We start from the raw sequence: 72,089 nt of genomic DNA, 5'->3' as shown, positions 1-72,089 counted from the left end.
TTAATGAAGTAGCCTTTGTCGACTGGTTTTGACAGTCATTTTGTTGCTATCGCTCGACCCACCACCCGATTGATTTCAGCTGCCTTGCTACTGCCTCTCGCGGCTGCAACTCTCAGTCCCCTTTTGCTGCCTTTTGGCTGCAACTCTCAGTCAGTTTCATGCAACACAGCTGCCTTTGACTGCCTTTATATGACCAGTCGAAGAAGGAACCAGAGTAGAGTACTTGAAGGTCTCCCCCTTCAGAGAAAACCCACCATCTTCTCACTCTCCCTCTCTGTCAGTAAAAGAAGCTACCTTTCTCTCTCTAAGAGCAGATCTCTCTCTTACTGAAAAGCCTCTCACTCAGAGTAGTGGCAATAATGTTTTTAATTAATTTTTCATTCTCTCTCTCTCTCTCTCTCTCTAACAATTAGAGAATCTCAAATGCCTCACATATAGAGGCCGCATCCAACATGATGCAAATGCCTCACATGCAAGCCTCATCCAACATGATGTTGACTCTCACAAAAGAGATTAGCTAATGTAATACTAGCACTACTCCCTCTTTCTCTCAACAAGGTTTAGAGAATACTTAGTAGAAAATTACCAATAATGTTTCTAATTATATAACCCTCATAGGATTAGAAAAGCATAATTAGAGAGACATGAATCTTAATGAAGAGTTAATCATTCATAAGGATAAATCCCACTGAAAACATGAATTAGCAACTTAACACAAAGTTAGTTCCTACCCAAAAATTCATCATTAAGAGCTCAACCAAAAGCTAGATATGCTCCACAAAGTACTTGATCAAGAGGCAGAACAAAACCTCACATAGAGAGAGTTTCCATGAAACATGGCTCTGATACCATATTGGAAATAGACCCAAAATATACAAGTACTTCATAAGCATGTTAAGCAACAAAATAACTCAAGAGGACACAAGATGTAGTCCACATAGAACTAGGCACATAGCCCTTTTACTCAAGTGCTAATACAAGGGTTATACAATGGTTGTATATGGAGCTAAATGTAACCTCCCAATATATAGGGATGAGGAGAAGAAGGTGCCTACTTGAATGACATATTCCATGATGTACTGTGCCCCCCTTGAAAGAATCTAAGTCCACCTCCAAGATCTCCTCAACTAGGGTGCTCACTTGACCCATGCCATGTGACTCCCTTGCCACCTAAACTCCTATTTTTGACTAGCTTATCTAGTCCCTTTTACATCTTGTAAAAGCACCCACTACAAAGGTTAAAGATAAACCATTAATGACTCTAGAGGAGGAGTTTCACACCAAAATTTCATTAAAAACAAGTTTGAAGTGACAAACAAAAGTACATAAGCATAGATGAATGATGAATTAGGAAGAGGTGCGATGTGTGCTAAGCATGAGTACAAAAAAGTGAGTACAAAAAGAGGGCCGAGGCTAGAGCCTAGAGGCTAGGTAATAGAAAGAGACTAGACATATATCCATGAAGTACATCACTTAGGACTTCATCCTAACTTGCTACCACACGCTCTTGAAGCGGGAATTCTCTCTAGAATGCCTCTTGCGATGGCATTTACCGTGGAAGTGATTCTCATTAACACATCTATGATGTGAAGAAGTTAGGTATGTTGCTGGTTGCCTGTTATAGTAGCCCATGAATGTAATCTAGAAGTAGGGGTATTATACTTACTTGCCTAATCATATTCTTTTTGCACTTGTAGTAGCAAGCACACTACTGTGCTTTAACACCGTATTTTTTTGTAGTATCCAGTAATAGTGCACTTGCTAGCTTTACATTAGTCTGTAGCTTTCACTTTCAGTACGATGCTACCTTATAAATAATAAACACATGCCGAATCCAGGACATAGTGCAATGTTGTCAGAAACAATATCACACTCAGAATGCCATCGCTCATATAACAACTCCATTTTATAGCACATTGTGTGGTCTTTGGTTGGGTGATGGCCTCTATACACTACCAACACGAACACAAGAAGAAGACACAGTGGGATTAGAACTGGTGGACATCCAAATCCTAGCTCCAAGGGCACTAATCAAACCAACTACTGTCCCCATCCCTCCATCTATCTCTCAATGGGACACTTCAACACCCTCCCGACCTCCCTATCAGATTAAACTAGCTCCACAGACTCTCCTCCCAAGTAAGATATCACCTCCAAAAGCTCTGATCCTCCACCTATTAGCCTCTCCTGACCTCAGTTGACACCCCCAGCTGATCAAATTCACTCCCAACTAACTCAAAACATTCTGAAAATTGATTCTGCAATCCTCCACTTAGTCCCAGGCATAAAACTATCCTCCAGACCTTCAAAAAGTCCTCCAGGTGTTAGCTAACCTTATATCCCAATCCCAAGGACTTTCTTGTACCCTTGCTAACCCTCAGCTAACAATAACTGATACTCTTTTGCCTGCTCTATCCAAGAAGGACCCGGGTTGACAAAAATAGAGTAAACCAACTCAGAAGCCTTTACTGAGACAGAAACCTTTTCCTCTATGTCTGTATAGGCACTCTCTGACCCTTGGGCACCTCTTATCTCCAAAAGATGTCATACTTTGAGGTCTCAACTGATTGACTGCAGCTGATCCACAGCTACCTCCGAACTATCTTTCCTCTTAAAGCCCACTTATCTAACCCAACTGACTCTAATTTCCTCTTTTGTGTCAGCTGATACTTCTATATCCTCTGAACACTCAAACCAAATCAAGATCCATCACAAGGAACACTGTTGACACTAACGAATCTGGATCAACACTTAAACCACTATCTCATCTGATTACTATCAGTTGGCTACTCTAACTGTTAGCTGAGACTCACAAATACTTCTCTCAAGCTCAAACAAATCAAAACTAGGTCCCTACACCTTCAACTGATTATACTGAAGTCAAGCTAACATGGAATTAAGACTCTACCTCCTCACCCTATTCTGACTTAGAAGAAACTATCCAGTCATCAGACTAGCATACATAGATCTCTATCCTCAAGAACTCAACCCAAATAACACTCTCATCACAACAAAAACACCAAAACAAAGAATAAAATCCAAGCTCACTGTCTGCTTTCAGATCAACAAAAACACAGTGCCTCAACATCCCTGAGGCCTAAGGCTTATAGAAAATAGGAGAAAAACTCAAGAAAACTTAAGGGGCCCTCCATTAATAGACCCATGAGTTCAAGCTTCACAAGACTTAGCACTCAACTGAGAGAAAACAACAGTAGTTAAGGTAGAATTGATTTGAATCACGTCTCTAATAGAGGTGCTGTAGAGAAGTCCAAGGGAACTCACATCCTAGCTAACTCTGATCTCCAACCCTCCCTTTGCTCTAACCCAAATAGTTTTTGCACACTACTGTGCTGGTCTTCTCACTACAAACTTGAGAAAAAATTACAGGTACTCTAGCCTGCACACCTCAATCAAAGAAAAAAAATCATGCAAGAGACCACTCTACTGTAGAATCTCTCTTGCTTTGCTCTCTGGTGATCTCTCCTAGTCAGTACTCTTTGAGAGTCCTCCAAACAAACTCGATTCTCTTCTTTCAAACCCCATCGTTTCCTTAACTCCCTTCTGGAACATGCGTAGCTCGCTCAATTGGATCACTTTCTATTTTTGATTTCATGCATTTGCATTCATCCTCTTGGCCATGCGCCATCTTGTGCCATCCTGGATTTACCACAAATCACCTTATGTACATATCATCTATCTACAGATTGTGATTTGGCCAGGCTCGAGATACCCCCCTCACATTTAGAACACCCCCTACATAAAAACATTTATGTTTTCATATCTTTTTTGCTGCAACTCTCCTGCCTACTACCGATCCTTGTCTCAACCTTTCCAAGACCATACGCCAAAAAGCCATTATAAACACAACTATCAACCACAGATAAAAAATCTTTGTTTGCAGCCCAACCCTAGGGTCAAATGGCATCATCTTTCCAATCTGAGGCACACCTCTGTGAAAAAACCACCCAAAACTTCCTCTTCATCAAGGCCTATCTCCTGCGCTCTCTGTACCTCCAAACCCTCATAGGTACTCACACCACCAACATTACTATAAGCATTCTCATTATTAAACAAAAAGAAAGCCTTTATGCCTTCTGTTGCAACCACTCTTGACAACCCATCATGCAACACTCCCACAACATCCCCAACATTGTCATCACATATAAAATATGGCCCACATGGGTCAACCACCATACCACTCACGTCCTCAGGCTCAGCAAACTCACCTTCCATCCTCTCTGTCTCAAAGAAATCATCTCTCAAAATTCCCAATGAAGGCAAATCATTAGCATCACTCAAAGAAAGAAAATCTAAACCGTATATGTCAGCCATGTCCACCTTTACATTACTCTTATCACTCTCAACAGCTCTAGGTGCTTCTCCTTACTGCCGCTTTTAGGTATCTCCAGCTTGCTTCAACTCTTGAGGCATCTCTTCAAGACTCTCTTTGTTGAAATTTGAGCATAATGATGAGCTAGGGTGGATCATACACTAGAATCAACATGATTAACAAAGTGATTAAGAAATGATTAAGACGTAATTAGTGAATAATTAGCAGATAGATTAATGTAGGCATGGATACTCAAAAACCAGCAAATTCTCATTAGGGCTATGCCTCAATTTATAGTGTTTACATCAAGCATCAAATCCCATTGATTTCTCCATGATTCACTCCCTGAATATCTCCACCTTTTTGCCTGATTCTCTCCACCTCTTCTCTTTTCCCTGAATATCTCCCAGAATATCTCCACACTCCTAAATTCCCTCATGCTACCCTTTATTCTCTCCCAGTAGATTCTTCTCACCTTTTCACAGGTTCTTTCACAATTACATCTCCTCTTTTACAGCCTCTATCCAAGAGCTTGTTCCCACACACACCCTATTCACTTGTATATTTCAACACCTCCCCTCAAGTGAATACTCCTAGTACACCTAGACCCTATACCAAGTTTGCCACCCTTTACTTGGTAGTCCGCGACCAGTGTCTACTCCTCCCCTCAAGTTATCTCAGCACACCTGGACCCTGTATCAAGTTTCTCTCTTACTTGACAGTCCGCGACCAGTGCCTCAAGTCCCTAAACTCCATAGTCCTTGACACTCTCTCTCTCTATGTGTCCAAGGCTACTATAAGTGCCCGCGACCTTGACTAAAGTGCTCACACATACATCTACCACGTGGCCTACATCATCGGTGGCTCAGAGGTGGTTTTACTTTATTGGGGCAGGTTACATTGGGTTGTGGGTTCTCTCTCTCTCTCTCTCTCTCAGAGATTTTCACATGGCTCCTCGCTCTTTGGAGCCTCACATCTTCTCTTTTCTTCAGTCTTCTTCTCGTGGCAGCATCTCTCCACGCGTCCGTCTCTTCTTCCAGTCTTCTCGGGGCAGCTTCTCTTCTTGTGGCAGCTTCTCTTCTCGTGTCCATGTCTTCCTTTTGGTCTTCTTCTCGGTGTGGATCCTCTTCTTGGAAAGAGATATTCTTCTTCTTTCATGGCTGGGGCCATGAGCTCGTCCGTCAGGTCATTTTGCTCCATGTGAGCAACATGTTTCAATGTTTTGCTGACAGTTCCTTTGGGCTTTTTATGTTTATTTTGTATCATTATGTAATGCAAACCCAAATTTATGCGGGAGGTCTTACCTCTTGCCTTAATCTGGACAAGGGCAGTGTCTGTTCCCATTTTTACACTGATAAAATGTGCCCAATACATAATGCGTATAGCATTCATTCTCATGCACATTCCAAATGCAACTCTGGCTGTGAATAATCTTGTATTTGAGTGAGATTTACAGGCATTAACCAAGGGTTGAATGCAAAATGATGATTTTCACAATTTTATCAGCACAATTTTACCAGAAATTACATTAAATTAAGGGTAACCAATTTGTACGGGATGGTTGGAGTATCAAACCAACTCTGATTTGAAATCTGAAGTTATAAGGATCTGTATCAGATACCTAACGGTTAATTTGAACCCTCAATTGCACCAAAGTACAGTGATTAGCACTGATTAATCACTGATTAGCAAATTAATGCTCTGGTTTGTGTGCAGAAAACAGAGTATGCGGGGAGCTCAGATCTGGTGCCTTCCACTTCAAATGAGCTCAAATGCTTTCAAAGGCATCAATAGCAATGAGTCTAGTAGAGGATTAAGCCAAGAAACACAAGATTTGACCAAATAATGAAAGCTTAATCTCTGTTTTACCAAAGTCACCTGCAGATTTGATGAAGAGCTTGGATCTCTCTGTAGACTTGATGAAATTGATTTCTGTCTTCACCAGCTTGTAGAGCATGCTTGAAAACCCTTTGTGCTAAGAGGAATTGAAGACATTTGAACTGAGCAAAGAGAAATCTTCATTCTTCTTCAGAAAAAACGCGCCGACGAAATCACTGATTTCTGCTTCGTTTTTGCGCCGTTTGCTTCGCCGTCTTGCTGAGCTTGAAGATGGAGATGTTAGCTAGCTTGAGCTTGAAGCTTGTGACCTAATTTGAAGTGTGCTAAGTGCTAGAGACCCTCCACTGGCTGGGGGTGAAGGGGAAGAGTGAAAGCTTACTAAAAAATTGATTTTTTGCTAATTATTTTACTAATCCTAATTAATTGACTAATGGGCTCATAAATCTGGTTGATTCTAGGCATGGCTCTGATACCATGTTGAAATTTGAGCATAATGATGAGCTAGGGTGGATCATACACTAGAATCAACATGATTAACAAAGTGATTAAGAAATGATTAAGACGTAATTAGTGAATAATTAGCAGATAGATTAATGTAGGCATGGATACTCAAAAACCAGCAAATTCTCATTAGGGCTATGCCTCAATTTATAGTGTTTACATCAAGCATCAAATCCCATTGATTTCTCCATGATTCACTCCCTGAATATCTCCACCTTTTTGCCTGATTCTCTCCACCTCTTCTCTTTTCCCTGAATATCTCCCAGAATATCTCCACACTCCTAAATTCCCTCATGCTACCCTTTATTCTCTCCCAGTAGATTCTTCTCACCTTTTCACAGGTTCTTTCACAATTACATCTCCTCTTTTACAGCCTCTATCCAAGAGCTTGTTCCCACACACACCCTATTCACTTGTATATTTCAACACTCTTCACTTTGCAGAGCATACTCAATCTTGTTTATGCTTTCCTGAGTTGACTCCTCACTACTGTAAGATGCATTGTCTCCCATATCGGCTAGCAATACCTTCCTCCAAGCTTCATTTGGAGTCAACTTCCTTGCAAACCTCTAGAGAAATTCAGCTTCCAACAATGTCCACCAGTCTCTCACGTCATCTTGCAAATCCTCATACCATATGCATGCATGATCTTCAAGAAATAAAGGAAAAGCTCTCAACCATCCCTCTTCACAATCCCTATTCTTCACAAGACAAACCAATTGTGCCTGTCCCTCTTCACAATCCCTATTCTTCAAAAGACAAAATAGTTGCACCTGCCTTCAGAAACCTAGCTGGATCCTCTTCTTCAACTCCTCTAAACCTTGGACAGTCCATGATCACCTCAAAAGGCTTGAAATGATTCCCAAGTGGTTCCTACCTGGTAAAAAAGGCACACAAAGAGCCTTCTGATCCTCAGTGGGGGCACCAAAACAATGTGTGGTCTCTGGGTGACGGCCTCTATACACCACCAACAGGAACACAAGAAGAAGACACAGTGGGATGAGAACTGGTGGGGGACATCTAAATCCCAACTCCAAGGGCACCAATCAAACGAACTACTATCCCTAGCCCTCTAGTTGTCTCAATGGGACACTTCAACACCCTCCTGACCTCCCTATCAGATTCAGCTGGCTCCATAGACTGTCCTCTCAGATCAGCTCTGACCTCCAGAAGCTTTGATCTTCCACCTATTAGCCTCTCTTGACCTCATCCAACATCCAGCTGATCAAATTCACTCCCATCAGACTCATAATAGTCTGAAAACTGCTTCCAAAATCCTCCACTTGGCCCTAGGTAGAAAATTGTCCTCCAAACCTTCAAAAAGTCCTCCAATGTCAACTAACGTTATATCCCAATCCCAAGGACCTTGTTGACCCTCAGCTAACATGAGGCTGATACTCTTCTTCCTGCTCTATCTTAGATAAATCCAGCTTAATGGAAATAGAGTAAACCGATATAGAAGCCTTTACTGAGACAGAAACCTTCTCCTATGTGTCCATAAGCACTCTCCGACCCTTGGGAACCTCTTATCTCTAAGAGATGTCACATTTCTGATCCATAGTTGCCTCCGAACTGTCTTTTCTCTTAAATCCCACTTATCTGACCCAAACTAGTTCTAATTTCCTCTTTTGTGTTAGATGATACTTCTATATCCTTTGAACACTCAAACCAAATCAAGATCCATCACAAAGGAACACCCTGTTGACACTAACTACACTCAGATGACTCTGGATCAACACTTAAACCACTATCTCAACTGATTGCTATCAGTTGAGACTCACAAATACTTCTCTGAAGCTCAAACAAATCAAAACTAGGTCCCTACACATCAAGCTGACACGGACTTGACACCGTACCTCCTCAACCAATTTTGACTCATAAGCAACTACCTAGTCATCAAAATAGCATACACAGATCTCTATCCTTAAGAACTGAACCCAAATAACACTCAGATGACTCTGGATCAACACTTAAACCACTATCTCATCTGACTGCTATCAGTTGAGACTCACAAATACTTCTCTCAAGCTCAACCAAATCAAAACTAGGTCCCTACATGTCAAGCTGACACGGACTTGACATCGTACCTCCTCAACCAATTTTGACTCATAAGCAACTACCCAGTCATCAGAATAGCATACACAAATCTCTATCCTTAAGAACTCAACCCAAATAACACTCTCATCACAACAAAAACACCAAGACAAAGAATAAAATCTAAGCTCACTACTTGCTTCAGATAAACAAAAACACAGTGCCTCAACATCCATGAGGCCTAAGGCTTATAGAAAATAGAAGAAAAACTCAAGAAAACTCAAGGGGCTGTCCAGTGATAGACCCACAAGTTCAAGCTTCACAAGATTTAGCACTCGGTTGAGAGAAAACAGAGCAGTTGAGGTAGAATTGATCTGAATCATGTCTTTAACAAAGGTGTTGTATAGAAGTCCAAGGGAACTCACATCCTAGCTGACTCTAATCTCCAATCCTCCCTCTGCTCTGACCCAAACAGTTTTCGCACATTTTGCTAGTCTTCTCATTGCAAACTTGAGAAAAAATTATAGGTACTCCAATCTGCACACCTCAATCAAAGAAAAAAAGTCCTAGAGGAGACCACTCTCTCTCTTCCTTTGCTCTCTGGTGATCTCTCCCAGTCTCACTGTGCTCTTCAAGAGTCCTCCAAACAAACTCGATTCTCTTCTTGAAACCCCGTTGGCCGCCTCAACTTTCTTTTGGAACATGCGTAGCCCACTTCACTTGGATCACCATAACCTTTCTATTTTCAATTTCATGCATCTGCATTCATCCTCTTGGCCATGCGCCGTCTTTTGCCATCGTGGATTTACCACACATCACCTTATGTATATATCATCTATCTACAGATTGTGATTTGGTCAAGCTCAGGATACCCCTCACAACGTGGAAGCGTTTGGCATCAGTAGTTGTTGTCTTTTCCTTGAAGTCCTAATTTCTACAGCACGTCTTCTTTGTAGGCATGTCTTTTGCAAGTTTCGGTTTGCCATGTTACCTATAGCAATTGTTTCTTGTGGCAAAGTTAAAAATTAAGAAACATACAACCATGAAGTTTTACTAGAGGCACGTCCACTATCGATGAACTGCACACCTATGCTTATGATCGATGGAGACCTTGAAGTACCTCAAAAAAGATAATTACAAATTGGTTAGCACATCTGAATTTGAGCTGCACGTTATTGTTCAAGACATATGAGTTTTGTTCTTGTTTGTGTGAGGGGGAAAAAAACCATACATAAAAGTATGGCGGGGAGTTGGCATAATCCTCCCCAAAATTTTATAAACATAAGGGAACATGCCCTTCCTATGTTTCCCAAATAACACTCACGGTATCGAAAGCAGAACAAAGATACACCGTTAGTGTTGAAAGTGTCGATTAGCTTGTTCAAATATAAAAGAGAGAAAAATAGGGAGGCCCGCGCAATAGTGGCGCGGGGCGCAGGCGATGGAAGAAGCGAGCTTAGTTGAGTCATGTTTACCTTGTTAAGCTTTATGTATTACTTACGAAGCCAAGAGAGGATGATTACCTTTTTTAACGTAGGCGGCTGTTCGCTGGCAGTGCATGCCAACCAGCGACTTGGCGTGATAAGGAGGGGAGCCAACATCTGTTCGCTTCAGTTGATATGCCGACTAGCAACTTGCGTGCTAAGGAGGGACCATGTGCTTATCTTTACGCGCATGCTTAGCTTTATGTGTGCTTAGATTTCTTAGCTTTATTAAGATTGCTCCCTCCCTCCCTCAACATGCTTTTTTTGTTTTTTTACTACTACCACGTGGCCTCACACCCTTACTACATTTGTGCAAGGGTGTGAGGCTATCCAAGGTAAACAAGAATCAACTGACCCTCAAAGTACTCCCCAATCTTTCCATTCATTTATTACGCATGAAAGGATCCATCAATGGTAGTCAAATTTGTGTTTTACATGACAATGGAAGCTCGCATTATTTCATTTCTGAAAATCTTGTTCAAAAATTACAATTGCACACCACTCCTTCTGCATATAAAGTTTTCAAGGAACTCATTACAATGGTACACGTGAAGTTACAGTTCTTCAAATTCAGATAGGGCCATATAAGGAGTATCCTAATTTATTGATTGAACCATTGCATTCCACGGATATTATTATTGGCATGCCATTCCATCACCAACACAATCCTAGCATTGACAACCACACTCACACTATTTAATTCACACATGATGATACATTGATTTCTCTTTCTAGTGATTCTTCACTTGAACTTTTCCCATTGTGATTACACACACTCAAGCAAAAGGAGCACTTCGGAAGGAAAACAATGCATACATGATTTATAACATAGGTAGATAAAGTCAATCAAACGCTCACTGCACACCAACAACACTTTCTTGATTCTTTTCATGACTTTTTGGCTAACGATTATCCACTTGACTTACCTCCCTCTTTCCCCAAGGATCACAAAATAGAACTCAAACCACCACATCGTGCACTTTATAGACACAAAATCCTTTACAACAACAAGAAATTCATCGTCAAATTAAGGAGTTTCAAGCTAAGGGCTTAATTCAACCTAGTAGTTCACTGTTTGGAGCCCCTATCTTGCTAGTCCAAAAGAAGAACAAGACCTATTGAATGTGTGTAGATTGCCATGCAGTAAATAAAGTGACCGTAAAAAATCATTACCCTATCCCTAGAGTTGATGATTACTTGACAAGTTAAAAGGTGCTAGTGTCTTTAGTAAAATAGATTTAAAATCATGATATCATCACGTGCGTATGGATTCTCTTGTGTTTATAAAACTACTTTTTGTACTTAATTTAGTCACTAATTTCTAGTAATGCCTTTTGGCCTTACTAATGCACCAGCTACATTTGTTCGCATGATGAAAATAATCTTCTTACATCACCAAGATTTTGTAATTGTATTTTTTTATGACATTCTTGTTTTCAATCGCTCTGAACAAGAACACAATGATCATTTATTAAGAACTACCAAAAGTTCTTTCTTTCCAACTAAAATTGAATATCGTGGACACATTGTTTTCACTAATGGCATGTGTGTTGACCTAAGAAGATAGCAACTATGAGAGACTTGCCCATTCCTAAAAATGTCCATGACGTGAGATCTTTTCTAGGACTCTCTGGCTTCTAAGTGTGGATTTTTTCCCTCATTGCCTTACCTTTGACTTTATTACTCAAAAAGAAAATTGTTTTTTGCTAGGGAGATAACCAACTAAAATCTTTTGATCGTCTCAAACATCTTTTGACTAGGGAGATAACCAACTAAAATCTTTTGATCGTCTCAAACATCTTTTGACTAGGGAGATTGTTTTTTGCTAGGGAGATAACCAACTAAAATCTTTTGATCGTCTCAAACATCTTTTTGGCTAGGGAGATTGTTTTTTGCTAGGGAGATAACCAACTAAAATCTTTTAATCGTCTCAAACATCTTTTGACTCATGCCCCAGTCTTACAGCTACTTGATTTTGCTAGAACCATTTGAGAGTAGAAAGTTAAAACCCTCTAAGCTTAATTATAGTACCTATGATAAGGAACTTTTGGCCATAGCACATGCTCTTCACACGTGAAAACTAGTATCTCATGGGTTAAGAATTCATGATGATAAAGACCGACCAATAGAGCATTAGACACCTTTTTAGTTAGCCCTTGATCTCCGACCGCTATATTAAATGGGCCTCATTCATTCAAAACTTTTACCCTATGATTCTATATCAATCCGGTCGTGCTAATGTTGTTGTTAATATTTTGAGTCGCATACCATTAATAAATAAAATTTATGTTATTCACATTTAATCTTTTGATGTTATGTGCGACACTTATGCATATGACCTTTTTTCAAATGCTTGGAACACACTTATACATAACAACTACCTACCTTTGTATTGTTACTCTTGTGTTGATGGTTTTCTATTCTTGGAAAAAAGTTTATGCATTACTGCATCCTGTAGAGAACTTGTTTTACAAGAATGCATGCATCACCTTATATAGGATATCATGGCATACTCTTTACTTTGACTACTTATAAAGAAAAATTATATTGGCCTAACATAAAAAAGGATGTAGCAAATGTTTTTTCTGCTTGTGTTGTTTGTCAATGTGTTAAGCGTCATCATGAAAAACCATATGATCTTTTGATGCCCTTGCTAATTCCAAATGGTCCATGGGAAGAAATTTTAATGGATTGTGGCAGCACACCATCAAGTCCCTTGCTAATTCCAAATGGTCCATGGGAAGAAATTTTAATGGATTGTGGCAACACACCATCAAGTCGGTTACATGCATAGACTTGCCAATTGTGGTAGCACACTATCAGTCTATTGTAGGAAGAAGACTCGCTGAATGAGACATCTTCTTGAGTTCATAATCAACTTAGGATAGTTTCATTTCAACCCCCCGAGGCATGGTATGAAAATGGAAATCATTAAAATTATTGAAATGGTATTTTTTATGTGTTTCATTTATCATGGATATTTATTTTTTATTATTTTCCACATGGCTAGTGACTTACCACACAAGGTACCAATTGCACTGTGTGTTGGGTAGATAGTCACTGGATATAATATCTAGCATGTGTTTTTAATAGCAGATCAGTAGCAGTGCGGGCGACTCAATGACGGTCGCACGTGTGTGCACATTTTTTGGTGACATTATATTTTGGTAGTAGATTTATGGCAGTCATTATTTTGTAGCCAAATGGTGGCCAAGCACATTTGTTCATATGGTTTATTTACCCTTAGTAGGTTCATGGACCAATTCATTTAAAGTTATAGTAAGGTTCATACATAAAAGCTTAAGACTTTTCTATTTTTAAGGGCAAGGCCCAAAGTGGAGTGTAAAAACTATTTTTGGCTCACAACAAGTAATGCAAAAAGATATCTAAATATACTTTCTTGAAAGTGTGAGCCGTCAAGCAAGTGAGGAAGATTTTAACCCATTTTGGTGTCATCATGCATGTTCTTCTTCTTCTTTGTATATTCTAGCAAGTTGGATATATTTATATGCTATGGTTTTGAACAAGTAATTAGAAAGAGAGTGAGACTTGGGGATTATTTTAATTATTTTTGTGTAAGAGAATCATCACCCTCTTGCAACAAACACAGTTTTCCATTTTAATTCTATATGTTATTTCAAAGTTTTCTCTAGAGAAAAGAAGTTCTTTTGTACCATCTCCGTTCTATTTCTTCTCATGAACCAATTTGAAAGCTAAGTAATTAATTAACATACTGTAGCATTATATGGTAGTGATGTGTGTGAACACACTTAGGACCACCGGGCCACCTTTTCCCTCACTAGGAGGTTTTTTTTCCCTGTGTGTATGTATACCCTCTTATCTACTCATTTTGGGGTGTGTACTTATCTTTTGTATTTGGCACACATTTGTTCATTCTAATCTAGTGAGTTTGTGTGCTCTCAAGCTTCTCTATCTTGTGTGTGTGCATTGTTGCAACTCTAACCCTAATTCTAACAATTGGTATCAGAGCTAGCTTCCTTGACACGATCTAGTAGTTTGCCTCCCTCCTTATGACCCTGTTTTTTTGTCTTGGATTGAGATACCCTCTTAGGAGAAGAAGGTATATACTGTAGTGTGTTGTATACGAAGTATACATCATTTTCGAGGTTCGTGGCGTGCAATTTGGGCGCGTTTTGGGCACCGCAAGGTTTCTGCGGAGAGGTGTCATTTTGGATTGGTTCTGCTCGATTTTGGGTGTTTAGGCTGTGCAATAGGGCAACGAAGATTTGGTGTGCAGCAGCATCTACAGTGTCTTCAACAACATCGACCATCATACTTTCACCATGTGTTGAAAGATTATAGACAGTCATGGTGGCTGGAAGTAGTGATGTATTCAACATGTTGTCTACTGATGAGGACAAACTTGATGGGACTAACTACCCATTGTGGTCCTATATGATGAGGCATGTACTGGTTGCTAAAGGCCTTTGGAATGTGGTCAGTGGTAGTGAAACTCGTCTTGTTTCACAACTACCAATGCAACCAAGTGTTGTAGGTATATCTAAAGTAAAATTTGATACAGATGTGGCTCCTCCACATGCACCACCAGTAAGTACCCTCCCACTGCTACTCAAACGAGATGGGATGGAAGAGATGCATAGGCACATGCATTGCTTGCACTTTCTGTGAAAAGCGAAGCATTATTCCTCATATTCGGTCATGTAAGACTTCAAAACAGGCATGGGATGCACTTGCTACATTATACCAGGTGTGCAATGAAGCACGCGTTGCATATCTGCGCAAACAATTGGAGTCTGAGCACATGAATGAGGGAGACTCAATAGACAACTTCTTGACCAAGATCAAAGATTTTAAGGAGCAACTCGCTAGTATGGATGAGATATATCATGATAGTACATTGGTGCCCACATTTCTCAATGCATTACCGGATTCTTATCAGAGTTTTCTCTACCGTTAGACTCATGATGAAGGGAAATCCAAATGCCCTTACAGTTGATGAGCTGGTTTCAGTACTCTTTCAAGAAGAGCAGTCTAGCCAAAATAGATCTGTTATGCGCATTGGTGACCAAGCTTTTGTTGCCACTCAGAAAGGTAAAGGTAAAGCTTCTTCGCATGGTGGCTATAAGCCAAAATCAGAATCCTTGGGTAAGGATGTAGAGAAAGAAGGTGATAAGTCTAAAAAGAAGGTGATAAGTCTAAAAAGAAGGGCAAGTGTCACTATTGCAGGAAACTAGGGCACTACATAAATGAGTGCAAGAAAAGGCTAGAGAAGGAGAAAAAGAAAGAATCGGGCATGGCTGTGGCTGAAGCATCTGCACTAAGTGCAGAGAAGAAGGAATCTTCTAGTTTTGCTCAAGATGATTGGGCATGGACTGTACATTGCAGTTATGACCCTTCTGTTCCATGATGTATACATGTCAGTGGGCAGAATCGGATGCTTGATACTTTGACAGTGGTGCTAGTAAGCACATTACTTCACAAAAAATTTTGTCCTTATCTCTGGAATCTTTCCCAAGTGCAAGAACCGTCACGTACAAATGGTTCTTCATATCCTGTCGAAGGAAGTGGTAGAGTTGTGCTCACTCCTGCAAATGGGGGCGCATTTACTCTTTCTAAAGTTTTATATGTGCCAGGCATTAAGAAGAAATTGTTGTTCATTTCAGCCTTAGCCTTGTCAAGCTTGATGGTGAAATTTGTGGATGACAGATGTATAGTTTAGGATAGAAATGATGATTATTCTATCATTACCTCGGGTTGGCCTATACAAGATGGATGTATTTGAGAAGTTGCAGCATGATGCTTGCTCAGTCTCTACGACTCATGCTATGAGTGATGTAGAATTATGGCATGCATGATTTGGCCATCTGAATTATGGCAGTTTGTTACACCTTCAAAGGCATGATATGGTGTCTGAGTTGCCAACTCTTGAGACCCCTACTAGACATGTATGTGAGGGGTGTATTCTTGGTAAAATTCATCGGGCATCATTTCCAAAGGATGGATCTGTGTGAGCGATGTTAAGAAATTATAGCTTATACATAGTGATGTATATGGTCCTATGAGGACACCATCTATTGGGGGATATCTCTACTTTGTCACTTTTATTGATGATTACTCTAGATATAGCTGGGTGTATCCATTAAAGCAGAAGTCAAAGGTTTTTATGTGCTTTAGGCACTTTGTATCCATGGTGGCTGAAAATGCATGTGTGTGTAAAGTTGGTACCCTTAGTTTAGATTGAGGGGGGGAGTATATGTCCAAGGAATTTCATGCATATATGACTGAAAAAGGCATAAGGCATCAATGTAGAGTGCCATACACACCTCAGCAAAATGGTGTGGCTGAGAGGAAGAACAAGTCTCTCATGGAAATGGCATGATGTATGGTGAAAGCCCAAGATTTACCTCATGGTTTTTTGTTAGAGGCAACTATGTGTTGAACAAAGGCCCTACCAAGGCCTTGCAGTCTAAAACTCCTTATGAAGCTTGGCATGGTAGGAAGCCTTATATGGCTCATTTGTGTGTTTTGGTTGTCTTGCTTATGCTCTTGTGCCTGAGAAACAACGCAGTAAGCATGATGATAAGGTAGTTAAATGCATATTTGTAGGATACAGTTCAGAAAGCAAGGGATATAGACTCTACCATCCGGCCTCAAAGCGGATTTTGGTAAGTAGAGATGTTGTTTTTGTCAAAAACTCAGTTCATCCCATGCTTTCATGCAAAAAACAACAGAATGTATACTCACATGACATGTTTGATTCGCTCCTACCTTTGTTTAATGGAGGGCATCCATATGTAGAGCAATTGAATGCTCAACCACAAGTGCTGAAATTCAGCCTACAAATCAGCCTTTTGATGAGGCAATTATTGAGAATGTAGTGGATGAGCAGAGAGCAGTCATAGAAGAATCTAGGCGTATGCCAAAATGGCTTGTGCAGACATTGAGGGATAGCAAGTTGGAAGCTCCTTTACATAGCAGAACTCGTGCAGGTTCTCATCATGTAGATTATTCTCATGTGGATCATGTTCTCATTTCTACTTTATATAATGAGGAGGAACTTGTTTCCTTTGAGGAAGCACAGGATGATGATCATTGGATGCATGCTATGCAGGATGAGTATAACTCTATACTCAAGAATGACACTTGGTATTTGACAGATCTACCTCATGGCAAGAAGGCCATTGGTACTAAGTGGGTTTACAAGTTAAAACACAAAGCAGATGGTAGCATTGATCACTACAAGGCTAGACTTGTTTGCAAAGGGGTATGCCCAACAAAAGGGCATTGACTATGATGAGACCTTTGCACCCTCATCTTGTATGACTACCATTAGGTGTCTCATTGCTTTGGCAGCACATCATGGGTGGAATGTACATCAGTTGAACATTAAGACTGCATTCTTGAATGGTGCTTTACATGAGGAGGTGTATGTATCGCAGCCTCCTGGTTTTGCTGTGAAAGGAGAAGAGTCTAAAGTATGCAGGTTGAAAAGGCTCTTTATGGCCTTAAGCATGCTCCTAGAGCATAGTATGAGAAGATTCTTGCAGACTTGGTTGCAAATGATTTTTGCAACAGTCCAACAGAGAGTACCCTCTATGTGAAGAGGAGTAAGGACACATTTTTAGTCATCGTTCTATATGTTGATGGCATGCTGCTCACAGGACCTGATATAGATCAGATTTCAGCCTTTAAGACTAATTTGTAGTCATCGTTTGAGATTTCAAATTTGGAGCCCTTGCATTACTATTTGGGGATTCAGTTTATGTTGCGCAATGATGGTATTGTTATGCTGCAATCTAAATATATACAGAAGCTATTGAAGAGGTTTAATTTTGAAGACTGTAAACCTGTGGCTACACCGATGAAGACAGGTACTCAACTTAGTCTTCAAGATACAGGAGACTCTTTTGATGCTCGTTTGTATTAGCAGATGTTAGATCCCTTCTTTATGTGTGCAGCATGAGTCTAGATATACAATATGCTGTCTCATAGTTGAGCAGATTTATGCATAGCCCGTGTACGAAGCATTGGCGGACTATTAAGTGGGTTTTTTGCTATTTATAGGGCACTCAGTATTTTGGATTATTTTATCCAAAGGGGGGTGAGTCACAGCTACATGCTTTCAGTGATTCAGATTGGGCTGGATGTTATGACACACGAGTGTCCACTAGTGGATTTTGCTTTCGCCTTGGTGATTCATGTATATCATGGCTCAGCAAGAAGCAGCCTACAGTGGCCACTTCCAGCTATGACACTAAGTACAGGGTAGCTTTTACAGCTACAGTTGAGTGTGCGTGGCTCAGACATCTTATGGTGGCTGGCTGATTTGGGTGTTGGACAGTCGTTTAGCACTACGATTTTCACTGACATTCAGAGCGCATTAGCAATTGCAAGGAACCCAGTGTTTCATGATCGCACTAAGCACATTGAGGTGCATTACCACTATGTCAGGGAAAGACTCTCTGCAACAACAGAGATCAACTTGGTCTATGTGCCTACACATGACAACATGGCAAATTTATTTACGAAGGTCTTCCTCGTGAAAAGTTTGAAGCTTTTCGTAAAGCTTTGGGCTTACTGACTTTTCACGATTGATCGGCCATACCCTATACATGTTCACATCATCACTCCAGAGGCGATTTGTAGCATTATATGGTAGTGATGTGTGGGAACACACTTAGGACCGTCGGGGCACTTTTTCTCTCACTAGGAGGTTTTTTTCCCGTGCATATTTACACCCTCTTATCTACTCATTTTGGGGTGTGTACTTATCTTTTGTATCTGGCACACATTTGTTCATTCTAATCTAGTGAGTTTGTGTGCTCTCAAGCTTCTCTATCTTGTGTGTGTGCATTGTTGCAACTCTAACCCTAATTCCAACACGTAGCGAACTAGGCCATACTTAAAATCAAGTTTGATTTTTTATGGGTACCCTCGCCTTTCAAATTTGACGGGTTTGGTGAAATATAGCAAGTTCTTTTGTATTTTATGTAATTTTTTACCAGAATTGTAAAATTTTACAAGTATTTTATAGCCAAAATGGTAAAAAATGGACATGACACCTGTCAAAAAGCAACTATGCTTAAAATGGTATATTTTTAATATCTAGTATATCAATTAGAAATCACATGTCTCATGCATTATGGATGATGGTGTCCATCTTATTTTTTCTCTTAAGCAAAGTTTATCATGAACTACATGGTGGTTTGATGTGCTTGAGAACTATACAAAACCTTGTTGGAAGATGGTGCATATTAGCCAGCATGACATGGAGGCATGCCTACCAAAGCAATGGAGCTATGGGTTGTAATGAGCTAATGCATTTATTGAGGCTGGTACTCCTTGCAGCTCAAAACTTTATGTAACTATATCCTCTATCTATGCTCTTGTACATCTTTTATCCCTTTTATTACAATAGAAATCACAAAACTATCATGGAATTGTAAGGTGGTTATGTATATCTTAATCTCTTTCTTGCTTCAACAATTAGAATAGAAATCATGAAACTATCAAGAAATTGTAAGATGGTTATGTACATCCAGCTTGTGGAGAACTCTAGATGTAGATTGTCAATGTTAGTGTAAGTAGGGTGGCTTGACATATGAGCTTCTCTTGGAGGGTTTTTTCTTTCTATGCAATCTTTGGGTCATATATAGATTGCCAAGGTCTACAAGCATGGAAGAAAATCGTTAGTGCTTGAGGTTTGGGGAAAAAAAGCAAAAAAAAACTAGCATCCATTCTCCTAGTTGTTTTTGTGTGGTGGTGTTATAAGAGTGCTGATTGAGTATAATTTACCAAGGTGTCGTTTGGGAAAGTCATTATCTCATATTCTCTCTCAAGGTCATTAAGTGGAATTGATGAGCACGGTTGATATTTACTCAGTACTTGTGGATTGAATTTGATTTAACAGCATGTGTTTTTCCTTAAGCAACTCCTTTTGAGTACCAATGCCTTGGTTTAATTGGCCATTTTTAAACAAAAGCACTTGTTGCATGCATGCATACATCCCCACAATATGCAAGATCAATTGAGTTCTCTTTCTTTGTAGAGATATTCTTTACACCCATCTATACACAACCACCCACAATGAAAACAATAGAAAATGGAGTGCTACCTTCTATTACAACTCTCTTTACCTATGGAATCTGACTTTCAAACGAGTACACATTAAGGATTCCAAGGGCATCCATATGCCCAATTCATAAGTGATCAGCCATGGTTTGATTAAGCTCTTTGGAAAGTCCAATAATACTTTCCAATCATCAACTTAATGAAGGGTTCAAGGTTTGGCCAGTAAAACAACTACTTTAAGCTCTTACTGATTCTCACCCCTCATTTTAGGGTTTTGATTATGCATTTATCCATTTATGAATTGAGGAGCAAAGATTTCACCTCTTAACTAGCCATAAAGTTGCTTAATTACATCCTTAATTACATTGAGTGGCATAACTCTAAACAGTTCATATTTTGAACACTGCCCTTGAATTGAGTATCCAATTTAGGTTTGATTATTAAAAAATTCACAAAGATTTTCAAACATTCAATAGACTTGCTAGATTAGAAAGATTATTCGAGTAATCAATTAATTGTTAGTCAAGGACATATTTATCTCCATTTCTTCTCTCAAATTCTCATGACTTCATCAATTCCATAGTTACAATTGGGTGCATAGGTTATACAATTGTTGCCAATCAAGCCTCTACTAACCATCAAATATCTCATTATTCTCCTTAATAAACAAGTGATGTGTCTGATTAATAGTAAGATGTCTCTTCTTACTCTCATATAGAGGAATAGCAAAATAGCTATAGAGGCTGAAGAGAACTTTGGCAGGAGAACACACGTGTCGCTGCAGCCCTGGCGCACAACCACACTCACAGCTCTCTCAGCACCCACAGATGCAACAGCTCTTTGCTCTCTCCTTACCATCTGCCTTCTTTCATGTGTGAACTTGGAAAGGAAAGCCATGTAACCTTCGAAACAGACTCATCACTTTGGCATAAAGGGGCTTTATTCCTCCACCCCACCACCTTTCACAAGGCTGTTCGCATAATTTCTGGCATTCAAATACCAGACACAACCTTGGACACACCATGATTGCTACAAAAAAGGTGCTACCAAGGCCTTCTACCATGTACTTGAACACGATGGCACAGCAGGCATGAAGTACTGCTACAAGAAGGGCGTGAAAGCCTCCTTATGTCATGAAAGCCCTCTAAACATTCGTGCTTGTACATACATCAAGTGGGTTGATCATGTCCACCATCTGCCTTTGCGCGACATCTGCCTAGAGGCCTACGATACGGTGTAAAACTGCACATGAGATCACCAATGCCACCAGTCAGGTATCTTTAATCTCTTGGATCTGTGGATGGCTAACCGCACCAATGGTAACTTCCTTTGAGCCTGCTTCCATATCATGCTCACTGCATCATCTTTCTTGACTGGGTATTGGTATTCATAGTGGTGAGTCACAAGCTTGAGTTTGCTCCACATCATAAGCCATCTCTCCTTGGGAAAACTTTCCAAAAAGTTTAGCATGTACCCTGGTGTAAGAGCTTCTTGTATAGAAAAAAACAAGCAAAACTCTTGATAATTGAGCTCATCCTCAAATGGGAGTTCAATTTTATCACTGACTATGACGGGAACACAATGACTGACTATTGCATCGAAGAGTCGGCAAGAAGACGGTGTGTCACCTGCTGGGTGAAGGCAAAACCGTGATAGGCGCATCCCTTTCATGGCCTGCCATTGGAAAAAGAAGGGAGAAATTGAATGCAAATTATCCAAAGGAAGACCACATAATTTAGAGGCTTAACAGACATCACCCCCTGCCCATGAAAAGGGAAGATCTCACCCCCACATGGTCCCCCATCCAGCCCCCACCTAGCTTCGAGTGGGCAGACAGATGTCTGAAAAGACCTTTAATAAAATGAAGCCCGAGGTACGAAAGACATTACCAATTCAACTCCTCCATTTTTAGCGGAGCTTTCTTCATAAATTACCATGGAATGATTCTGTAGAAGGTTAGCCAGTTTCATTCGCACCTTGCCCTCCTGCCATGCATACAAACATGCTTATTGAAGGAAAAGTTGATGCCAATAATCAGCCAAAACCTAGACCCAAACCCTAAACCCAAAATACCCTATACCTAAACACAAGAGTTGAATATAATGGGAAAATGGAGGTGTACATCTTTGCGCCTTGTCTTTCCTCTAAAAAAGAGAAGTGTGGTTCGTGCTTTGAAGGGATCTGTCAAGTTATCATTTGCATAGGTGTCCACCATGTGATTGTAAGGAGCTACAATGTCCTTTCTCAGCCGTGCAACCCTCTGAGTGAACCGCCCAAAATCCGCGACAACAAAGATAGAGGAGTTCAACTCCTCCCTTAAAAATCTAAATGCATTTGGGTGATGCATGACAAGCACATGATCTCGACCTCCTGATCGTTGCCACCATCGTGATTTTTTCAAAAAATCCACCACTTCGACCTGTATTTGCAAGGGGTCACAAGGGTGGGGTTTTTAAAGCTTTCCATTGTGATGTAAGAAAAAATTTTATACAAAGATTTATTGAAGAACTGAGAAATATCACAATAAGACTACTGTTGAAAGCTCCTTTCTTCCACTTGACAAGGGACTAAGGGTCCTAGCATCTTTAGTCTAAAATACAAGGATAAGGATTTAGTTATAGTGAGGAGATAGAACCCGCTCGCTGAAGCTTCCGCTCCCCCCCCTACTCGCGCTGCGGCCTGCACGCACACCCCCCTCCCCGCCTCCTATCTGCCTTCGCGCCTTCTCCCCCTGCCTCTGTTCATTCGCACCCCCCCCCCCCCCGCCTCTGCTCATTCGCGCCAGCCCCCCCCCCCCTCTGCTCCATCTCCTTCGCGCCCCTGCTCTCTCCCCCTTTTTTCTCCGTGACCCGCCCCCTCCGCCTGCCTTCGCCCTCTCCCCACCCTGTTCGTGTTTCATCCGCCCCCTCCCCTGCCCTTTCGCCGCCTTTGTTTTAATCCCCTCCCCTCATTTTCTTTCCGCCCCCCTTTGTTCTCCCCCTCCTCCTCCATCTTCCGCCTTTCCCCCTCCACCCCTCCCCGCTCCGCCTTTTGTGTAGCTCGGTTCCTGCAGGGCTTTCCGTTTACGCTTCGCCTTCGACAAAGCTTCAGACACTGATGGAGGCTCCTCCTGCCCCACCTCAGAGGGATTCTTCCGCAGCCCCCTCGCTGAGTATACATTTTCCAGTATTTTCTACTCAATATCATCTCGGAGTCTTACAATTCTGTTTTTATAACTGTAAGACAATCAGTTTATTGTACTTTTTAGTCTCATTTAGTTGTTCTCTTTGATGAGACACCAACTTCAGATGTACTCTCAGTTTTGGTCTCATAGGCCATTATGGCCTCTTAGAGACATTTATATATCATTTCATTTCTCTCTCTCTCTCGACACACCACTCCAGCTGCAACAATCCAAATGTCCTCCACTCCGCAGACAGTGGACATGGAGAGCATATATGAGATTATACCTCCAGCACAGTGACTCCCCCATATATTTATGTGGGCCTTCATATTACAGCCACATGGCTACCGTGTCACCCTCTAGTCACATAATCATTTCTTTGTATAGGTAGCTAATTTGCTTTGTTTTCCATATGCCAATCATTTCATGGATTTTTTGTAACACTCTTTCAGTGTTAGATATTTCACTCTATGGCAGATCGGAGACGCATGAGATATCATTGTACCATGGAGGTGGATGGTATCGTGGGTGATACCACATAAATGGTGGATATCAATGCTCATATCATGTGCATCCCACACTTGGATGCGACGTAGACATATCTGAACAAGAAGGTGCAGGACCTAAAGTGGAAACTAGTCCCCTGTGAGCCCAGTCCGGGACGAGTCAGCTAGGGTTCCACTCTACGCATCCAAGGTCAGGTGTGCATTGTCCATGAATCCAGGAACATGCCCAAATTAATGTTGAAAAGTGGGAAACACAGGACATAAAAGATTAAGTTTGGTCACAAATTTAGTAATTTTAGAGAGATCGATTTTTGGTCAATTTTGGAACTTTTTATGCATGTTTTGTGGTGTCATTTGTAAGCGATTTCTATTCTATACTTAACCATGTTAGATAATGTATAAGAGGGTCACAGTGAGTAGTTTAGCCTAAAGGAAACTCATATGGCGGTTTACATAGTAAATATAACCGCAACGGGCACCTGAAACAAGGCCCGGACACCAAATTGATCCTTAATTTTTAGTAACGGCCTCGCATGAGGGGGTAGATAACTTTATTTGTCAAAGAGAAGTATTAAAGAAAGTTAGTTCATCACAAGAAGAACAAAGTCCGTGCTCGGATAATTTGGAGATTCCCCACGGGATGGCCGGTATTCACGAAACGAATCCGACACCACTTTCCAGTGTTTATAAAATAAAATTTATTTTAAAAAAATAAAAAACCATATCGTCTCTAATTTGGTTCGAGATCATGTTTTTAGAAGGGATTTCTATCTTTATCGTTTTCGTGCATAATAATCTACTAATTCTCGTGGGTTGTTGTTTTGGCTTCTTCCAGAGCCTTGAGGTGATTTCTGTGCAAGAGAGAAAGAAAGAAAGAAAGAGAGAAAGATATATTAACGTCTCCTAAAGGCCGAAATGGCCCATGAGACCAAAACAAGGTACAACTGATGATGATGATTCTCATCATAACAAATCTCAAAGAGAGAATGAAAATAGTAACATCCTAAGAGAGCTAAGAGCTGAAAGCTGAACCACTGAATCGTCGCGGTAAACTCCTCCGATGGCCGGCAATGATGGCTCGAATCTGCCGATGGTGAGGGAGTCGTGGACGTGATCCTCGTGGTCATGGGCGTCTCACTCTACAGATGGCAATGGCTCTGTCCGGGGTGACTCCTCTAGAGGGTGGTCTCCCAGGTAGGCCTGTAGATGGGGAAGTAGAGGCTGGTGGGGTTACAGTGCTGGCTCTGAAAAAATCTAAGGGCTCTCTATCTAGGCAGCTCTGGTCCCACTGCCCTCCTGTCCCTCAATAGGCTCTCTCTGTGGCATCTAAGCTCAAGTATGAAGAGCCCTAAGCACCTTTGGTCCTCAAAGTCCATGATCCGACGCAAAGGTCCAAAGCCTTCACGGAACAGGCAATGGTACCGCCCTCGGATCTCATAGTAGACAGTACAACGACATATATAGTGTTTCTCCGACTCCACCTCCTGATGGCAAAGCTAGCATATGCGGTCCTCTAGTGATTTGGGCCGGCCGTCCTTAGACAAGGAACGCTGGACAGAGCACGCGATTTATGCCCTTTGGGAGCGAGGATGAGATTTAGAAGAGGCATACCCGGGATAGCCGCGACGTCCAACGTAGAGATTGGGTGGACGGGTGTTGAAGAAAAGCCCTAGATTGGCTAGATCTTTTTTGTTGGTGATTCTCTCTGATTTTGAGATTTTGTATTGGCGATTATTATGTTACTTTGGATTGTCAACTATTATGGTTTATTGAAAATCTCTTCGTTTTCTGAAGTATGATGTGATTTTTCTATAAATCTTGAGAAATTTTGTGCATAGATCATGGAACAGAATATGGGTACGCTTCATTGACCTGGTCGTGAGCTTTTTTAGTACGCCGACTTCTGTAGAACCGGCCGACCAGCCATCTGTGGGGGTATAAAAAGCCCAACCACAATTCAATTTTGGTATCTCATTATTCACGAAGGGTTGCCGCATTCCAAGGGCCAGGACAACCAAGGGGAGTGCTCCAACCAAGGTGAACATTGCAGGTCAAGATTCAGTCTTTGTTTCCTGATTTACACCATTCTAATAAAGCAAATACACCATTCGTGGTGGGGCCCTTGCAGCGGGTATTTGGGACCCAATACTATGTCCTCTTCTCTATTTTTTGCACATCCACATTAGCATTGTGCGTTATTTTCGTCATGTGGTTGGTTCAGCCTAAAAAACCCAAAAAAAAAGAAGGAAATTTTTTCTCGCTTGTGTGGTTGGTTTCTAGACTCCGGTGGACCACCCCTTTCGGTGTGACTCCTGCCCCTCGAAGGATGGTTGGTTTTCAGCCTTCGGAAGTCTCCCCCACGCATAGTGGATGGTCTAATTGCGCTCCGAAAGGAAGTGCATTTTCTTGCTATGGTGAGCTACGACGAAGAGAGAGAACGACAAACTTGGGAACAAAGTACACCAAGCAATCAGACATGAGTGTATAGCAGATGTTCCAGCAAATGATGCGAGCAATCACAGAACAGGGTACCAAATTGGAAAAGCAGAAGGTGCAAATCTTGGCCCTGGTAGAGCGCACCCATTTTCCAACCCCTCTTTCTCCATCTCCGCCTGCCTCTCCTTCTGTTTCCCAAATCCTGACACAGATCCTCTACCGAATGACTCTTTTGAGGAGTTATAACCACAACCGAGTTCGATGCTCGAGTTGCAATGCGAGCAATGGATGGAAGACCGTGCGGCAACATCCCGTGCTGCTGCACAAGAAGACGCCAAGCGACGCGTGGAACAAGAAAGATAACTTGCGTCTTTGGACACAAGAATGACACCAGCGGCTTCCACGAGTCATTTTCCCGAGAAAATGAACTTCAATAAGTATGAAGGTAAACTCGACCCCGCAACTCTTTATTCCTGGTTGCATCAGTTTGAAGCTTATTTTGTCGCAATTAGAAAAAATGATACTGACAGAGTGATCTTGGCTAGTTGGTACTTGGAAGATGAGGCCATTCCTTGATTGACCCAGTGGACTACTCATGCCCACGCCAGATTAGATATGGCGGCTTATGTTTGGAACGAATTTGTTCTCGACCTTGAGCGACAGTTTGATTATATTCTCGAGAGGCTGGGTGGGGCCAAGGTGTTCTCGAAACTTGATTTAAAGAGTGGGTACCACTAGGTGAGGATTGTTGAGAGGGACATCCCCAAGACAGCCTTCCGTACGGACCGTACGGAATGGACCCACTATGAATTTATGGTCATGCCTTTCGGCTTGACAAACACCCCAACCACATTCAACCGCATGATGATGCATGTTTTCAGGGACTTAATAGAAAAGTGTGTGTTCATATTTCTGGCAACATACTGATATTTTCAGCTACTATTGAGTAGCACGACATTGATGTGGAGAAAGTTCTGAAGTTGTTGGAAAGCAACAAGCTCTATGTCAATGAGAAGAAGTCGGAGTTTTATTTGTTCGAGGTTCACTACCTTAGATACATTATCAGTGCCGAGGGCATCCGACTTGATCTGGCCAAGATTATCAATTGGAAAGTACCACAGACTACTTATGACATTAGATCCTTTGTGGATGTATGCCAGGCATACTTCACCCACATAGACAAATTTTTGACCTCTCGGTGGATCTCACCGATTTGCTAAAGAGTGTCAAGACTAGAAGGCAGTGGATCCGAATCACTCCACGAGCATTGGAGGCATTCAAGAGTCTCAAGGTGGCTTTGTCAGAAGTGCCTTGTTTAGTGCTTGCCTCATGGGACGAACCGTTCCAAGTAATCACTGATGCGAGTAACATTGCAATTGGAGGTGTGTTACAACAGAATAGCCATCTAGTAGCTTACATGTCTCATAAGTTACTGCCTGCGAAAAAGAATTACTCAGTCTATGATCGAGAACTCCTCACAGTTATTCAGGCCCTGAAACATTTTCTCTATGGCCGTGAATTTGAGGTTCGCACTGACCATCAGGCATTACGCTGGATTCAAACGATGCCAAGTGCACAGTGGAGTGACCATCAGCACCGTTGGAGCCAGATCTTCCAGCAATTTGGTGATATGATCGAGTACCTTCCAGGAAAGGCCAACAAGGTGACCGATGCTTTAAGCAGGAAAGGAATAGTGACATTGATTCAGACCACTAGACTCGACCTTGTTGTTGGTACGGGATTAGATGACATGAAGCACACGTGCGCAGATTCCGAGGAATTCGGTACTCAATGGAAGCATGCATTGGAAGCCACAAGACCATGCCACTTTTTGATACGCAATGGTTGGCTTTTCTACAAAGGCCGACTTTGCGTCATGAAGTCGTTCAAGGCAACCCTTCTCCATGACGTCCATGACGCCATCATTGGTGGTCATCGAGGCATGAATTCCACTCTGGAGAAGTTAGAAAGGTAATATTATTGGCCAAGAATGAGGCGAGATGTGTTTGCACACGTACAATAGTGTGACGTTTGTCAGAAAGTGAAAGCTCCTCATGGGAAGAAGAAAGGGTTGTTACAGCCTTTACCCATTCCCGAAAGACCTTTCCAAGATATATCGATGGACTTTGTCACAAATTTGCCTCCCATTCCAGATAAGCGTAATACTCAGTGCTTGACGATTATTGATAGATTTAGCAAATTTGTTATACTTATCCCATGCAGGGCAAATGTGACCGCCGAAGATGTTGCCCATTTGTTCATTCGGCATTGGTACCCGATTGGCAGGATCCCTAGTACCATAGTGTCAGACCGAGATGCCAAGTTTACCAATCATTTTTGGAGGGCATTGTTTTATAACTTTGGTACTAAATTAAATTTTTCCAGTGCATTTCACCCACAGATTGATGGCCAGACAAAAATCTACAACCAGTTGGCCTTTGATGTGCTGAAGAGTGTTATGTCCACAATCAGCAAGGTAAGTGGGAATCGTATTTGCCTTTAGTTCAAGCTATTTTGGATGATTCTTTTCTTCAGCTATTGGCAGGACGCATTTCACCCATAGATTGATGGCCAGACAGAAATCTACAACCAATTGGCCTTTGATGTGCTGACGTTTATGTCCACAATCAGCAAGATAAGTGGGAATCGTATTTGCCTTTAGTTCAAGCTATTTTGAATGATTCCTTTTCTTCAGCTATTAGCAAGACTCCATATAAAGCAGTGTTTGGAAGACCATTCTAGTCGCTATTAACCAGAACCTCGTCTTCAATACCTGAAGCGAATAGAACGACGGAATCTTACAAGGAGATTTTGGACTCAGTGAAAGACAGGTTGGCTAAAGCGCAAGAGGCCTACACTCGACAGGCCAACAAAGACCGAAGGGATGTGAAGTTCTCGGAAGGAGATTGGGTTCATCTTTCGATCATGAAGCAAAGACTGAAACAAGTGGGCAAGCGATGCCCAAAGTTATCGTTTAGGAGCTTCAGACCTTTTCCTATCCAGAGAAAGATCAACGAGGTTTCACTGAAGTTGAAGCTACCTCCAAGCTGGACTATGCACGATGTGTTCCATGTCACTTGGCCAAAACCGTATGCAGGTCCAATCCCTTCAAAAATGAAAGACTAAGCGGAACCAGATATAGTTCATGAAGCTGAAGTAATGGTTCCAGAACATCTCCTTTTGCACCGTTTCAAGCATGGCTCCGGCCGAAGACAAGACAGTTCCTCACGAAGTTTCAAAACCGAGGGACCCACAAAGTGGTATGGCTTGACAAAGAGTTCTTCATTGACGGACCATTTGGAGGCTATGCAACTTCCGTCAAGTTTAGCGTCAAGTTAAGCAGAAGGGATGTCACATGCATCCCCCACTTGGATGCCACGTAGACATATCTGAACAAGAAGGTGCAAGACCTAGAGTGGAAATTGGTCCCATGTGAGCCTAGTCCGGGACGAGTCAGCCAGGGTTCCACTCTACGTGTCCGAGGTCAGGTGTGCATTGTCCTGCACATGAAGTAGTGCCGGTCCGTACTTTGAGTCTCCCTCTGGAATGATGTCAGACAATATGAGTATCTAGTTTGTGACCGGGTGCCAGACATCTGTAGAGCATGTAGGATTTGCAAGTAGGAAAAGGGGCCAGCTCATAGGGCTACCCCAGAAGCGAGCTTAAAGCTCTTGCAATGGGCATGAGGCAGCTTAGAGCCACCCCAAGGGACCAAGAAGGCCCCATGCTGTGCCCACCAACCCGAGCTTGGGCTGGGCACTGTGCCCACCAGCCCTAGGGGGCCACCCAAGGCCCTGGCCAGCCAGTCGGCTGTGTGGGGGGCAGCCTCTCACTTCTTGCACATGGCTGCCCAGCAGCCTAGGCAATGCGCATAAGGGCCAGCCATGATAATAGGTGTGAAACGATGGATAAAATAAGCAATTAATGCTTATTGACCTGGTCGTAAGCTTTTTCAGCAGGCCGACTTCTGTAGAACTGACCAACCAGAAGCGAGCTTAAAGCTCTTGCAATGGGCATGAGGCAGCTTAGAGCCACCCCAAGGGACCAAGAAGGCCCCATGCTGTGCCCACCCCAGAAGCGAGCTTAAAGCTCTTGCAATGGGCATGAGGCAGCTTAGAGCCACCCCAAGGGACCAAGAAGGCCCCATGCTGTGCCCACTAGCCCTAGCTTGGGCTGGGCACTGTGCCCACCAGCCCTAGGGGGCCACCCAAGGCCCTGGCCAGCCAGTCGGCTGTGTGTGGGGCAGCCTCTCACTTCTTGCACATGGCTGCCCAGCAGCCTAGGCAATGCGCATAAGGGCCAGCCATGATAATAGGTGTGAAACGATGGATAAAATAAGCACTTAATGCTTATTGACCTGGTCGTGAACTTTTTCAGCAGGCTGACTTCTGTAGAACTGACCAACCAGACATCTGAGGGGGTATAAAAAGCCCAGCCATAATTCAGTTTTGGTATCTCATTATTCACAAAGGGTTGCCGCGTTCCAAGGGCTAGAACAGCCAAGGGGAGTACTTCAACCAAGGTGAACATTGCAGGTCAAGATTTAGTCTTTATTTTTTGATTTACATCATTCTAATAAAGCAATACACCATTCGTGGTGGGGGCCCTATAGAGGGTATTTGGGACCCAATACTGTGTCCTCTTCCCCCCTCCCCTTCTCTCTCTCTCTCTCTCTCTCTCTCTCTCTCTCTCTCTCTCTCTCTCTCTCTCTCTCTCTATATATATATATATATATATATATTTTCTGCACATCTACTTCAACATTGTGCGTTATTTTTGTCATAAATGATTGGTGAATTCTGAGCATTGAAGTTACTGATTCGACCAGGAAGCTTCCGCATGTTACAGCTCCACCCTCATATTGTATTGTCCAGGCACCAACTAGGTCTTGTTTGTACATCCCCCATTATGAGGACCATGGTTGAGCAACCCAGGCGCCCGGCATCCCCATATTCACACGGAAAGGAGGCCAAATGGTTTAGACGGCTTGGATTAGATTTGGCACACTACCAAATAGGCTACATGCTACACTAGACCGTTATCTCATAACAGTCCAGACATGGAGTAGGTAGACTTTACTTTTAGAAAGCCCCCATTGCCCAAACGGCCATAAAAAACAGTAAAACAAAACAAGAAGAAAACAAAACGGACATTAAAAAAGTCGCCTAAAAAAAAAACGGCCATTAAAAAAAAACAGTTTCGCTTGCATAGTTTCGTACCATACCGTTTTTTACGTACCTCATGAGTGGGACTAGTTTCGTGGACAACTATGGGCAGGTGGGGAAACTAAGTAGCAAGCTCTAGTTCATCTTTATGGGCCAAGTCTTTCACTACCTAGGGTTTTTTGCTAAACCCTAACCCTAATCTCAAAGATGCCACAGTGTCAGAGTTTATCAGAGGGTTGTCTACTAAACCCTAACCCTAGCTAGTGGGTTGGGTATTGATGTAAAAAGATTTCATGAATATTTCTTAGTAAACGACTTCTTTGTTTCAATCTTACCCCAGTGTGGTGGAAGACGATTGCCTTAGCCAATGTGGTGGAAGGCTTATGAGTGTCTTAATCTATATGGTGGAAGACTAAAGTCTAAACCCTAAAGGGTGCTAGACAGATGGATTAAAGTTATCACATATGATTTAATATACTAACATTTCGATGTGTAGGACATCAACACTGAAGATCCACACACCCAATTAAATACTTTTTGTCATTCGTCAATCATGCTCTGGGACTTGGACAAATTCCTATATCTAGGAAATCTTATCAGATTACCATTTTCATGTGATTGTATTAAATTATCCAATTTTTATAAAATCCTGGAACCTTTGCCATTTGGCGAAATATAGTATTTGATCAAAGCCAAGGCCCAAAGATTCATCCTAATCTTAGGCTAAAGATTTTAGCAGTTCTTACGCGTGGAAACTTTTAAAATATTCCTGTGGGTTGCTAAATTTGTTAAGTTAAAATTTTAAGTCTTTGGAAACCTTTTTAAAAGAAAAAGCAAAGTTTCTTTTTATGGAAAAGAAGCATAAAAAGGAGGTTGAGGTCTGGAAATGAAAAAACGTAGAGAGGCCTGATATAGAGGAAAATGCAGCAAGGTACTGCTATAGGAGAAAAAAAAATGCAGCAAAGAAGTGTTGTACACAGGAGGCAAAAAACAGCCCCAAATCAGTGCCAAAAGAACGCTGATTTGTGCTCGAAATAGATCTCCAAAACATAGCCACCAAGGGAGCAGAGGAGAAATAAAAAACGCAAGTTGAAAAGTCTTCCTCTCGATTAGCAGCAACACAGAATCTCTGATACCATGTGAGAATAGTTGAAGAGAAAGCGGAAGCAATATAGAATAAGAAAGACAAAATAATCAGCCAAGAGTGATACAACACTTGAGCAAACGATGAATGAATTCTATGGCAAGCATGCCCCGTTCTTATATACATCACAAAAGACCAGGTCGCCATGTAGGGCTAGAGGACAAAAGTCCACGACTCATAAAAATGCATAACATAGCCTAAAATATGTAGGATAAAATACCCAATCACATCAGGTCAATAACTGCATAAAAGAGAGAATATGTAGGATAAAATACCCAATCACATCAGGTCAATAACTGCATAAAAGAGAGAATAAAATGGGATAAAAAGGAGATTAAATTCTGGAGATGACATGTCCAACAGAAGTGGAGGAAGAGCGGACAGCGATGGAAGAGGCTAGAGTTATGCCTCATTGGCTGCTCCGTACCTTATAGGAAAGCAAGCTTTCACCTCCACTTGGGAGCAGGACATGGGTTGGTTCACGTAATGCAAGAGAACATGCAAATGTTGGTTGCATGAGTGCACTTTGTGATGCGGATGAGCCAGATTCATTTGAAGAGGCTCATGAGGATGAGCATTGGGTGAAAACCATGCAAAATGAGATGGATTCTATCCACAAAAACAACACATGGGATTTGATAGACGTGCCTACTAGCAAGAAGTCAATTGGCACAAAGTGGGTGTACAAGTTGAAAAGAAAGTCTAACGGTACCATTGACAAGTACAAGGCCAAGCATGTGGCCAAAGGTTATGCCCAGAAAAAGGGCATTTATTATGATGAGACTTTCACACCTTGTATGGCCACAATTAGATGTGTTGTTGCATTGGATGCCCATCATCACCGGCAAGCGGAGCGAAGGGCTTCCCCGAAGGAAGCCTGAGCGAAGCGATCACCTTCCAATTACCCGATCACCTTTCACCTCCAAGTTTGCTCTTCGAATAGATGGAAAGTGCATCAGTTGGACATTATATCAGCTTTTCTCAATGGGGAATTGCAAGAAGAAGTTTATGTAAATCAGCCCATTGTTTTTGAGATGCATGGCAAAGTATGCAAGCTTTGAAAAGCACTTTATGGTCTCAAACAAGCTCTCCGAGCTTGGTATGAGAAAATACATACTTATTTGACCAGCTAGGGCTTTCACGAACCCTCTATGTGAAAGAGGATCATGGCACTTTGATTATGCTCATTCTATATGTGGATGACATGTTGCTAATTGGGAATGATAAGGAGAAAATTTCAGCCTTCAAAGCTGAATTGCAAACCTCATTTGAGATGACAGATTTGGGATTGTTGCATTATTATTTGGACATACAATTTGTGCAAAGAGATGTTGGGATTTATGTATAGTAATCAAAGTACATTCAAAAGCTATTATACAAGTTTGGGTTTCAAGATTGTAAGCCCGTCTCTACTCCAATGGAACCAAAGCTCAAATTGAACATGTATGATGTTGAAGAGCCGTTTGATACGAGTGTTTACAAACCAAGCTGTGAGCTGCCTCGTATACTTATGCAACACATGCCCCAATATTCACTTTGGGGTTTCCTAGTGTAGTAAATTTATGCAAGTTTATGCACAGCCTAGGTACAAAGCATTGGCAAGCAGTCAAGCGGATCTTACACGATCTTCAAGGCACCCTGGATCTTACTTTGGTATATCCCAGGGGAGGCAACTTGTAGTTATATGCTTACAGTGATTCAGACTGGGCTGGTGACTATGATACACGGCAATCCACCAGTGGGAATTCTTTCTTTTTGGGACATTCATGCATATCATGGTTGAGAAAAAAGCAACCCATTGTTGCCACATCTACCTGTGAGGCTAAGAACAGGGCAGCCTTTACAGCCACAATAGATTGTGTATGGCTAAGGAGATTGATGGCTGATCTTCGTGAGTGTCAACAAACACCCACTACCATACTCACTGACACTCAGAGTGCTATAGCTGTGGCAAACCCAGTGTTTCATGCACATACTAAACATTGAGATTCATTATCACTATGTCAAGGAGAGGATACGTGCAGGGGACATCACATTATCTTACTACTCTACACAGGACAATGTTGCATGTATATTCACGAAGGCATTGCCTCAACAGAAGTTTGAAGCTTTCCGCAAAGCTTTGGGCTTACTCTCCTGCAGAGCGTGATCTGCCTACCGACCTTGTACAAGTTCACATTACCACTCCAATGGGAATTTATTGGCATATATAATATGAGGAATGTCGCATGTGAACATGAGCTAACCAAGGGCACTTTTTCCCTTTGGGTTTTTCCCCTTGGAGATATGGTGTGAAAGGACACCATTCACATATTTGTATTACGAATCTCAAACCTTACATCTATCACCATCTTCTGTGTGCTCTGTACTTGCTTCACTCTGTGTGACTATGTACTGTGCCAACCCTAACTGTCTGTCTACAGCAATCCACCTGGGCCAACAGGATGAAGGATGAAGGATGAAGCATGAAGGCTGAAGGATGTCCTTTAGGATGAGTCAAGGGACCATATAGTATTCCTTCAAGACGTGGTGGAGTCGATGGCATCTCCTATCTTTGGTAGATGCCCTCGGGATGGGGGCCTTTGGTAGAATCTCCTATCTCTAGAGATGCCTGTTGGAGTGTTGCTGCAGTGCCTTCAATGCTAATAATGCCGGTGTGTACACCTCTCATGTATCTGTTGGTGGTGTGCCTCCACTTCTAGATGGTTCCTCTATGGTTGACCCACTGTAGCGGGGGGTGTGACACCGAGAGATGGTCCGCTCAGTGTGGGCACCCTTGGTGCCTACAAGTTCACACATATGAGGTGTCCACATGTATCATGGACTGCCATACTGTTAGGTGTTGTTAATAGGGAAAAACACAGCATATATGCGTGTTTTAGAGCTGGTTAAAAACGACCGTCCCAGATTAGTAAGAAGTGTAAGTTCTACAGACATCACTTCTTGAGCCTCTCGGAGGATGGACTCATTGAGATCCCGGGATACATACAAATACACATCATCTTCAGGCGGCAACGAGCTAGTAGAGCCGGTTGCTATATGACAGGCTGGCTACACCCTAAGAAAAAAAAAGTTGGCTATATGGTGGACTGCAAGGTGGGCAGCAGCAGGTTTAACGCCCTAGAGGTGGTGACTATGTGAATTCGTATCATGGGTGAGCTGTGTGAGCTGGCACCCTCGTGTTGTGCTTGTAGCTGTCTGCTCATCGATCTGCAGGACTGGCTATGAGAGCTAAAAACGCATGCAATGTGTGACGTTACAGACCTGCAGATCTTGTGAAGGCGAACAACTTATTAGAAAACACAGATTTGTGCATGAGAAGAAAAACGCAGAGATGGTGGGCTGTAGAAAAAAAACGCAAGGGGGAAGAAGGTGTTCATAGCGTTGGTGATGAAAGGAGAACCCTAGCTCTGATACCATGTTGGAAACATGGCCAAGTCCAAGAGGGAGGGAGTGAGTGAGAGTGGAAGGAGAGATCAAGCCATGGTGTGTGGAAGCATAGACATGGATATGGAAGAGAGAGAAAGAAAGAAAGAAAGTTATATTAAACGTCTTCAAAAGAACCAGTGGGAGAAAGAAAGAAAGAAAGATATATTAAGCGTCTACTAAAGACCCAATGGGCCTATGAGACCAAAGTGATACAATAATGTCCATGGCATACCTCATCATGGAATGGAAAATAAAACAGAAAGAAAACATAAACATAGCTATCTCACTGGGGTGATAAAAAACTGTCCATGGAAACTCATCATGGAATACTAAGAACATCGAAACATGAGAGCAGCATCAGCTCCGAGTAGATGGTATACCACTCTCCAAAATATCAAGCATGGGGCTAATGAGTATGGTCGAGAGGTCTCCCTCAGCTATGTCACGTGGAAAGGTAGCTCGATGGCAATGGAGCATGTCCTGGATCTGGAGCTGATGAGGTGATCGTGGCCGACGGCCAGGGGGGCCGGGGACGTCGGGCACGTTGGAGTGCAGAGGCTCGGTCCGAGGTAACTCCTCTCGGACGAGGTAGGTCCGGAGCAGCTCGGAGAGGGTCCACAAGATCCACTATATTGGTGTCCTCCACCTCCTGGGTCCAGAAGAAAATGGTGATGGTTGGCTGGCGAGGGAGGGGGGGGTGGCTAGAGAGAGAGAGAGAGAGAGAGAGAGACTTGAGAGAGATTGCACATGAACACAATGATTGTATTATGAATGATAATACTCACACTATGTACAATGTATTTATAGGCACTAAGGCGTTATCTTCTGACCCTTAATAAGAGGTGGTTCCAGGGCCTCTGCTGTGGGTGTGCCCACCCGTATTTGGTGTCTTCCCATTTTTCCTCACTCTCCATATTTTTTTCCTATTTTTATGGAGCTGTGTATGCCACCATTTGGCCACCCAATTGGTCCACCCGTGCTTTCTCATTAGGTTGGACTGGTGTCCATGGCAGTTGTATATGCTGGGGATTGATGCCACTCATGTGATACTGTGGACTTGGCTTTCCGTTTTGGGACTTGTCCCTGTGTGTACATGCCCGGAAATGCCTGGTGGATTAGTGTTCCATTGGGTCTGGTACTTCGTGTACTTGCCTGGAGCACGTCTATTTCGGTATAGTCTCATGAACCGGGATTGTCCATACCAATGCTGCATTTCATAGCACCTTTATGTGCTTGCTTGCAATTGAAATTGCATGTTGTTTTCATGCTTGCTTGACCAATGTGTAGTTCTGGGTAAGGGGACCGCCCGCGAACCGTGCGTGTGAAACTGTCTGCTGACATGGTAATGTGGCATGTGACAGGTGGTAAGTATTGGTCATAAACCTCGCCTTAGGAGTTAGCACTAATTTATAAGTGAGTGTGTACACACTTCATTAAGTTTTGGGCGACCAAAACTCACTTATAAAATATGACCAGCCCGATGTTCACACACAATGATGTCCCGAGATGGACATAACCCAATGTCCACCGCCCAGACCTTATCCCCTTTGTACAAAGGGAGTAACTAGCCATGTGTCCACTCTAGCTTGCTCCACATGGCACTTGCCTCCCACCCAGTGTTGCCAGGCGTTTCTGAAACGGCAGGTATGAAACGGGTTTCATACGTTTTGAAACATTTCATAAAAGGTAAGAAACGGGTACAAAAAGGTTTCATACAAAATAGAAAAAGCATGTATATTTTTAACTTGAAATATACAAAAGAAAAAACTGTTGACATAACTTATGAGAGACCACATTGAATATAAAAACAAAATACATGTAAGATATGATGATATCACAAATCACGTGAGTGATCACTGATGACTAAACAGAAATCAAAAGGATCACCACGTGGGTGATGAGTCATGACTTAAAATCCAAGATCAAAATAAATAACATGTCCAAAGTTCAAACTAAATAACATGTCCAAATAAAATGATGCTGGCAGCTGCTAGCTACTAGCTGCATCCTCATTCTCATCCTCATCTGCAACTTCTACCTCTGCAGCCTCACTCTCAAGGTCACTACGCCTCATCCTCTAGAGGTGCAAGTGCACCACTAGTACTAGCCTCTCGAGAAGATCGTGTAGTGCAAGCCGGAGCCATGATCTCCTCATAGAGCATAGAATAGATGTCATCTCTCTCTTCTTGAGGAATGTCGGGAATCTCCTTGCACTTCATGATATCAATCTTATCTAGATTCACTTGGCGAGGCTCAATGGGATGACCCTTTTGTTCTAGCAATCGGAGATTGCAATGACAAAAGACAAGCTTCTCCAATTGTGCTGTGGAGAGTCTATTTCTCTTTTTCGTGTGAAAAAGAGCCCATGTACTCTAGTTCCTCTCACAAGGCCCTAAACTGCAATCCTGGGAGAGAACTCTCAATGCAATCCGTCTCTACATTGTACAAAAAAGAATGTTAAGTTAGTCAAAAAGAGAGTAGCATTTGAATGTACATTTTGAAAGAATAGGAGACAAAGATACAAGATTCAAGAATCAAGAACCTTACCAAGTTGGGTGTCCCAATACCGTATTTCTCCCACCAAGACACTGGCTCCAACTGTGTCTCCCTGAGCAATGCAGTAGCTCGCCCAAACATATGGCTACCGTTGCGGTAAATGAGAAGCTCATCCTCAAGCTTTCTCATAAGTTGTATATCACCTCCCACTCCCACCAACTTGGTAATGTACTCGGTCCATCCTGACTCTAGCTCCTCATTGAGGTATTGCTCCTCATTCCTCCAAAGGGGATGCAAAATGTGAGCAACAGTATGGATTGGCCTATGAAACCAATCCCAACGCCGATTCCAGATCTCCTTAATATCTTGAACTCTACATGTGACATACATAAGAGATCAAGATTTATAAAATAACTTATAAGAAGACTCAAGAGAAAGACTCAAAGACTAAAGTTAAAGCCCAAGGGTGAGCACCTGTCACGCGACAAGGTAGTGAAATCATTGAGAGCTTCACCAATTCTATCCATGAACTCATAAAGTAGCCCAATGGTACTCCCCTCCATGTCTGTGAGCCGAAGGACGCTATACATGGGCTGAAGTGCCTTCACAAGTCCCTCTGCATCCTGCCACCAAGTATCTCTCATGACCATGCGAGAGAATGCTATAGACTTGGGCTCATCCTTGTCCTCCCATGCTGTCCATTCACGACACACAATAGTGCATAATAAGCCATGTCGCACTCTCACTAGTCTCTCCACCACAATAAACATATATGCAAACCGAGTTTTGGAGGGCTTTAGAAGCTCAAGATCACTATTGGCCCTGTACATGCTCAAAACCTTTGGCCTCTTTGTGACAAAGTTCACCATGGTAGATGCAGCTGAAAATACATGGCTCACCCAATCAAGCTTCCCCACGTCCTCAATCATCAAGTCAAGGCTGTGTGCTGCACAAGGTGTCCACACAATCTTGGGGAACTCCTCCTCTAACATCCTACCCATGGATACACAATTGGACCCATTGTCCGTGATCACCTGCACAATATTATCAGGCCCAATTTCATTGATTGCCTGGCGCGCATGTGGGACATAATGAACTCCCCTGTAACCACTATCCCTGGCACCGATGCATCTATGGCACGAATGAACATTGTGCCTTTGCAAGAGGACACAAGAATGTTGTACACATTTCTCTTCCGCACATCTGTCCATCCATCACAAAGCAAAGTACAACCATGCTTTGCCCAAGTGGCCTTGAGAGGCTCCATCTCCATCTCCACAGCCAGTTGCTCCTTGCGGAGCTCAGTAGTGCGCAATGTCTCGTAGGAGGGGCCATCCCACTCACACCCAATGCGGGAGATAGCTCTCATTGCCTTCTTCCATCGAGGAGTCCTGACAATGTGGAAGGATAATCCACATTGAATAAACAACTTCATCAACTCCCTCGTTGCCTCTTTCATGGCAGCCTTTTGCATCCCTGCCTGCACATGTCCTTTCTTAAACACTGGAAGACTAGTTCTTTTGGCTCGAGGTGCCGAGCTAGAACCACCTACAACACCACCTGCAACCTCACCACTGGTATCTTCCTCTCTGATATTGCGAGTCCTCTTGGAGACACTTTGACGTGCTTCAGGCTCTCCCAGATTGGGGATATCCTGAAGGGGGATACCTAGCTGCATGGCCTTCCAAGCCTTTAGGCTATCATAGATTTCTTGTGGCACATGCTTACATGGCCCGATGCCAAAACCCTTTGTTTGTGACAATGTGCCTTCAGCCTGGTGACACTGCCATGGTGCTTATCAGCACAAAAGTTGCATTTCCACTTTCCGGAGCCCAAGCCACCATATCTAGACTCGAAGGTGACATTGTTCCAAAGAGAATCGCCTATTCGAGGCATCCTACAAGGCGGGGATAAATGCAGATTGTTGGCCCTGCAAGTGCGACACAGAACATAAACTAATCTCATTATATGATTCATGATTTTAACTGTCATCTTGGCCAACAATAGAGCAAGGGGAAGAGAAGGTAGATAGCCTTAGAAGTTAGGCCTCAATAGAGCAAGGGTGGACCGTGGAAGATATGCCATAAATATTGATGGAAGAGAAAAAAGTGTGCTGCTTTGTGAGTTGTGCAGAGAAAACCAACATAAAGCAAAACATGACATTACCCCTTTGGAAGACCTCCACAAGGCCCAAGGACACCAAGGAACAGGCGGGCTGACACGAGCGATGGCAGGCTGGCACACAAATCGGTGAAAATGTACAGGCGGCCACCACTAGGAAACGCGAACGAAAGTGTGCCGTACGAAACAATTCGATGCGTAGGTTTTTAAAATATGCATGATGAAAAAAAACGCGTTTCGTACAGGTTCGAAACATTTCGATTTCGAAACGTTTAGAACCTGTACGAAACGCGTCTCTATGCAACTATGCTCCCACCTACAATGGACAACTCACCACCTCACTCCTCCTCTCTCTAGAGATAGGCGCCTCCTTCATGAGGGTTGTTGGGCTGCATTTTCTGCACTTTCTCCTTCCCAACTCCATTTTCCAAGCTTGCTAAGGTGTTTCTCAAGCTTCCAAGAGTGTTTCTAGATGTTAATCACTCTCCTATACACTCCCAATGACTGAAATTCAACAAAACAGCTCTCTTTATTGCTGTAATTTTTGGTCTTTTTGCTGAAAACCCTAATTTCAGCCCTCCTTTCTCAGCTGTAAGCATGAGGCATGGCTGGCCCTTAACATGCATTGGTACATTTTCAGCCATAGCTTCTCCCTCACGAGCACACTCGAAGGCATGAGTGGCATGAGAGAGATGCGGAATACCTGTACCAACAGAAAATTTCAGCCCATGTTGCATGTGTTGTGCATGCACATTTTTAGCCGGCAATGGCATTTGACATACATTTTGACCACTACCATAAACATTGTATTCTTCACGAGCTACATAAGGTATTCCTACATGGCGTGAAGTCATTGATTGTTCCTCTCCCATAGCATGGGGATTCATCCTCTTAGACATAAGTTCTTGTTTGGGCACCTCTAGGGATTCCAAGACATGTGGGATGGTTGCCTTTTCTGCATAGGCATCCTCGGTACGAGCCAAGTATGCACGTGCTGCATCCCTCGGTTGCATGTGCAACTCTTCAGCAATCATTGCCATTGCATGATCCATATAAGATTCAGCTTTCTTGGTCTTCAAACGGTCATATACCAATGGATCCTCGCGGCGGTAGAGATTCAATCGTAGTCACAACTGACGGAGGGGACGGACCCTTGGAACGGGGGGACGCTGTCCCGGGAACACTGTGGGACCTCCCCATTTGGACGTCCCTATCTAGGCGTCCCTCACAAGGGACGGCGTTCTGGGGACGGATCCAAGAGGGGACGGTTGTGGGGGACTGCTACATGGGAATGCCGCAAGTTACTGTTTGGGCAATGGTCACATTTTTGACCTTTTTTTTTTACCGTTTGGGAGGGGCTTTTCATGGGCCTTTAGCCTTGGCCCATAGGCCTTGAGCCTTTGAGGCTTTGGGCCTTGGCCTCTCTCTTGCCTCCCTCCCTATAAGAAGACACACACACACACACTCCCTCTCACACTTCAAGCTTTAGCTTCACACACACACACACTCTCTCTCCCTCAAGCGGCAAGCCTCAAGGCCCAAGGTCTCAAGTTTCAAGCTCTCACACAAGCAAGCTGTAGCCTCTCAAGACACACTCTCAAGCTTCACACACACACACACACACACACACACACACCCACCCTCACACTCAACTTCTCAAGTTCTCCCTCAACTTTCAAGGCTCAAGCCTCACTCACTCTCTCTCTCTCTCTCAAGCTATCAAGTGACAAGGAGGCATCCATCATCCATGGCATCCTCCTCGTGGCAGTGGCTCTTCAAGTTCCAACTACCCGTAGCAGGACAACGGAATGGACATGGTGGGATGAGGTCAATCACACCCCATCCCTCGTGGAGGTGGTGCACAGCCATGGACATGCAAGCTTTGCCCGTATAAACGAGTGGGTGGTACTGACAAAGTAATTTTTAAGTGCCGTTCCTACCCCCGTCCTCGTTCCCTAAATATGGCCGTCCCCCGTCCTGGTCCCGTCCCCGTCCCCGTCCCCCGTTACCGTCCCCCATCCCTTGTGACTATGGCTGATTCTTCAACTTCAGTTGCAAAGACTCCATCCTTTGTGCACTTGGAGATGTTGGACACCGATGCTTCATCTTCTTCGAGCGAGGAGGCAGTTAGCTTCACCGCCAAGGATACTCGAGAATGGATTCTTGATAGTGGTGCTTTTGGGCACACGACTCAGCAAGGTTAGGGGAGCCCTGGCATTAGGGAAAGCAGGTTGATTCGGGTGGCCAAGGTTCATATTTAATAAATCCAAGGTTATTGGCTATTTATGATTGGACTGTTATTTATAGCAGCAATAAGCACTATATAAGTAACTCTTGGGTTATTATTGATTATTGTGGTTTGAACTTGGACCAAGAGGCTTTCTCCTGCCATGGACGTGGCAGATCATGGCCACTCTCTCTCTCTCTGCGTGCATTTCGCCCGCCTGCACCTCTGCGCTCCCTTTCCCCCGCTTCGCTTCTCTCTCTTCGCCCCCTTTCTCTTCGCTTCTCTCTCTCTCTCTCTGCTTGCATTTCGCCCGCCTACACCCCCGTGTTCCGTTTCCCCACCCACCCTTGCTCAGGCAGGCAGCAACATAACTCTCCCCTGCACCTGTAGCTGAGCATCTTGTTGGTCGCATTTTCTAAGTCTCCCCCAAAGGGGAGAGGGTCCGTGACTTTTTTCAGGATCTCAAACGGCAGTCAGGTCACATTTTCATTGGCGACAATTCCACCATACCGATTCACAGTGAGGGCCGGATGGAAATCATTCCCGATGGCAGAGGGGGAAAGCATTCCTCTCGTGTTGTTTACGTCCCCACACTTGGCTTTCATCTGTTGTCAGTGCATGAGGTGTGCAAGACTAGCTTCCGAGTGGAGTTTGAGGAGCATTATGTTGCTCTACAGGACCGCGAGACTGGATAGGTTGTTTGGGAAGGCAGCATGGAGAATGGTATATACAAACTCTCCGCACTCTCTGTCACCATTTGGTCACCCAATTGGTCCACCCGTGCTTTCTCATTATGTATGTAAATTGGATTGGTGTCAATGGCAGTTGTATATGCCGCGGATTAATGCCACTCATGTGATATTGTGGACTTGGCTTTCCGTTGGGACTTTGCCTCTGTGTACATGCCCGGAAATGCCTGGTGGATTGGTGTTTCATTGGGTCTGGTACCTTGTGTACTTGCCTGGAGCACGTCTATTTTGGTATAGTCTCATGAACGGGGATTGTCCATACCAATGCTGCATTGCATAGCATCTTTATGTGCTTGCTTGCAATTGAAATTGCATGCTGTTTTCATGCTTGCTTGACCAATGTGTAGTTCTGGGTAAGGGGACGCCTGCTCGCGAACCGTGCGTGTGAAACTGTCTGCTGACATGGTTATGTAGCATGTGACAGGTGGTAAGTATTGGTCATAAACCTAGCCTTAGGAGTTCGCACTAATTTATAAGTGAGTGTGTACACACTTCATTAAGTTTTGGGCGACCAAAACTCACTTATAAATTATAACCAGCCCGGTGTTCACACACACTGATGTCCCGAGGTGGATCCAATGTCCACCGCCCAAACCTTATCCCCTTTGTACAAAGGGAGTAACCAGCCATGTGTCCACTCTAGCTTGCTCCACAAAGCACCTGCCTCCCACCTACATTGGACAACTCACCACCTCACTCCTCATTTCTCTAGAGATAGGCGCCTCCTTCATGAGGGCTATTGGGCTGCATTTTCTGCACTTTCTCCTTTCCAACTCCATATCCAAGCTTGCTAAGGTGTTTCCAAAGCTTCCAAGAGTGTTTCTAGGTGCTAATCACTCTCCTACACACTCTCAATGACTGAAATTCAGCAAAACATCTCTCTTTATTGCTGTAATTTCTGGTCTTTCTGCTGAAAATCCTAATTTCAACCCTCCTTTCTCAAGTTAAACCATAGGGGAAGCTTTCCCAGGGTTCCCTTCATCCTCTTTCCAAGAACTTCCATCGCGAAGACTTCCGCTATCATCGACTCTACTTGCAATTGGTAAGCTTTTATGCTTAAATATGGAAGCAAGTAGCAGGAGGGAGGAACCAGAATTACAAGATCACATACCTTGTGTAGTGTTCTCTTGTTCTACGTGCTCTCTTGCAGATTTTTGCTACCATGTTTTGGAGGAACAATAGAGTGCAGATGGTAGGGAACATAAGCACTTGAGAGGGTAGTGTGAGTTGCAAGTCTACATTGACAACCACTTGTTTGCAATGCTGTATTCATATGCATTGGTATGGAAATATGGTCATAAATGCCCATGACATTATGTACTTGGTTCTCCCAAGATAAATATACTTTATTTGAGGGAGGGGCCGGCCGTTCCGACTCATTGTGTGTCTCTTGTCAATTCAGCAAATTACTTCTTGTATTTAGCATGTGTCCATCAAATATTAGTGTATTTAGTGTATTGATTAGCATTGTGTTCAACCAAGTTACACTCTCCTCTTTGACAGGTTCTCAGATTGGTGATTTGTGGCACTTTCGGTTTGGCCACTTGAATGTGGATGCGCTACGGCGAGCTTTCCAAGACCAGATGGTGGTTGGCTTGCTAGATGTTGGCAACAGGTAGGGACGTCGTAGTTCTTGCATTCGTGGTAAGCAACACATGGAATCTTTTCCAAAGGAGGCTTCCAAGCACGCTTCAAAACATTTGGAGTTGGTACACACTGACTTGTGTGGACCTATGCAGACAGCATCCTTGGGAGATTCTTTGTACTTTATGCTACTTGTTGATGATTGTAGAGCAGATTCACATGGGTTTATTTGCTCGGAAGGAGTGGCATGTGATGGTGAGTCTGGCTTGCAGATAAAGACTCTTAGGGCTGACAAAGAAGGAGAATTTTCTTCCAATGCTTTCGTGCCGTTTTGTGCGGAACATGGCATTAAGCAGGAGCTGGCCAATACAGGTTCGCTGTCAAAGAATGGAGTAGTTGAGCGTAAGAACAAGACTTTGGTGGAGATGGCGAGGACGATGCTGGAGCATCGTGATCTTCCTCGTCCACTTTGGGGAGAGGCTGTGGCCATTGTTGTCCATATCCTCAACCGTTCTCCAACGACTTCTGTAAGACTGTACCGAACATGACTTCCTTTGAGGCGTATTTTGGCAGGAAACCAAATGTCTCTCATTTCCGTGTGATTAGGAGTGATGCATATGTTCACATTCCAAAGAAGCAGAGGGGGAAGCTCCACTCAAAGTCCCAAAAGCTTGTCTTTGTGAAACTCTCTTTCCAAGGGATACATGTTGTATGATCCAGAGAGAAACGAGGTTGTCGTCAGCAGGGATGTGGTTTTTGACGAGCATGTTCCGGTTTCCACTGTTGATCAGTTGTCGCTTCTTGGAGACCCATATGATTCTGATGATGATTCCCAGTCGATTGTTCCAGCTGGACAGCCTCAGTCAGTTGAGGAGGTTGAGCCCGCAGCCGGAGATGAACCCCCACAAACAGGGGGCTCCGCGTTCTATTCGAGTACCCAAGTGGTTGGTAGACACCCTTCGGGAGTCAAGTGTTATGGAGCTTCCCTCCGAATGGACCACAAAGGCCAAACCTCAAAGATCGCATAGAGTTCGTGATAAAAGTCATTCAACGGAGCTTTTACAGGTAAACTATGCTTTGATGTCTCGTATCATGCGGGACAAAAAGCCCACTTCCGTCAAGGAAGCCCTTGCAGAGGATACTTGGAGGAAAGCCATGCAAGTGGAACTGGATGCCATTCAGAAGAATAACACTTGGGAGTTGGTTCCAAGAGGCCGTCGAAACAGTCTGTCATTGGTGTCAAGTGGATCTTTAAGACCAAGTATACGTCAGATGGGTCGGTGGACAAACACAAAGCCAGACTTGTGGCTAAGGGTTATGCTCAACGGCCTGGCATCGACTATGAGGATACCTTTGAAGTTTGCACCGACAACGAGGATGACCACGATTCGGACCGTTCTGGCCCTTGCTTCTTCTTAGCGGTGGCCCGTATTTCAGATGGATGTTAAATCTATGTTCCTTAATGGTGACCTGCAAGGGGAGGTGTATGTTGAGTAGCCTCCAGGCTTTGAGATTCCAGGATCAAAGGGGATGGTTTACAGGTTGCGGAAGGCCTTGTATGGTCTTAAGCAAGCTCCCAGGGCTTGGAATCAAAAGATTGATTCCTTCTTTTTACGGACTCGATTTCAGAGATCGGTTTTTGCAGATCCCAAGCTATATCTCTTTCGGTAACGCGGTATGGTCACGTTGATCATCCTTTATGTGGATGACCTCATTCTCACCGGCGGTCATATGGAGCACATTGCAGTGACGAAGGCTGCCTTGTCAAAGGAGTTTGAGATGACCGATTTAGGCTTACTCCACTTCTTCTTGGGATTGGAGATCTGGCACACCCAGAGGGGGCTCTCTGTCTCTCAGCAGCGGTATGTTCATGAGTTGCTTGAGGCCTTTGGGATGGAGAACTGCAAGCCTATCATGTCACCGATGGACCCGAACACAAAACTTACAGTGAATGATCCTTGTGAGCCAATTGATGCCTCTCTGTACCAGAAGTTGGTTGGTTCATTGATCTGGTTGCTGAACACCAGATTGGACTTGAGCTTTCCTGTGGGGCTGTTGAGCTCATTTATGCAGACGCCGTTGAAGTCTCATTGGGATGCAAGATTGCGGATCTTGCGGTATCTGCAGGGTACGAAGGATCTTGGACTCTTCTACACCACTGGAGGTGAAACGAAGGAACAAGTTCGACTCTAAGGTTGGAGTGACTCAGATTGGGGAGGAGATCCAAACATGAGGAGATCTACATCCGCCTACAGTTTTACCCTCAGCTCAGGAGCAGTTTCATGGAGCAACAAGAGGCAGCCAACTATTGCCTTGTCGTCGACAGAGGCAGAGTATCAGGCTGCTTGTGGTGCTGCTTGCGAGGTTGTGTGGCTGCAGAGGTTGCTTGGCGAGATGGGGTTTCCACAGAAGGAGCCCACGGTCATCCAGTGCGATAACCAAAGTTGGATCGCTATTGCTCGGAACCCGGTCTTCCATGCCCGGACCAAGTACATAGAGATACAATATCACTTTGTTCGTGAGAAAATCTTGGCTGGTGACATCTTGCTTCTTTATTGTTCGACGGAGGACAATGCAACGGACCTCTTCACGAAGTCTCTACCTCAGGCTATGCTCCGACGGCACTCCAGCTCACTAGGGTTGGTTCCACATCTAGGAACTAAGAGGGGGTGTTAGCAGTCATCTCCGGTCTGTACACTATGTCAGGGCCTCTGTTGTGGGTGTGCCCGCCTGTATTTGGTGTCTTCCCATTTTTCCTCACTCTCCATTTTTGGTGCCCGCCTGTATTTGGTGTCTTCCCATTTTTCCTCACTCTCCATATTTTTTCCCTATTTTTCTGGAGCTTTGTATGGGCTGTTGGCTGCCCCCAGATGGCTGGCCGACTGTATTTGTGATGCCCAACTGATCCGGTGCTGCCCGACTGCTTCTTTTCTGGCCGACTGGATATTTCCTGGTTGTGGGCTGTTGTCAGCTGTCTCTGAGCTGGCCGACCAGCAGCCACGGGCCATTTTATGGCCCCTTGCCCCCACACTCCTGTATTCAGTATTCCGGGATTTTATTGGTGTATATAGCACAGTTACACTAGCTTCTCTCTCTCTTTCATCTGTGTATTGCTCTCTACAACAGTTGTCTTCATTTCCGTTGTGCATTCTGACAAAAGTTCATGAGGATACTCAAGTGCTCGAGGAGGATAGAGTGGTAGATCCAAAATTTGAACTTGAGAATGTCTATGGCTAATGCTTTGGTGATGCAGTCTACGATTCAGAATGGTGCATACGTTGATAATTTTCTTGACAATGAAGATGAAGGACATCCTTTGAGGATAACGTTGATGCTTGAAGTCTACAGCAATGGTAAGCTTTTTCTTTTTACATATGGTGAGTATGATAGGAAAACTCCCAGGTGGATATGGACATCATTCCAACTGTCTGTAAGGAGATTACTGCTCATGTTAACCAGGGGAGGTGCAATCCGTGACAACGAGGAGCTTTACCCCTCATTGCCTAGAGGGGGGCTGAGATACAGGGATTTATTTTCTATGCCAACAAGGTTTTTTGCAATGTATATAAGTGTTGCTGGAAGCAGTTGTGTGGATAGCTAGCCTATCATTGATTGGTTAAATGTACATAGAACAAGGAGATGTGCATAGAGAAGAGGATTACCATGAGGATATCCAAGGATTGCAAGGTGAAATATGGTTTGCTCCTAGTGATGCTTTAGTCATGGTTGGTTCTTGGATATATGTTATATGGCTAAGGGAAGATGGCTTTGTTCACTTGCATGTGAACTATCCCTTAGTAAGGGTTTTCGTGTAAATAGCAAAGGCATGGACAATATGTGAAGAGGTGGTGGACACCATGCTCGCGGCTATTTTAAAGCCAATCAAAAAGCTTTGTGCATGTGAAAGCCATGCTAGGAACAAAGGCCGCTTCGAGAAGGCTAGTGGTGGCAAGGAATGTGAGGGAGAGTCGCCTAAACCAGGTAGGAAAAGAGAAGGGCCAACTGTGTGGCAGAAATGTGCCGTGAAGGAGCATAAGCAAAGGGGGCTCAGCTGTGAACAATAGTAAGGGAATTTTATCACTAGGTGGCAACCATTCAGTCCACACTAGCAAAGAGAAAGCCTGACTTGGCTACAGCGCTGAGAGGCAGAGGAAAAAGGAGAGGAGCGCACGCTGTAGAGGCCATTGCGTGTGCATGTTCTAGAATAGAACATGAGCTGTTCGTCATTGCCAAGAAGAGCTGGACGCTGCAAACGTGAACTTGAGCTTCAGTAGGTTTCTGTGGCTTCCACGGATAGTGTTCAAGGGCTAACAGCTAGTGCATGTGCAAGAGAGAACTCAAAGAAGAATGGCTCGTGTGCTACAGAAGCTTAAAAGTAAGAAAGGGAGTTCTGATGATTAGAAGTGAATGGGGCTAATAGAAGCGCAAGAGAAAGAGAACTAAGAAAATACCCAGCTCATGCATGTAAAGAAAAAGGTGGTGCTGCTATGCTTATCAAAGCGAGCTCGACCAGAGAAGGGGTTCCACAGTAGGGTTTAAGACTTGGGCCTCCTTCCCTTGATTTGGGATTAGTGAAGGGTAGGGTCCCTGCCATGCGACACTAGAAACCTGTGTGGCTGTTTTCACTAGTAATATGTAACCTTAGAATAAAGTTGGAAAGTTAAGCTCTTCACATGTCTTTTGTCTTTCATACGAACCAAGATGGTCGAGAAGCATGCTTCAAGTAGTGATCAGGGCCAAAATCTTCTCCAGAAAAGGCAGCGGGACCTGTTTTGGACCCAAACAAGAGAAGAGTGCAGGCCTCCAAATGACAACAATATCTTTTTGGGGTTTGCATATCTTATGCTTGGCCTCCAGGCTACCCGTTTGGTGTCACTGGCCCTTGCGCTTGGGCTTGGGCTTGTGGTTGCCATCGAGGCACTCACTATTGCCAGCACAGCTCATTCAGCCACCCTCGTGGTGCCGATGTGTTGCACTTGTGGCCCCCTTGCTAAACAATCTTTTGACAGTCCACGAATAATCTTGAGTATATGAGTACGCACCACACGGGTGACCAACAAGCTTGAACTTTCTTCTATTATGTTAATGATTGCGAGAAGCTTTTAAAAACTCTTTTTATAATGATATGCAACGCACCTGCAAAAGGCGGTCCTTCTCGGTCTCAGGATCAAGCATATTGACACCGTGGATATTGAAACTCAACGAAGAGAAGAAGGGCATAAAAAACAAATCAGCCTGGTGTGGGTCTGCAACTCTCACTGCTGCTCTTGCTTGGCCTTGTTCTCCCTTGTGACTTAATAGAGAAAGCATCATCCAATACTCTACACTGTGTTGTCTCTTCAATCCTGACCTTGATGGCCATGGAGGAACCTTTGCATTCATCCAAGGCATCTCTTGATGCGGACCTTGCTTTAGCATTCCCAAGTTGAACTTCTGAGGGATGTTGTACATGTAAACTTTCAAGGGACCCTCACACTTTGGAAAGCTTTCCATCGGGTATCCATGTGTGTCCAAAATACCCAAATCCCCAACAACGGGACCCTGGAACGTTTCACGGAGACGGACCATCCGTGTTGAGAATGTTGATCTAAAGTCCAATGTTGTTGACAATAGAAGGAAGACACTCAGACAGAGGAAAGTAGCCAGCCATAGAAGCACCTTTCCAGTAAAAATTCCTGACATTTTGGAGACGGAGACATATTGCAAGACGGGAGCTATGAAAGATGAAGTGTTTCTCTGAAGAACACAAAAACAAGAAAAACATGAATTCCTCCAAAGTGTACTGATATGCATGCTGGGGTGGATTCAAAAAACTCCATGTTCAAGAAAAAAGGGGCTCACATCCTCTCTGTATGGTCCCATGGTGTTATTGTTGCCGTCAACCGTTCTCGCATGGAGTGGCAATACCACAAACTATACTGGCCTAGTTGTCATTCATTCATATGTGGGAGTTTCCCCTATATAAAGTGACATTGAACTCTGAGATTTTGTACCATCTCCCATACAAAGTTCAACACCATACACTAGATTGACATGGCAATGATTGATTCACATGTAGACCTCTTCTCCTGCATTCATACACGATGACCTATTAATATTTGCTATTATTTTTGTGGGGGAAAAAACATAGAAAAAACATGCATTCAAATGTTGTGAGGGCAATGCACTGTTTACTTCATGAGACCGATGCTTTAAATCATGACACAATGCCAAAGAGCAGGTAGAATATCGATCGAAGTACCCATCAAAGCATAATAGAAGCACATAAAGATGGAAATGTCACAAGGATGGTGTGAGGCGAAGCACATACTCACAGCATATCACATGGATAGGAACCATTCTTTGAATGAAACACATGGTCCTATGGAATGTGAGCTTCAGACGGGAGCGGTGAGGTGGGATTATGTTTAGCTTTAAAGCAATTGAGTGAGAATACAGCTTGAGTCTACATGAATGGTCATGACTATGGGCAAAGATGCATCAGATATCACCATGATGATAACTTCTAAAGGGTAGCACGGGGCGGGGGGCACGCTACTTCAGGAGGGAAAGCATCCTGTTTGACATGGGACACAAACCAACAGTAAAATGCTGGAGAAAGAAAACCCATCAAAATCAATTGCTTCACACCCAGAATACTCTTCTTAACAGAAATGAAAAATAAACAAATCATAATATTTGATATCCCTATTGTGAGCAAGGTGGTCCAATAATAATAATAATACTTAAGCACAGCAAATTATCCCACTGAGAAAAAGGTAGCCATGATGCAAAAATTGGGCACAAAAATGTTGGAAAAACAGGTGCAAGGATGACAACAATTTTTATTTAAAAAATTGTGAAGGGCCAAAATAAATAAATAAATAAAACACACACACACCAGTTATAGGTGGCAAAATGGCACAAAACTCCTGAAAAACAGGGGAATTTTATTTATTTATTGTTAAATCAACAAATTTGTGAGAGCTGGTACCTGGCAGAGCTTGATAGAAAATCCGTGTTGAAATGGGCAGGTTTTTAGCCAATTATTGCTTGCACTGCGGCACAGGAGCTTGCCAGATAGCATTAGGGGAATCGATTTAACCGAATGGATTTCTCTGATACGATAATGTATATAAATAAATCACACCTGTTTTATTGTATTACCTGCTGCTATGGCTCCTCTCCATGATTTTGCATTTTCTTTTCTCAAAAATAGTCGGAAATGTGATTGATCTATTATTATTGACATAGCCGCCCCCCAACCTTAGTCTAAACGTGAATTATTGCACAAACTTTGAAGGTCTCTTGTAGGTGAAAAGTAGCATGACTTTACGTGCAAGTGAGCAACCAACAATGTGTGTGTGTGTGTGTGTGTGTGTGCACCCGTGCTTGTGTGCATTTTCCGACACGCACTCGTGCGTGCACGCACACATGTGCACGGTATTATGTGCATCCACTCCTGCAACTATGCATGTGTGCATGAGTTCACACATGCGCAAATCTTGTGTGCATCCACTCCTGCAACTATGCATGTGTGTGCATCCACACGTGCATGTGTGCACACATGTGCACAGTATTGTGTGCATCCACACACGCAAGTATGCGTGTGGGCATGTGTGCACATGTATCATTATGTGCATATGTGTATGTATGCATTTGCATGTGCAGAAGGTTAAAGCAACAAGTATCAACCTTACAAAGTATTCTCCCCAAACTAATTATATTTTACCACCTTAATAAGCATGCACAGCTTTATATCACCTAATTCCATTGTTGAAAACTACACTTGGAAGAGTTATTTCCCATTTTGGATGTGTAAAGAGGGGATTACTTCCATAAATTGAAGAAAAAATTGACGTCTTTACACATGTGGTTTTTACCATGGAGGTGTGAAATGGCTAGTGCCTATTGGGCAATAGTCATCTTTATATTTTCTTGTCTTATCACAACTGTGTAATGCTCCTTAAAGTTCGAGCCATATTCTTTTCTTGTCTAAGGGTGTCTTCCTAAGTGGTGTGGCCATTTTTATAATAGCACTCTGCCTAAGGAAGGCACCAAGGCAGTTTCACACCAAAAAGATGGTTGGAGTGGGGCTCCACAACATTCGAGGTCATTTACACCTTTTCCAAGTTAAATAAAACATTCAAATGATAGTCATGTAGATGTGGAACCTTTTTTGGGGGGTATGTTATAATATAGTAGTTGCTGAGGCCCAACATATTCTTTGAAGTAATTGTTTATGTTTATAAAGGTAACCTATTCATAGTCATTCCGTTTCCTTACCCATGAAGATTTGCATCGTGTTTCCTTAGGCTTACTTGTGTTTCATCATGCTTTGGAGTGCTCATTTTTTTTCAATTAGCACAATGTGCAACCACATTGAAAGCCACTCCTCTATTTTCTAAGGCCAGCTTAATGGGCCCCTAAAAAACATCTCAATGCAATGGTTCCATTCGTTTTCCCAAATCTAGACATATTACAAGTTGGCACACAAAGATTGGAGTGAATACATGCTCATGCATATAGCCAATCATTATATGAAAATAATTATCAGTATTCTACACATTGCCATACGCATTGTGCTTATTCTTGTTCCGCAATGAATGTGCGGAGTTATGCTCTTTATTTGGAATAGTTGTGCTAAATCTACATGTAACACGATCTTGGAATACTTGTGATTAAATCTACATGTAAAGCAATTTTGGAGGATAACTTTTTCATTTAAACCTCTATGGTTAGGCATTATCTAAGAACTTATTATTAATGGTACACTATTTACTATACATGGGAAAACTTATTTGTTTATCCACATGATTTGTACAAAGACCCTTCTTACTATAGTAGCCTTGTCACGTACATTTAGGGCATAAAAAGTACCAAGAGTCAATTCGACTATGCATAGCATCTTACATTTATGCCTCATTTATTTTTTTCCCAAACCATGTAAGCATAGGATCTCAATTTCCAAACCCATATAACTCAAAAGATAATGAAAATGTTGATACATGAGCCTTTTATAACACACTAACGCATGGGTGATTTCTAATGTCAAAAAATATTTTTTGTTTTTTTTGTTACATTGATTAACGCAAGTCTTGTAATTGAGCCAAATGAGTGACTTCGACTAGAAAAATGGATGAAAGCTTACCTACAATGAGCAAGATATCACTTTGAAAGGATGTAGTACACTTATTTTAAAATGAACTATAAGATTCCACCCGTCGCTTTGTGGAGCTAATACCCCCTTTTTGTTCCTCGGTGACTATCTATAAAGTCCAAAAAAAAAAATGAGTTTAGGTGGATCACAAATGGGCATGTATGTACTCTAAGTGGAGTCTCTCTCTTGCTTGCTTGCATATTTAAAACATGCTTAGAACCCCTTAAAGGTTAAATGAGACATTTCTTAGTCTTATGCATTGATAAAGCTCTAGACAGCCCATCTTTTATGTGCAATCACTTATCTTGCTTCTTCTTTTTTTGAGGCGTTTCTAAATCAAATCTTAAAAAGTAAAGCTTTTTGCGGAAAAAAAAGTAACTAATAAGCACACTTTTTTAAAAGCCGATACTTTATTTTTTTGCCAACTACTACCTTATGTTGAGAGTATTTATCTAGGAAAAAAAATCGAAACCTTATAAATAAAGAGAAACAAATTCTCTACAAAAGTAAGCCACTAAAATGGGTTTTTTTTTAAGAAGACTAGTGTTAACAAACTTTGCTAAAGTAAGATATGGGTTTTTTTTTAGAAGACTAGTGTTAACACACTTTGCTAAAGTAAGATATAGGAAGAATGTCCAATTCCTATTATAAGATAATGTAAAAGTTTGAATTTTGTTTATAATATATTGCCAAGTATTATGAGAAAAGGAAAGTGTAAAGCTTTGGTGTACCGTATATATAAAGTCATAAGAGAAGAAAAGTGTAAAGTTTTGGCATACCGTAATTATAAAGTCATAAGACAATTTTGAAATAATAATTCTTTTGAAAGTAGCATTCCTAGCAATGTTCTCTTAAACAAGAAAGTTCCTTTCAAGAGGAGGATGCTAGTGAATCGATAAGTGGAATTAGCAATTCCTAATGCTTATTTCTTTGATTTTGGTTTTCCTTTTGAGAAGGCCATTGACAAATATCTACAACCTAGCTCATTTTTCTAGAACCACCAATAAAGATAGCATAAATTTAGATTAATGGGAAATGTTTAAAGTAACTTGTAATCATTGATCTTTGTATTTTTGCATTTGAAAAGCTGTAGAGACATGTTGGGTCTGAACAGCATTAATGTGTCATCATGTGTTTTGATATTATCTCAACCATAGCGCACAACTCAAAGATGAGATTCCAAATTCATTAAATTATTTGGCATGGTGGAGACCACTTTTAAAGAGATGGACAAATGGGTATTTAATGGTGCACAGTTTGAAACCAAGCTAGATATTACAAATAGAGCCATGGGTACAATGCTCTTTAACATCATATGGACTAGGGTACTACATAAATGGTTATTTACCTTAGTCGAAGACTCAGATGCAAGTGTTGGTGGTTTCTTGGTTGAACTGTGTTGATGTGTTAAGATTATACTTAATTGGTCATTTTCTCCTAGAGGGTCATTGGAAAATAAGTAAGATAGCACACATGCATTCAATAGAAGGGTTTTTTTGTTTTAATGTAAAGTTATAGAAAATAATAATAATCCAAAAGGTAAAAAATTCTATACAAAAGATGTATTTTATCATCTCAAATAAAAATCCATAGATAGATGGTTTTTTAATTACCTTACCTTTTGAATGCATGTGCTCTATTGTACATAGGGACTAGCTTAGGACTAGCTTGGGGACTAGCTTAGGACTAGCTAGTCCCAAGCTAGCTTAGGACTAGCTTGGGGATTTTTCTACCAAAATTTCACTTGTAATAACTGATTTTCACTCGACTATATCTAATAATTGATTGTGTTTTTAAAAATGTCAGCTCTACAAATCCAATTTTCTTTAAAAATATCATGTCATGAAAGATAATTTTATAGAAGTGACTTTAAATGTATGTAAGCGTAAATGGATTGAGCTTCATTAATCAATAGTATTTCTTATGTTTAGTAAAGGATGGAAAAGATGTGATTGATCTTCATTAATCAATAATATGTCTTATGTTTAGTAAGGATGGAAAAGATGTGATTTACACAAACTCACACATGCACACATGCACACATGCACGCACGTACACACACACATGTACATGCGTGCGCGCGCACACACACACACACACACACACACAACACAACACAACACAACACAACACAACACAAGACAACACATAAAAAAGTACTATGAGAGGTAGCAATAAATTTGTTTAAGATTCTTTGTAGAGAAGTTTTTTTGAAAAGGGCCCAAAAGTATATAACTCTAGGGCTTTGGTTTTCTAAGGTACATCCATGTTTGGTGAGGTTTTTTAGCTTTTTCAAGGCTGTCAACTTACAAGAGGCATCAATGTTTTGGTGAGGTTTTGAGCTTTTTCACAAGGCTATCAAATTACATTATCAACTCACATGAGGCATAACTTCTACGTCCCTTATTGAATATTAGTGATGTTTGTTGCTAACTTAATCTACATTATAACATTAATGATCATATTGATATTGGATCATGCACCTATTTTGAGTATAACATCACAAAATGTAGTTTTATTTGTTCAACATATGTATGCATGTTTAAACTCATTAAAAAAATCTTACAACTAGAACTAGTCACAAACGAAAGCACAAACAAAGTTGGCATGATTTTATTTATTTTATGCAATGTGCAATTAAGGGTAATCATTTTGCAAACTCCTTTGAGGGAAGTATCCATTAATTTCTCTATATTTGTGCATTTAAGCATGCCCCATAGCTTTCCCTAGATTACACAAAATAGGGCAAGCTTTGGAATTTGAGTAGTTCTTATAGCAAGCTAGTTCATGGTGGAGATGTTTACGCTGTTGTTCTTACACCTTACATCCTTTTCAATGGCTTTTGGCTCATTCTACCACTTACCTTAATTCACATTACTATTCCAAATGTCATTACAATTTAGAAAAATAATCAAAAACATGATTTCATGCCATTTGGGCTTCCATTTTACTAAGATTGTTTCACCTATCTTTTGGCACTAGAGTTTAGAGTTTTAGCAGTGATGAAGATAACTTATCTTTCCTAATGATGATCATCCCACTTTTAGGTAGCCAAGTTTTGGTATAGAAGTCCATGGTCAAAATCCAAGCATGCCAAAATATCAAATGAGATAAATAAAATTCTAATCTTTTGAATTATCCTTCAGAATTTCCTTTACATGCTCCCACCCCTCTCCCCCCTCTCCTACCCCCCCCCCCAAAAAAAAATATAATAATGAAATAAGACCTTTCTTGCTTATAATACCCCTAAGAAGCATATTTTGAAAGCTTTCATTTCTTTACTCTTGTAAGCATACTCTACAAACTTTCATTTATTCACTCTTCAATCAATTGCAAATATTTCTTGTAAAGGACCTAGTTGTTGTATAGAGTTTTTGGCATGGGTTGCAAAAGATCTCAACAATAGAGAAGGGACATGCGAGTGGATAAGTTGAAGAGGTAAAATAAAACAAGAAAGAGGATAATGATATATTGTATGAGGAAGGTTTAGAAATAGAAATGATAATAAATTTCAATAGCATCATGCCATGAACAAATGTACTTTAATAATGATGTATTCTTTGGATTACAATTTAAAAAATGCAACATACTTTGTTGCTAAACTAGTAATATGGTTCAAGATGGAGTTTGCATAATATTGAAATTTTGTTCTTTTTTCCTTGACCGTGAGGGAGGAGGTGGTTTTATGTGTATAAATCTCTTTAGAGCTTGGTTAGGATGCCCATCCATATAGATGCCTAGTTACCTAAGTCAAGATGTGCCATGTTACTAGATATGAAATCTACTGTGGATGCCTCTTGTAAATAAAACTTTGGGTACATGGCTACCTTGTCCATTAGAACATATTGGAAGGTGGTATGGTACCTTCTTTTGGTACTTAAGTTGAAAAATTAAATTCTCCCCAAAATTTATGCCTCTTTATTAGCACGCTAAAGGTTGGAATGTGCCCATCCATCTAGATGCCTAGTTAGCTAGGTCAGGATGTGCTATGTTGTAGGATGTGAAATTTAGGTGTGGAGGCCCATTAGAGAAGAAATTATATCACAATGCTGGGCACCCAACTAACTTGTTTGTTAGCAAACATTTGGAAGGTGGTACCTTTTAAGCAAAAAGAGTAGAATTTTGCATGGTATACCAAACATTTTAGGCCAAGAGGCATAAATCTAGGAAGAGATTTTGTTGTTATCCTTGCCATGTATTTTGGTATGGGCCTCAAAACCCCCTTACATGGGGCTATCATATGTGTAACTTGTATATACTTGTTAACCGCTTCATGGGGTAACATGGCTTAGTTTACCCGTCCTATCAGAAGGTGCTTTGCCATCTTACTCGCTCAAACGGGCACCTACCTTTTGTAAGATGGCACTGGAACAAAAAATGTTAGAAGTCGTGGTTGACGAGCTGGAGACCCCCCTGTTTGAAAAAGCTCATCTTGTTGATGTTGACGCGTGGCATAGGAAAGATCCTATATGGTGAATAAAGGGTGTGGACATTAATATATATAAGGTATAATGGTTTTGATCAGGTAATTAACCTCCACATTTTAATCTGGTACAAAGGGTTTTAAGGTAGGGAATCCTCTCATGACCTCAAATTGGCCCGCTTCTATTGCCTCGCGACCTTGTGCACTCCCTACCCTTGAGCTCTCGATTCACCACTTCTGACGTGGTATCAAAGCCGTGGTGTTGCTACTTGTCATGGTCATTGACAAGTCTTCGTTGAACCCTAGTGAAGGCATCATTGCTGCTTATGTATCGCCATCATTGGTAAGTCAGACAAGTGGCTGGTGTGTATAGGGCATAAAACACTGATGTGCCATGCATAAAGCACTTATTGGGTAGGCTAGTTAGCTAGTGTGCTAGGCGTCATTACTAGTTGTGCATGTCACGGTTTGTCCATCCATCCTTCTGTGGTTAATTTGGGACGCCTAATTACCACTATGTTAGTAGCATGGCACTTGGATGATTCTAAATATTCCATATGAAGGACATATGAAATTAGGGATAGTTGAAACTAAGTGTTGGATTTATTACTTATGTGCTGTCATAGACTTTTAGCATGTGTTGCTAACTTGTAGAGTGTTTGAATGGACAACCTTGTGTAGGTTGGTGAGATTGACGGGCTTGGTGCTCGTAAGACAAAGTGGATGGGACGTAACAACGACGATATGGCGTGAGCTATTACCTAGATGGTTCTCACTTTGGTATTTTTGCCATAGTATCTACTATGAGATTTTGTATCATTGTTGGCCGCCCCATTTTGATGTATTCGGCGGGTGTGGACCTATTGAGCCGCCCACTTTTGTTATATTAGGCATGGACTTATTTATTTGCACGTGAATTAGCCCTTGGGGTTCTTTTTGTAATTCTCCTTTAGTTCTTAGATAGGAATACTTTACCTAAGCTTGTGTAAAAAGGAACCCCCATTTTTGTAAAGAGCAAGCCCATGCATAAGCGTGTATCTATTTTTGGCTTATGGGCTATTTTTATTAATAAAGCATAAATACTCATGGAGTGGGAGATGGCCGACACTTCTTGAGGGGGGATAGATTGCACCCAATACTCTCTCATGTGTTTATTTATGTTTTTATGCTATCTCTCTCATGGTAAAAAATGAAGTTTATATTTTTAATCCGTTGAATAGCAAGTGATGTGTCTCCCCAAGATCCTATTTCTTGTCAATGGTATCAGAGCTTTGGGGGGAGAGAAGGTGGAAAATATTTAGTACAAGAAGAAGGAATTTCTCTTTTTCAAAAAAACATTTCCAAGGCTTCAAAAGGGGATTTCAATGCAGCTTCAAAGTTCTTCATATGGACATAAAAAAGAAGGCTAGAATTTACATGCAGAGAAGATAAAAGGAGGGCAAAGAAGGCAAAAAAAAAGGGGATTTTAAAAGCCTTAACCAAGGCTAGTTACAAGGACTACCATAAGGCTATCATAGAGCCTCTACAAAGTCTACATAAGCCACAAAAAAGAAGAAGAAGAAGCTAGTTGCAGAAATGTAAAAGCACAACGCTATATGGATGGAAGCTCCAAAATTCTACAGGAATCGATGAAACTCAGATCCGTGTCGTTAGATGCGTCTGGAACGCTCTCTTGCATAAAACTTTTACCCTATCTGCACTCTTTCGTCAAGGATTCGGAGATTTGAAATTGCAACGGTGGTTGTAAGTCTGTAGAAATCTATGGTCTCCATAATTCCCATCTTCTTTTACTCATAAAAAGCTTAAGAGATAAGAGGGGACTCATGTGTGGGGCTTTTTAAAGTCAAAAACCCTTCAAAAAGTACCCAAATTCATCTGAATTTGGCCCGCTTCAAACTGAAGAAATTTTCAGCGTTTCAAGCTTGTTCTAAACACAAAATTATAAGAAATCAAAGTTTTCAAAATTGGTCACCGTTCACTCTTTTGAAGCTCAAATTCTCTTCTCGTACTCTATTTTTCCACCGATCAACCTTTCGACGCTTCATCTCGTTACTTTCGAATATTTGGAGATTGCGTTGGACGACCGCATCACTTTTCTATTTTTTGCGGGTTACACGAACTTCACAATTATTATCAAGAGCAGGAACTTTTATAAGTATTTCTCAACTTTTACTATTTCTTCTTTATTTTTCATCAATTATGGCTAGTTTTCTTGCATCCGGTCTATTCAAGAGAAACTCACTGCTTTGCAAGCACAATTGGTCAATGAATGCACTCATGGAATTGCATTGGAAGACCAATTAAAATCTCGTAAACATCACAAGTATGGTATGAAAGGCGATGACGAGGATTCTATTCTTCGAACTGTGAAAGCAACTTTAGATGCTTAAATGACTCGGAAAGAATCTCGTATTAGTTGCAAGGCTTTCTCTTTTCACAATTTTGATGGAAATAAAGACACACACTATTTTAGCTTGGCTTAGCCAATTTGATGACTATTTTTTAGGAGATAATTTTTTCGAGAAAGACAAGGTCAAGTGTGCTGCAAATTGTTTAATTTAGAATGCTGCTTTATGCTGGAATGCTACCAAGAATGGGCGACATAAACCTCCTACTTGGGAGGATTTTTTAGCATGAAATTAAGAGACACTTTCTGCCTCTCAGTACAAAGCCAAAGCCCGACAGCATTGGGACACTCTTAGATTATTGAAAGGGGAGGATGTCCAAACTTACATTGAAAAATTTTGGAATGCTCAAATACTGTCCATTGAAAAAGTGCATGAAAGGAAGCTTAAAAGGAAGTTTATTTCAGGGTTAGATCCAAAGATTAGAGCAGAGGTTAACATGTTTCGTCCCCTTATACTCTTGCCTCTGCTAAATCTCTTGCTTTAAATTGTAAAAAGAAAAATGGTATGACCAGGTTCCAATAGGAGAATCGTACTTCTAAATTCTCCAAAGCTTTGACATCTTCTAGTGGTTTTGATAGGCATTTTTCATTTAAACGATCTTATTACAAGGGTCAAGATCAAAGAAGCCAAAAATTCAACAACAATAATAAAGCAAAGATTGGCAACAATAATAATGGAGCAAGTGGAGAACCAAAGAAGACAGATGTTCCAGATTCATCGACTCGAGATAAAAAAGCAAAGAATGTATAATGTTACACTTGCCATCAAAGGAGACACTATGCTAATAAGTGTCCAAATGACTACAATGACAATAAGAAGAAGCCAATTGCACGGCTTAACATGGTGGATGGAGATGAAGACACTGTCACTGAAGACAATGATGATGCTTACGACGATGACTACAAGCTAGAGTCTGATGGTAACGAATTCAATGGTAAATCTGATTAAGAAGGTACTTCTAACCTTGATCCTCATTCCTTTTCACTACACACTTTACTTAAAATGAAAGGAAAAATTCAAGATAAAGAAATCACAATCTTGCATGACGATGATAGTACACATGACTTTATTTCTGAATGTCTTGCACGTGCTCTTCATCTTCACATGATTCCTTCTCATTTTAAAGTAAAGGCTGCTTTTCCAAATCAAATAGTCCCTTGAGGCCTCCAAGCTCACTTGTTAAGCTCCAACCTCCACCTCCACACTATCACGAGAGACTCTCGCACCGTCACATAAGGCAATCACTCTCTCTCTCACCCTTTCACACAAGCATGAATCACACAAGCATAGAAGAGGAATAATGCTAGAATGCTCTCTCTCTCTCAATCCCTCTCAAGACACAAGGAAGAGCTCTCTATAGCACAAAGGGGATTGCGTCAATGAGAAAACGCCTTATATACATTTGGCCCTTATTCACACTTGGGTGTCCAAAACTTACTTAACTAGGCCCTTATTCACACTTGGGTGCCCAAAACTTACTTAACTAGGCCTTGGGTGGCCAATATCTCATAATGTACAACTTTTATATTGCCGTTTCATGACACTTATTAATGTCCTCAATTGGAGGATCATGTTTGTTAATCCAAAATGGGATTAACATCCTCCCCTTCCTAATGTAGGTTCTGTCCGCAGAACCTACAGAACCTCGGTAACAGGTTCTGTCCCCGCAGAACCTATTACCGAGGTCTAAAGACCTGGTCACCATACTCATGTCGGTAGAAATTTCTTTTGGACTGGAGCTTTCTGAGTGTGTGTCGGAATGCTGAGTGGGATCTCCAAAATCTTATATCCACCATGTCTTCGAATGTTATGTGCATGTAGCCTGGAAGACATCTCAATCGGTGTGGTAGTAGAGCATGATGCCCTTGTTGGATGGCCCTTGTTTCATGTCAAATTTTGATTGTTCTACTTCATAGCCATCGTAGGGCTCCTTAGGTTGATCTATCAGCACCACCAGCAATTTTAAAAATCTGACGCTAGCCACGATCGCTAGGTCTGGAATTATTTTGGCTTCCTGAAGTTCCAGCGGTGTCCATCTTCTTTTAACTGGCATGTATAAAGGATCAACCCACTATGTTGGTGGCACGCCCATATAGACCTAGCTGTATTCCGAAATTGTAAGGTACTCCTTCCGCCAGTCTAGTTGTATGCCAAAATCTTCCAATCTAGGTTGCCCTTCGGTGACTATGGTGGCATAGCCGCCTCTTGTGTGCACATGGTGTGCTTTCCTCCACCTTTGGAAGTAGTAGTTGATCATGAAGTAACAATCCGTATTTCGAGCAAATCAACTATAACTGGGGGTTTGCCAACTTTGTGTGCTTTGCCACATTCGCCCATAATGTGCCCTCTCATGCCAAAGGAATTAATTCTTCTAAGTCAGGGCACGGAGCTCGAAGAGGGTATGGCACATTGTGCTGTTTTGTTGGGGTGATCTCTGAGTACGCTTCTGGCATGATTCGTCTAGTTGGCTCAAATAGAATTATCTACATGAGGAACCTGAACATTAACTTTGGCTTCAAAAGAGGGTTGCCAGCATGAATGAAATCCTCGTACTCTGCACCTGACAAAGATTCCAAAATGGTGTCATCAATGAATGCCTCAATATTATCTTGCAGGATAGGATTTCGTACCTCTTGAGAGTGCAATTGTGGAGACGGGTGAGGTGCCAGTATCTCCTGTTCCGGGGCGAGAGGGTCAGTGGAAAAATCTATCTCTAGAGGATTGAAGGTTGAGAAAATGCAGTCAGCTTGAGAAAATGCAGTCAACTTGAGATGTGTTAGTAGGTGGCGTGTTAGGATAGGGGCTAAGTAGCTTACTAGCGACATTAGAATAGACAAGGTAAGTTGATTTTGAAGATGAAGAAGAGGATTCTTCTTAACCCTGAGGGGGGTGGGTGAGAATAAATTCTTGTAAATCCAGAATCTCTTTGGAATTGATAGTGGGATATTGAATGTGGATAGCATCAAAATTGTATTGTACATTTAGCATGTCTTCTAAGTGCTTATAGATATTAGGGTAGAAATTTAGAATGCCAAAACGATGATATAAAGTAGACTCACATAAATTTAAATGTTGGTGAGTGTTATATACTTCTAGCCACCCATGACTTATAATCCACTAGTAACTATATGCTACTACCTCATAGTTGGCGAGCGTCTCAGGAATGTCATTTGGGACAAACAGGTCTAATTTTTTGACATTGTTGTCCAGAATTTCTGAATTTTAGAGGACGTGACACCAACTATGAAAGTTTAGCACTATAGGATGTAAAGGGTAGAAGAAGATGTCTTGTGGATTAGTTAATACTAAGTCTCCCCAAAAACTCCCATTTTTATGGTAGGGTCAGCATCTCTTTCAGTATTTTGTTTAATTAGGGTTAGTTCTCCTAGGCCTATATCTTCACATAGATTTATGTCATACTGAAGTAGAGAGAGTGTTAGTGTAGAAAAAAACAAGGTGAGAGTTTGAGGAGGGGCCCGAGGAGTTACTGGCAGTTGACCCAACTCGGAGGCACGCTCAAGGAGGAGGTGGAGATCATCATTAGGCTCCGATCGCGCTGACTTCTATCTTGGATCGCCACAGCTGACACTCTAACTCTTGTAATCGGGAGTCAGTGTTGCTGAGGAGGTTTGAAATTGCCGTTTCTCGTACCATCCTTGCAACATCTAACTCCTCAAACCGTCTGGTTGTGTCCTCTTGGGCATGCCTAGTCGTTGCTTCTCTTTCCTGAGCTTTGGTGATTTGTTGGAGCCTTTGGGCAGCCGGCCTCTGAATGTCATGTAGTTGTTATGTAAGCTACGCCATTGCCTCGGTGTGCTAACTCTTTTCTTTGTACTTCGGCCTAGCTTGAACTTATTGTGTCGTTAAGTGTTCTAATGTTTTTTGCATGGGCCTTGTTTGTTTGTTCCCTCTCGTGCGCTGTAAATGAGTTGCCCTTTCCTCCATTGCCTTTAGCTGTGCTGTTGATTACTGGATTTGGCATTGCAAGTCTTCTTCTTTGGCCCTGGCATTGGTTTGGAGCTCCTGTATTTGGTATGCATGAAATGAGGATAAAATAGGAAAGATGTGATGAGATAAAAAATGATGTGATTGGATGAGAATAGGAATACATATGAATTGGATATGGATTAAGTAATGTGGACAAATGTGGAACAATGTGAAGGACGAGAGTTCATTATAGAAACTGTATTTATGACCTGTTTTTAAATGACTGTTTTATGTAAAGAATGCTGGAGAAGCATTTTGACCGTCTTGTGAATGAGATCGTGGAGACCTAATCTGATAAAGTTGCAACAGTTGACGGAGAGTCAATGGAGGACGTCTCGCGTAGCAAGGTCCACCGAGGTCTTGACCAGCCTCGGTTCGATTAAAATGGTGAGCTTTCGGTACGATAGTCGAGGGACCAAGGAACCAGCCTGTGAGTGAAGCGCTAGGTCACTTGCGCGAAGGATCATAGAGGGTGCTGACCATACGGTGCTCGGGCTCTAGGTCACCGACGATACCCACACGTGTGTCGGGGAAGATATTGGAACAAGGAGTAAGAGTTGTTTTCTGAATTCGGGCATGGATCTGGTTGATTGACCTTGCTGGTCGTCAATGGATGAGTTCATGGCTCTTTTATATGGATCCTTTCGTTGATCTTGCTGATCTTCAATGGAGATTCCATTTTTGATATGTGAATATATTGCCGATTACTATGAGCTAGGAACTATCCAAAAGGCCCCTGAGTGTGAGCGTTCTGGTTACCAATGATGCCATAGATACACCGATGAAGGAATGATTGGAAATAAGGATTCAACCGGATATTTTGGAGGATTATGTGACCAGTGACACTATGGTTTCATTAAATGATTGTTTTAAAGGTAGCTGAATCTATGAAAAAGGAAATTTCATATTGGGCGTGTAAGTGGTGTGACTGGTGTTAAATTTGCATGAATATCCAGCTAGGGGGCCTGGGAACTCTTTTCCCTGGTACCCGGGACAAAACCTAACCAAATTCCTAATTGGATCCCATCACTACAGTGGTTGGGCGGTTGGCTAACCCATGGGACTGGATGGCTGGACTGATGGATACGTAAAATGAGACTCAATTCTATTATAGTATGATAGATGAAGTAAATCCTGAATAGTAATTGTTCTATGGAAAAAGAATCAACGGCGGCTGTGCCTCTCGATGGGGGAAAAAGCATTGGTTTCTATGATCCAAGTGCAAGTTTCTTCCTTGATCTGACCAAGTGACTCACAGGTTCGGTCGGATCAGTTTGACCCTGACTACGTTAGAGTACAAATATCCTTGAGAATCCAAATGCTCTACATCAATGTGTTCTAGATTGAACAATGGAAGAAGAGTGTCGATTATTTCTTGCAAACATACATTTTTTTGTTTTTTACATAAAACCAAGGGCTAAAATGCATCTTCTACGAATACATTTCTTGGTAGCAAGATGATAGAGACGGTAACCTTTACTTTCCGAGCTATACCCCACAAAATACATTTAACAGCCTTATCGTCAAGCTTGTGCTACGAATTTTCTCAGGTAACCCATTTAGATAAGTAAGACAACAAAAAATGCATAAGTGAGCCATAGAGGGATTTCTACCATTCCAAGCTTCAAAAGGCATAATTATATGTAAAGACTTTATAGGACACGTGTTTAAAACATATGTTGCACACATGACTGCTTCTAGCAAGAAACCATGAGGTAACCCTTGACTTTTGACCATACAACATGCCATCTCCGTGAGAGACTTGTTTTTGCATTTAGTTACATCGTTTTGCTGAGGTGTATGGACCATAGCACATTGGTGTTTTATCCCATGATTAGCCATGTATGCATGAAACTCCTTATATATATACTTCCCCCCTCAATCAATAAGCAGGGTACCAACCTTACATGTAGAAACATTTTCAACCATAGCAAGAAAGTGCTTAAAGCACAAAAAAACCTTTGATTTCTATTTCAATGAATATACCCAGGTGTGTATGGATAATCACCAATAATGAATGTGACAAAATAGAGGTAGCCCCTAACAGATGGTGTCCTCATGAGACCACATACATCACTGTGTATAAGCTATAATATTTGGAGAGCTCTAATTGAACCATGTTTGGGAAGTGATGCCCGCTACATTTTTGAGGAATACAACCCTCACAAACATGTTTGATAGGGGCTTCAAGATGTGGAAGATCAGACACCATGTTATGCTTATGCAAACGCAATAAACTGCCAAAGTTTAAGTGACCAAATCATGCATACCACAACTTAGGATCACCCATTGTGTTTGTGGAAGAAACTATATTTATAACATGCTTTTGTCTTTCATATGCATCTAGTCTGTAAAGCCCATGAGACAAAGTACCAGAAGTAAAAATGTATTACCACACTGCAATCATGAACAATACATCTATTACAAACTGAACCACTAAGCTAGCCTTAGTAATGGCAGAGACAGATAACAAGTTCTTTTTGATCCTTGGTACATATAATACATCTAAGAGCATGATTGTTATACCATTTGCAACAGTGAGAACAATTTTACCAACTCCTTTTACATGATATGAGGAGTTGTTTGCACATGTAATAGTGTTTTCCTATGGAGCATATTCAAGTGATGATGACAACAAACTATGATGAGAAGTAATGTGCTTATATACTACACTACTTCTTGTCGTGTGATGAGAGTGAGAGAGTGTGTGTCCTTGCAGGCTATTGTCTCATACCACCATAGATCCTTGCTATGAGATCCTTGCTATGAGGGGTTTGTCCAGGGAGTTCCACATCAAACACCACGGGTGACAACAGTGGAAGTTACTTCAAAGGGTTAGCTACAATAACCAAAATGATTGGAGAGCCTCCCTTGGGAAGCTCTAAACGGGTCACACCAACATCCCCCATGACAAAGGTAAGCATTCTATACTCTATAATGTTTAACACTGTGGAGAGGGTACATTTCCTAGTGACTCCTTATACTAGTGCCGCTACTAGGGAAATGATTATTTCCTTAGCCTTAAAGTAGCCCTTGTGTGTTCTTCTTGTCATTTTCTACTCTTTATGTGCTCACTATGTGGAGATACAGTGAGGTGAGGAGGAATGAGATAAAGAAGATAAGGTTGGGTTGGCCAAAGGGATTTGGGTGGATTTTTTTGTTGCTTTTTGCTTAGATTTGTTGTTTTTGTGTGGTTTAAATAGTCAATGGATTGATTTTGTGGTTGATTTTTTGTTTTTTGAGGGATTTATAGAGTAATTTTTGTGTCAACACGTATTTTGTGGCTTTCTATAGAGTATTTCCTTGAAAAATACATAGTAATTAATTAAATCTTAAACATTAGCCTATTAGTATCACCTTGCATTGTTTATTTAGAGAATAATTAAGCATTAATTAAGATTTAATATAAAAAACATCACTGTCTGGTTAGTTTACACACAAGGAGTGTTTCACTCATAAACTTGAGTTCTCAGACTTGGATTGGAAATCTAAGACCACCTTTGGAATCACAAGATCGAGCTATACAACCTTGTATCTCCAAATATGGGTTGTAAAAAAAGAAATCTAATTTTAGCCACTAATTAGGATTAAGCATTTCCAACATTGTAAAATACCTTGTATAAGCTCTTATTTTCAGCCACACTAATTAGGATTAAGCATTTCCAACATTGTAAACTACCCTACATAAGCTTTTATTTCATTTCTAGCATTGTAAATTTCTATTTTTATCCAACCCACTAATTAGGATTAAGAATTTCGAGCGTTGTAAACTACCCTGCATAAGCTCTTATTTAATATAATGCATTTAAAATTAGGACTTAATTAGTAGAAGTAAGGATAAATTAAAAATTTCTCTCTATGCTTTGTAACATAGTGAAAGAGAGTTTAAAATTTTTCTTTGTCAAGGGATAAAAACGATATGATTTTCTTGCAGTGATTAGGTGCTTTTGCTCAAATTTGATTAAGTACATATCCTATCATTGCTAGAACTCCAATATCTGATTATGCACATGAAAATCTTCTTGAAGGACACATTGATGGGCTAGTTTTTGGGACTCTCTTTGATTAAGAATGTACCTGGAGAAAAAGGGCACGGTCATCAATGATTAGGGTGGTAGACAAGGTTTGTTATTCTAACTTTCCACCTCGCATATTTTACTAAGGTGGCTTTACAAAAACCAGCTAGTTACATTTGCATGTGCTTGCGTGTTGCATGGTATCAAGTCCCGACTTCTTTGATGCGATGAGTGCCGGTGGTAATAAGTACTGGTAAGCAATCTAACCTTTCTTGCACCCACCTTGCACAAAAGTCATTTAGGAACATACCATACGGTCCCTATTTATAAGTCCTCACATTGAGTCCTTGAGCACGGACAAAAATTCACATCTTTGCTTTCTTTGCCTGGGACTAATCTTATTTGAAGTTGTAATTCCATAAACGCAAGCAAAGGATGGCTGGGTTTTGGGAGATCCATGGAATACAGTATAATGGACCACTGATAAGTTCTCCTTGGAGACTTGACTTACATGGGTGTTTCATATTGAGAAGCTTTTGAAAAGAACAATTTGGAATTTTGTACGGTTGATAAGTTCTCCTTGGAGACTTGACTTGCATGGGTGTTTCATATTAAGAAGCTTTTGAAAAGCATGCATGAACTAGTTCTTAATTTAGAACATATTGTATCCCTTGAGCATTGGTATCCATGGTGTGTTGTTGTTTAGTCTGCCAAAAGCTGTGGCTTTTTTGAAGTCTCATGGTTAAAAATTAAAAGATTACATCTCTTTTGAAGGCTTTAAACACAAGACCTAGAGACCACGTAAGATATTAAATCACGTTAGGATGCACGTGATGATAGAACAACCTTGGGACTACTTTGCAGTCAAATTAGAGCCTAGAACAAAGTTTCGAGGTGCGAGTGTGGACTAGACTCATGAACCAGCCCATAAGGCTAGGGTTCTCTGCTTGCCTCTAACTCACTATCATTTTGACTTTTCTCATAACCAACTCGGGGTAATGGTCATTGTTAAGTTAGACTAGCTACCCACCAAATTTGGTCACAAATAGGTAAAAATGGTATTTGTCCAAAATTAGTGACATGTCTCATGAGATTTTTCCACCTAGCTAAAAATAGCAGGGTAATGATAGAAAAAAGTGGTTTGACATAACAAATTTGATAAACACCATATACACAATCACCAAATTCGATCTTGTATAAAACAGACATTGTTTGCCTCCTGAATGGACCAGGTCAGAAACCCCTGAAGTACTTTGTCTTGGCTGAAATTTCAACCTTAAAAGAAGGATTTTCAGCTCAAAATTGAGAATATCCACTGGTCATAACTTTTGGCCAATGTATTGAAATCAGATAGGTTTTACATAGTCGAGACTCTATGCACATACCCTGATCCTATCATGTCAAAGTCTAAAAATCCTACAAAGTGATGGGATACATACCGGACTCAGAAACCAACCAGGTTTCCACGCCTTCTTCTAGAGGCCAATCCTATAACTTTTTTTGGTATCTGACTTCAAGGTTATGTTACCTGCTACTTAACCTATCCTCACACCAAGTTTGGTCTCAAATGGACAAATCAGGCATTTTGTATTTTTGGTGACCCCACTTGGATTTTTTTTTGCCTGGCAAAAAATAGCATTTTTGTTGCAAAAAAGTAATTTTAAGGTGGCAACAGTGTGAATCGTAGTATAGACTATCCACATACCAAACCTTGACGTAGTTGGACCTAGTTTGACCCTTAAATGGATTACATCAAAGTCCTCATGCATTCATATGTGTTGGCTGAAAACTAAGTCAACTCAAGAGAGATTTTGGGCTGATTAAAGGTGTACATCCATCTAGCTATAATGGATAGGGCTTTTACTCTTTCTAGGCAAGACTTTGCACCAAGGTAGATGCATATAGGGTCTACCCTAACATCATATGAACACCTGGAGGGTCTACCCTAACATCATATGAACACCTGGAATGGAGAACCGTAGCAGCGACAAAGTCGGGCCTAGAAATGGACAAGAGAAGCCAAGTTTTCCACTCCTACTTCTTTCTCTCTACTTGACTACCCAATTTAAAAACTGATAAGTGCAACTTGCTACCAGCCCCACCACCACTAGCACTAGGCACATGCAAAATTTCGTCCCATTCTAAAAAGTTTGAATTTTGACCATTTCTGGTACCCCGCCTCATCTAGTTTCCACACTTGGATATTTATAGCTGGTTTTGTTGAGCGAAGAAGGGCAAGAAGCCTCTCACCAAGCAGAAATTAGCCATTGAGGGAAAGAAGGGCAAGAAATTAGCCACCAAGGAGCGACCCAAGAAAGAAGGGCAAGAAATTAGCCACCAAGGAGCGACCCAAGAAAGAGGAAAAGAAGCTAAATGAACACGCACCTCCATCATCCATGACCATGAAAATAATGCCCAAAAAGAGGTCACGACTAGAGTGGGAAGGGGTTGACGATGATGAGGATAGTGGCCCTGAGGATGATGAGCATGAGTCCCATGCGAAGGGTGATGAGCATGAGTCCCATGTGCGAAGGGTGATGAGCAGAGGAGCTTTAGTGGTGAGAGCAACGAGAGTGGGTCGGAGAGTCCAAAATGTGATTGGTCTTGTTGAAATGAAGACTTCAATTCACAATTGGTGGACCCTCTCCACTTAGGTCTCAACTCAAACATTGATCACCTCCGTCTTGCACTTTTGGGAAAGCAAAAACACAGGTATGATCTCTTACCCCCCAATGCCAATCACTCTCTCCATTTGGCATGGTAATATAGTTTGCAATCCACTTATAAGTTATGTTGTTCCATGTATCTTTCAATATTGCAATGATTCATAAGGTTCGGAGCCATGGACGTGTATA

The 72,089-nt window shown here is 41.8% G+C and overlaps 2 protein-coding genes across 2 annotated transcripts; both read right to left on the bottom strand.

The window, feature by feature from the left end:
* Window positions 1-20,699: 20,699 nt before the first annotated feature.
* LOC147604739 (putative arabinosyltransferase ARAD1) lies at window positions 20,700-52,618 on the bottom strand. The gene is made up of 7 exons (XM_086794642.1): window positions 52,408-52,618; window positions 52,235-52,298; window positions 51,103-51,329; window positions 50,398-50,997; window positions 22,364-22,660; window positions 22,131-22,226; window positions 20,700-21,915 (listed from the first exon to the last, which is right to left on the bottom strand). Exons 3-7 carry the CDS (start codon window positions 51,121-51,123, stop codon window positions 21,496-21,498), a joined length of 1,434 nt encoding a protein of 477 aa, XP_086650768.1. The 5' UTR covers window positions 51,124-51,329; window positions 52,235-52,298; window positions 52,408-52,618; the 3' UTR covers window positions 20,700-21,495.
* On the bottom strand, window positions 38,364-39,601 carry LOC147604740 (uncharacterized). Its single transcript, XM_086794643.1, has 2 exons — window positions 38,632-39,601; window positions 38,364-38,519 (listed from the first exon to the last, which is right to left on the bottom strand). The coding sequence occupies exons 1-2, from the start codon at window positions 38,968-38,970 to the stop codon at window positions 38,457-38,459; spliced, it is 402 nt and encodes a 133-aa protein (XP_086650769.1). The 5' UTR covers window positions 38,971-39,601; the 3' UTR covers window positions 38,364-38,456.
* Window positions 52,619-72,089: the final 19,471 nt, after the last annotated feature.

The sequence above is a fragment of the Cibotium barometz genome, chromosome 61, assembly GCF_041138505.1.
Source record: "Cibotium barometz isolate CiBa-2024 chromosome 61, ASM4113850v1, whole genome shotgun sequence".
Classification (NCBI taxonomy): Eukaryota; Viridiplantae; Streptophyta; class Polypodiopsida; order Cyatheales; family Cibotiaceae; genus Cibotium; species Cibotium barometz.
This window is presented reverse-complemented; position numbering and strand designations above follow the sequence as displayed.

Excerpts from the sequence above, each read along its gene's own strand:
- LOC147604740 (XM_086794643.1), bottom strand. The coding sequence starts at position 38,970 with ATGTATGTCACATGTAGAGTTCAAGATATTAAGGAGATCTGGAATCGG. Across the intron at positions 38,520-38,631 it reads GTATTGGGACACCCAACTTG|AGACGGATTGCATTGAGAGT; the intron begins GTAAGGTTCTTG and ends TGTACAATGTAG.
- LOC147604739 (XM_086794642.1), bottom strand. The coding sequence starts at position 51,123 with ATGGGACCATACAGAGAGGAT. Across the intron at positions 50,998-51,102 it reads TGGGACCATACAGAGAGGAT|AGAAACACTTCATCTTTCAT; the intron begins GTGAGCCCCTTT and ends TGTGTTCTTCAG. Across the intron at positions 22,661-50,397 it reads AGAAGGACCGCCTTTTGCAG|GTCGAAGTGGTGGATTTTTT; the intron begins GTGCGTTGCATA and ends TTGCAAATACAG.